This window comes from Vigna unguiculata, chromosome 9 (assembly GCF_037176805.1).
Source record: "Vigna unguiculata cultivar grain cowpea cultivar isolate G323 ecotype 2 chromosome 9, ASM3717680v1, whole genome shotgun sequence".
NCBI classification, from domain to species: Eukaryota; Viridiplantae; Streptophyta; class Magnoliopsida; order Fabales; family Fabaceae; genus Vigna; species Vigna unguiculata.
In genome coordinates, this window is record NC_140800.1 from 12,878,269 (window position 1) to 12,950,357 (window position 72,089).

The following is a 72,089-nucleotide window of genomic DNA, read 5'->3' on the forward strand; positions in this document are numbered from 1 at the left end:
AGTAGTTTACAATATATAAGACTAACTAGATCTAAAAGTAGTTATAGTGATAAAGTTTGTCAATTATCTAATAAAATAATTTCTATAAATTTCAAATAAACCCATTTGTATCGTTTGTTTAATTTTAAATAATTAGCATTCAATTTCATCCATTTTTAATTAAAGGTTTAAATATGTTTTTTATCACCTAACTTTAAGTTAAAATTGAAATTAGTCCATCTTAAAAAATGTGACTTAATTTAGTCTTTTGGTTTTAAAAATGCGTGGATTTAGTTATTTTAACTAAATTTAAGTTTATTAGACGTTTCAAACGTGTTTCATTATTGCATTTGAATTGTTTATACCATTTGATACATTTTCGTTTTAATGTTAACTAAGAAATATGTTTGAAACGTTAAATAAACTTAATAAAATTTTGTTAAAAATTTTAGATCCACGCATTTCTAAAATTAAGAAACTAAATTTGGTCAAAATTTTGAAGATGGATTAATTTAAATTTAAGGGACCAAAAACATATTTAATCGTTAATTAAATAATGTAACTTTTAATTTTATTTATAATAATAGCATTTTGTAAAATATTCTATATTGTTTTCGTTTTTATAATTTTTTTATTTAAATTTTATACTTTTAGAAGAACAAGAAAATAATATTTCTTTATTATTAATATTAATATAAAAGAAACAAATATTATTTATCAAAATATAAAGAAAAAATATATTTAAAAACTAAAAATGGTTTACTTATATTTTATTGAAAGAATGGAAAATATATTAATGTTCTTACAAGTGAGAAGACCTAAGACCACATATTCTCCTTCTCGGTCTTCAAATTTTGGTTTCGAAAATTGAAATACTTGAATTGAGGTACCTACAAATATACTTCGATGATAAGTTAGTGTGTGCAAATAATAATTATTATGGAATAAATAATAATATCCAATCATATGATAAAGAATAGTTTCTTCTTAAGCGTACTTGCTTATTTATATTATATTTAATGGATCTAAACTCAAATAGACGTCATGATAATTAATTTTAGATATATATTATCATTTGATTAAAACTAATACTTATTGGTCTTCTTAATATTTCTTGTCTTTTACTTCAAAACAAGATTAACATGTTTCAAGTTTACTAATTCATTTACGTTCAGCCTAACATTCTCCGCTTATGAACCCTGTATTATAATTAATACTATAAAATCTATTATAAACACACTTTCAATGAGATCAAAATGCATCATAAGAATTCAATAACCCGAACACGTATTACTCTTTAAATTCTTAAATCAACATTAATATTGAACAGGTTTGGCCAATTTGAGTTTTGTTAATCACAGCCAGTTAGAGATTAAGTAATTAAAAAATTACCAAAAATGTGTTTTGATAATTATTGACTTTTAGTAAAAGCCAAATAGAATAATTATTAATATTATAAATTAAGGTATAAGGGTAAAAAAGGGAACTATGTATATATATTTTAAACTTTAAAATCCGCTTCGCCAAAGCAAACATGCGATGCGAGGCAAAATATCGTAGAAAGGCATTACAAACAAAGCCATAATTTGGCAACACTGCTTCCTACTCTGTACATCAAAATATTTAAACTGTAAAATGTACATCCACCAAGTGGAGACAAAATATGTAATATGATATGCTTCAAACACCAAAGAGCTTCCCACGAATTTAACACTTCCTCTCCTCCTCCTACTACTTCAATCTTCGTCCATCATATCTGCACCACACCTGCTGCTGCATATAAGTACATAATTCTTAGTTTTCAACAAAGGAAAACACATGTAATCGCATTCATTTGCTATCATTCAACAATATATTCTCTAAATTAGCATGCACTCAATCTGATTTGTGTAATTAACCATGTTATACCCTTTTCACAGGGATATTATCCTTTTCATTGAATTATAATTTAATTTAACAATAATAAATGCTGGATAACAAAACCACTTATAGTATCAAATGATATTACTTAGAAGTAAAGATTATATACTCTTCTGTATCATGTAATTTGTATCATTTCAATTTGGTATCAATTTTGAAGGTACCAAAAACTTATTTAAGCTATGTTTTATGTTTTTAGTCCCTGAATTTGGACATGAGATTGAAATTTGTCTTTAATACCAAAAACTTATTTAACGGGTAAATTTTATTTGACATATCAAAAATGTTTACAAATAGAAAATAAAGTAAGAACATGTCAAATGATATAAATAACTCAAATGTTAACATCAAACGCATTTGACACGTCAAAAAAGTTTAACATAATTGGCTTAGAAGAACTATATTCATTAATTTTTTAAAGTTTAGAAACCAAAATATATCAAAATTTCGAAGAGAAACGAATTTCAATTTAGCATCAAAGTTCAGGAACTAAAAGCTAACTTAAACCTTATTTACTCCTTACTTGACAAACAATATTAGGTCGTTACTTTTAAGTAAACAAGTATTTTAAGGATTTCAGATCTATATTAATCCCAATCTATTCTTGATTTCTAAATGACATGATTTCAAGAAATATGAGCACTTTCTCTTCTAAGAAATGGAAGGAGTCTGCGTGACCGTATCCAAGCAATCATACGAGAAAAACGAGAGACAACACTAAGGACCTTCCTATAACGATAAGTTTATATGAACACTCAACCTTAAATACTTGTTTTATCTAGCCTTGGTGTGTTTATTCAAACCCTAAGATATGTATGATGAGATAACTTCTAATGTCAGATCTCCTAGAGGCAAGACTAAGGACATCCCTGAAAGATTAAGTTTATTCAACCTTGAATCCTTGTTTTATCTAGTTTGGTTGTGCTTACCAAGGACATTAAAAGAATATATCCTCACAAGCATTTTTTTTTTCTTCGGATAACCTGGCTTAGATTGAGAAACCAAGGAAGAAACTAACTCTAAACTTGAACGTAGGACATAAATATTTTAATACAAGGGTGTCTTCTTTAAAAGTACAAGAGTATCTGAATTGTACTTTTAGGTTCAGGTATTAGGTATCAGTGAGTACAAAATGATGGAAAATTAATATTTTTAATACACAGAAAGCCGCCAATGATTATTTATAACTGCAGAGTACCTATCAAGATGAAATAGAAGTTTTTCAATGTTGCTATATGACTAAAGTGAGTTGTGAAAGTGAGGCTGAAGCCTAAAGAGCACTGGACTATCTAGTGAAAACTTCAATTAAAAGTGAGACAAGGGCTTCAGGCTACATAGAGCATCAAGGTTACAGTCTCAAACCCATAGCATACCTACCCTCGTATAATAAACTGATAAACCAAATGGATTTACTATTCTCTTTAAATCAACACTCAACCTTTACCTCGTTTGGGCAGTTAAAACAGAGTTCTTTGAACTAGCCATGTCATCATCGTTATCAGAATCAAAATCTTCACCACTCCATATGCGACGTTTTGGTCTTATATCCATGTGCTCCTCTTCCTAAAACCATTTACAGATTAAAATCAAACAAGAAAGAAGAAAATGGAAGAGTAACTATATGGATAACTAATTAGAGTAACAACCTCTTCAGGAACTTGTATAATTGATGGTGTTGTTTGAAAAGGCACACTGGGTGCATGGGGAAGCCTGGAAAGTTGTTCCAGTAATGCATTCCTGGAAAATCAATTAAAACAAAACCTTAATGTTAGCTCCAAGGAAGTCCTGGCAATAATCACAAGATGCTGAAGCAGTACATGGCTAGATTATCAAGAACAGAAAATATCTCATAAACATTTAATTTAACTATTACTGTGCATACCTAGCTAAAACTTAAACATGGTAAAATATAATTCTTTTTTTTTTTAATCTCTAGGGTGCTAGCATCTACTACAAGGGAGGGGGATTTGAAGTGGGATCCCCAACCATTGATGGGAAGCTGGTTTTCACCTTGGCTATTTGCTCAATTGGCTTTGGCAGTGAGCTACTCCCATAACAAACTCAGTATAATAGTGCAATCTAAAGGTGGAAAGCTCGTGTCAGGTTTCCTGGTTGACATGAAGAGGCATTTGGGCATAGATGATAATCTAAAATTGTAACTTGTAACAACTTCCCAATGATAACCAACTCCCAAAACAAAAACAGAGAGACTTGTTTTGTCACTATATGCATGAGAAAAAGGATGGTATAATCCTGCTCAAGTTCAGTACTAGCCTCCCTGGCCTAGGCACAAAGGAGAGACAGTTTGCTACAGTGGCTTTAGATATTTGACGTCTAGAAGAACAATCCAAGAACAGAAAGGGCATCTTCCAGGTCTAAACTATAACTTGTTCAGACGAATGCAATTATTTATATGATTCTGAAAAGTTGAAGCATGATACTTGCAGAAATGATGTGACTTAGCAACTAAAAAATATAGTGCATCTGACTAATTAGATTTACAAGCATTAACTAATATTCATGGCCAGATCTTTTCCTCAATCAAAAAGAAAAAAGAACTGAAATCAGAATCATGAATGGTGATACAAGAGAAAAAGCAATAATTAATGTAAACTCACCGCATTTTTTCCAGATCCCTGGGTGTGTTTAAGTTTTCCATGTTGGATGGCTCAGGATGAAGAGTATAGTCTGGACCAAAATATTCATAATATTCATTGTAAGGCAACTTTGGATTAGGCTCCACTCCTACTGCCACTGCGGTCTACAACAAAGAAAGTGCAAAATGGTAATAAAAAAACTATTAGGCCATAACTAAAACCATCTACAATTCCATCCAAGTAGGTACAGAAAGGGACCTCATAACACCAACAACGGGCAACATTCCGAACTGTATATCCTCCCCCACCCAACACCATTAGAGGAACATTGAATGATCTGAGGAAACGAAGGCAATCTGCATGACCCTTCACAGTCAAGTTGAAGCAACCCAACCGGTCACCAGACAAGGAGTCAGCTCCACACTGAAGAACAACTGCATCCGGTTGATAAACATCCATGACTTTTTGAATGACGGGACGAAACAGAGAACGGAAAGTCTCATCATCCAATCCATCATTGAGTGGGACATTTAGAGAATAATTCTTTCCAGCACCCACCCCAATGTCTTTAATGTGCCCAGTTCCTGGGAAAAAATCCCCAAACTTGTGAAATGACACTGTCATGACTCTATCAGTAGTGTAAAATGCCTCCTCGACCCCATCTCCATGGTGAACATCAATATCAATATACAGCACACGCTGACCATCACCAATGAACAGATAGCATGAAGAATATAGTCAGAAAAGGAACAAAGGAAAATTAACTCTAATAAAGTTGACAAAGCAAACACTAACAAGTAACAGAGAAGCCGTTTGTGTAAAAGTAAAATCATAATTTTGGTTTTCACATTCACAAGAACTACAAAAAATTTAAAGGATAAAATATGATTATAGTTCCACAGAATATCTTAGTCCCCACATTCACTAAAATTGATATTTTAGGAAAATTGATTTTGAATGAAATTGAATTTGATTAAAATTGATTGGAGTTAAAAGGATTATATATATTATTTTTTAATTTTGAAGATTGTATCAAAGTTCAGCACGAATTCCAATTTTGACTAACAACATATTTAACCCAATCCAACTGCTGCCTACTGTCGCAACATCTCATAATCACCCTAGACCCAGAATCAATCCCTCAACGAGGAGCTAAGCATGCAAAAAGTCACCGAATCACAATAACTAATGTTTCAATGTGATTCTAAACAATCTAAGACGAAACCAAACACGCACCTTGACTCTCTTCAAGTACTAAAAAGGTCTCTATTTTGAAAATATAAAGGGGGTATTCGTGTGTTGGATTGGTTGGGGTTCACAGTAAAATTAAATTCAAATCGATCCTATTTAATAGCGTTGGTTTGCTCCGAAAACAGATAATAAAAAAAATACCCTATGAACTTTGAGAAGTTCAAGAATGCCAAGAACAATGTCGTTGACGTAGCAGAAGCCGGAGGCCTCAGCCTTCTTGGCGTGGTGCAGGCCGCCGGCCCAGTTGATGGCGATGTCGGCGTCGGCGCGGTTGAGTCGTACGGCGGCGCCAATGGAGCCGCCGGCAGATGCGCGACAGAAGTCGAAGAGGCCGTCGAAAACGGGGCAGTCCTCCCCGACGTTGAAGCGCTTGAGCTGGCGGTAGTGGGAGTGAGAGTTCTCGGATAGGATTTGCGGCGAAACGGAAGACAGGAACTCGACGTAGTCATCGGAGTGGAAGCGACCGATGTCTGCTTCCGCCGCCGGAAAAGGACGATTGACCTGCATCCGGCGGTGGAGACCGTAGTGGACGATGAGGTTGTGGGCCATGCGAATGCGGTGCGGCTTCATTGGATGTCCTTGACCGTAGTAGTAGTCGCCGATGCAGGGTTCGTAGAAATACGTGACTCTCCGCTTCATGGCGTCCGTACCCACCGACGGTAACGACGCGCCACTCTCCGTCTCTGCTCTCTCCCCTCTCGCCATATCTCTCTGCTCCGACCAACAAAAAAACCCTTCTTCTGTGTTCCCTCTACTACAACATCAACACTCTCCCTTCCACCTTTCAAATTTTATAGGGTACGCACGCACCATTTGATTATTCTGTCATTGCAATTCCAAATCAAAAGTAATCAATTTTGCATAGCTTGTAATAGAATTCATGCTTAATTTTAAAGAATATATTTATTTTTAGATACACATATTAAATATTTGGAATATAATTTCACCGTGTTAATTTTTAATATAATAGAAATCGTAATGAATACTAATATTAATAATATTTTTTAAATATTTAATAAATAAATATTATTATGAGTTTAATCTATTTTTGGTTAAATATTTTTGTCCTTGTAGGTAGTCATTGTTCTTTTAAAAAATGATTCAATTTAGTTTTTACCGTTAATTTGATCAAACAGTGTTAAAGTCAACGTCATGTGTCAATTTTTTTTTTAATTTTTTTATTTTTTCACGTGTCACTTTATAATTGTGCTACAGTGTCAAAATGATTCAATTTGGTCCCTATATTTGTTTTTAGTTTTAATTTAGTCCCAATTTTTGTAAAAAATGAAGCAATATTGTCACTCCTTAAATTGAGTCTCAATTAACGACAGCCAACATGAACATCAACATGAACCATAACATGAGTAAAAACGGATTCGTTTTAGGTTTAATGAAAAGATCCTCTTGACTCGCTAACTCGATTGTAGACTTGCGATTTTAACCGAGTTCATTGAGTTTATAGCGAGTTTACCGAGTTTGCTTCAAAAGCATGTTTGCTTCCAAGTCAACTCACTCGGGATGAGTGAAAACGCAAACTCTGACAAATTAATGAGTTAATTCGCGAGTTTGATAACCATGGTGGTCTCCAAGTTTCTCTTTCTTCTCTTTCATGAGACACATGCTCTTGCCACTTGCCAAGATACCATTGGCACATGTGTCTCCTTTGACCTCCAAGTTAGTAGAATTAGGGTTTTTGCTCCTCATTTTGTGAGACATCTCTATGGTTTCTTAGGCTATAAATATAGGTGTCTCCCCCATGTAAAAACCACCTTTGAATTAGGTATCGTTATGCTGCCAAATTTTTGTCATACTACTTTATTAGGTCACCAAAGGCTAGAGCACCAATTATAGGTTTCCTCTAGTCACCCTTCCTCTTGAGTTGGCCAAACCTCTCTTGAGAATACTCAAACACCATAAGCTCACAAAAATTGAGCCAATATCCCACCACATCAATAGCTTACTTAAGTCATATAACTTGGAGGAGGATCCTTTCATCACTAACACAACACCCACTCTGATAAAGGACTGATCCCTACCAAGGATGATGGCCCATGGCACATGCTTAGAAGAAAGGGAGTTCCATGATCCCTTTCTTCGCTTTTATTTTCTTTAGTTTAAAATTCCATTAAGTTGGCTTGGTTTACTATTTTTAAGTTGACTTGTTGACCTTGACTTTGGGTTGACTTGTTGACCTTGACTTTGGGTTGACTTGTTGACTCAAAGGATTAGCTTAACCTAAAGCCAACACGCTAATTCAAAAATAACTTGTTTCGTAGGTTCATTAAGAAGTGGGACAAGGAAGGACAAGTGGCCCATTTAGATGGCTTTTGGAGAGCACATGTGGAGGAAAGAGAAGGAGCAGAGCTTTCTAGAAACATCTAGAAGGAGCATCCACCTTGCCTTGGCCAAGAAGGCTTCTAGAATGTGTCCATGTGCTCTTTTGTTGACCTACTTTCTAGACTCTAGGTTTTCTTATTTGCATTGTAATCATTTTTAGCTTATTTGTTTTTGCTAAGAGGCCCCTAGACACTTCTATTTAAGGGGACCTCTAACACTTGTACAAGGGTTGAACATTTTAGAGAAATTAAACACCTTTTGTGTATCAACCATTGTGAGAGTCTTCCTCCTTAGGGAGTGGAGTTCTTTTAAGCCTTATCTTGAATCTTGATTCAAGTGGCGGCACACATTCACTCATCTTCAAGGTTGTTATGGCTTCTTCAAGCCTAGCCTTGTAGTGGCGTGCTTCTCACATTTTTATCATTCCTTTTCTTTCCATTTTATGTTTTCTTCTTCCTTTGTGTGTGTGACTTGGGTTTTACTCTTTTTATGTGTTCTCCACTCTTATTTGTTTTGAATCAATCCATTCTTCTCTTCTCTAGTGCCTTGGAAAGGAACCTTCACATCTAGATAGCTTGCTATATTAATATCCAATGGGGATTTCCTTGGTTTTCTTAATCAATTATCACCATATTCATTAATCTTCTTAAGGAACAAGATAATCCTACATCATTTGATATCTAGAGCTTTGGTTGTCCTTGAATATGGTGTTTTCATGTTCTAACCTTGTCTTGTGTAGCTATCTTTGAATGGTCCACATAAAAACAGTGTTGGCAGCAACGTGTGCATTTTTGAAAAAAATACTACAGCTAGATCAGTGGTCCAAATGTAACGTTCTTTATATCAAAAGAAAGCCCTGTGAGTCTAGTTTCCAAAACAAAAAGAATGAACGCATTTGGAGTTTTGTGGAGAGAGTTATGATCAAATGAGTGAGCAAAGGTCAGAATTGCTGAGAATACGAAAAACAAAGTTTTTAGGTTATGTTATGGCAATTTTGGCTTCGGTTTTGTGACTCTTTTGCTCCTAAATGTGGTTGGATAATATGTCTTTGGATGCTTAGTCATTGAGCTTAAAATCCATGAGTTTAAATGCATATAGTTACATGTGTGTGTCTTTGCGTATGTCATGTTGAGTCTTTAAATGTGTCCAACTTTTGCTTGAGTGATATGTCATATGTTAGCTTGAAGTTTTCATGTTCTTGTGATTCCAAGTATTTGAATATGGCATTCACTGTAACATCCCATCTGGATATTACGGATTTTAATAATAAATAAAGAAATAATAAAACAGATTCATTTAATAATACCTTATTTCCCAAAACGCGGGAAATTTAAAACTTTTATTATAAAATTAAAGTACTCAAAATCCATAATTACAAAACTGGAAGTGTTATCAAATAGGCCATAAGCCTTCACAATTTATTAAAAATCCACAGATATAAAACTTAAATATAAAACATAAAACTCCCAAGTTATCCCCGCTCCGTGGCTAAGCCTCACCAGCACCACCTGCATCAACATCATCTGCTCACGTGTACCGCACACACGATCATCGCCAAACACAAGCAGATAAGGTAAGCTTAACAAAATAAACATATAATTATATTTATATACATACATAAGTCACTTATATATATTTCATGCAATCACCCAAAGATTTCCCCAATTGATTCCATCTCACATGGCCACAACCATGTCTTTCATGTTCTACTTCTTCCAGTGATTACCTCAAGGTGACTTGCTGCCATACTTATCGGCCACAACCGATAGAGCACGTGCAGGAAACCATTGCTACGGATCATACACCGTAACGCCAGGTGGAGTTCCCAAATACGAACATAGTCCGCAAAGTCCCAAGACTACCAAACTCATCGGTTAAATACTGAAGAGGGTAACCTATCTGGACCCATCCATACGGGCCACAACCAGCACACTCACACCGGCAACACTCGCCAACCCGAGCTCAACTCAAGGGTTCCTTGTGTTTATCCCTCATCCCAAGCTCAACTCGAGGGATGCCATTCCGAGCTCAACTCAAGGAATGCCACGTGCTTAACCCCTATCCCGAGCTTAACTCAAGGGATACGTTCTAAGCTCAACTCAAGGAACACCAGCAATCCCACCTTTGAAGCATCACCAAAAGCCTTGTAGATCACGCTTGCAGAACCAACAACCCAAAGTGGCAGCATCAAAATTGCCTGGCGGGGGACACGTACCACCAGGTGCTACCAGCTTCCAGACCGCCTGGCAGGGGACACGTACCGCCAAGTGCCAAGCGCCTCAGAACACTCACTGTTTCCTTATACCGCATGGCGGAACCCTCCTGTCCGCCAGGCGCCACACATTAATTGTCTCTTTGGAATTCCCGCCTAGCGGTTCGCATTACACCGCCAGGTGCTATACCAAAATAGCCCCTATTCTGATTTTTCTGCACTTTTATTCAAATGCTAGCCCTCCACCGAGTCCTTGCACACTTCCAGAAAGTCAATTCTGTTAGTAGTTGTATTATTGCCATTCTCTATCCTCTACAGCACACGATTCTCATTATATCCCCAAGTTAATTTACTCCATATCAATTGAATCACTAACATGTCAATAGTCTGGAATTTCCTCCAAGAATGCCTTTATATACCCTCAGGTTTGTCACTTTTCACTCTGCAGTTTTCATACCATTCCCAACTCTTAACACACTTGGGTCTTTGCCACTACTCAGTTATCACTCTCAACTCATTACTCAACTCCTAGAAATGTTGATTACATTATAGGTGAATTTGGCGTCTAATAGCACTTCCAATGCCTCAATCTCTTCCCTTTCTGTATTCCCCCCCCCAACTCACTTATTAGTACTGGTTTAGGCAAGAATTTGTATTGTGTTAAAGTCCCAATTCTTCCTATCTCTACTCAATCCTCCGCTTCACATATGCCTAATTCCAAAATCACATTTCCTAATTCCATTCGCTTCCCTATCTGAACATCAAAATACCCAACATCAACGTTGTCCCTCGCAACCACGCAGAATCAATGCTGATGTGATGGCGCCAGGCGGCCCATGTGTTTCTGGGCAATTTCCCAGGCTTTTAGCACCCGCGAAGAATCTCCCACACCATTTGGATGCTCTTCTATTTCAATCTCAGTTGATTCCCTCGAAGAACATGATGCTAGTGACACCAATAATCACTTTGACTAATTCCAACAGAAATTGTTTCAGTTTAATTAACACTATCAGGCTTAATTCTACCAAACCTCGAATATCAAACCCTTCAACCTCATTTATACTGTTCCATCAAATTACACCATCAATTACACTAAAAATCAATGAAATACACGTTATATCATCCCTTAACAACTACCACTTGGCTTTTCCGCGATCAAACTCATTCCAAAACGCACAGAATCATAAAATCGAGCCAAACAGACTCGTGTCGCCTGGCGGAAATACATCACCGCCAGGCAGTTCATCAGAGAAATCCAGAAAGGGGTTATAGGCTTGCGTTGCTTGGCGGTACATGGCTTCACAACCAGGCAGTGCCTCCAGGAAACCCAGAAACACACAAAATGGTATTAGCTGCCTGGCGACTATGTATAGCCCGCTAGGCAGTTTCTGGAAAATTTCCTAAAATCAGAAATTCACAGATAAACAGGGATCATGCATTCAAGTTATCATACTTTTCATGTAATTATTAAGACGAATAAAGAAATCGGAGTCCAGCTCCCCTAACCTGGTTTTCCTTTGCTTAAAATATAGTGCTTGAGTCCTTTCCTTGGTTTCCAATAGTTCCTCTAAGTTCCTCCACTGTCCAGCCCCTCAATTGCACTCCCTAACCACTATTTCTCTCTGATTTCGTTCAATCCTCAATACCCTCAAGTGTTCAGACTCAAAAACCTTTCTCTCTCTATCAATTAGCCTTTTATTTGTGTCCTTAATGCTTGATTAATTACCCAAAACGAAAATAGGCTTAATGGCAATGTTAATTACCATTCAATGGTCCTTTATGGTATGTTTTTCAGCCACTTCTAGGTTGTCCATTCATCTAGGGTTTCCTTCAACTCTTCATATTCAAACCCAAAACTAAAATTAGCAAAAATAAAGTTTAAGTTAACTTCTCCAAGACTTGAACCCACCACCATGCCAATGCCAAATCAATGCTAAACCATCAAGCCAATTCATGTTTCTTACTAACTACTATAATTCAACGATTATATCATCCCTTATCATGATCACATATATAAAAATATAATAACAAATAAATGGCATACATAGGACTTGAACTCAATCCCCTCACACAATAAAGTACTCTCAACCAATTGAACTAGTATCTTTACATGTCATACAATTTAGAATTTAATGTCATAAAGGCTCCCACTACCCACATTTATTAATTAATTATTTAATTAATTAAATTTCGTGGGTCTTACATTCACTTTATGTCTTGCTTGATGTATGCTCCCTGAAATTGATTTTGGCCTAAAATTTGAGGAACTAAGTGTCCAAGCCACCTAAAAACATTGTCTTTCTATCTTATGAAACTTGTGAAAGAGGAAAAATCTTAACACCTTTTTACTCATTTGCCAAGGGCAAACTTGCTCTTTGGTGAACAAAAGTGCAATTTTGATTAGGTGTTATGCTAGTAGTTTTCATATTAAAATTGTGGGTGATATTGGCTAATTAGTTCCATTCTTAACTTGGCTATTATCTTTCTTACTATATGCATGATTTAAGACTTTGTGTGGCATGTTCAAGTACTTTCCATAGAGTCTTTAAATGTGTTTTTCTTGTTTGTTTTGGTAAAAGTTTTGTCACATAATTTCCTTTCATTAGAGTTTAACTTCCTTGGCTGTGTGATTTTCTTGTTTGTCCTTAAGTAATCTTTGTTTTGTCTTAGTGGTTTTCTTCCTTTGTTCTCTTTTAAGTTTGGCGGCCGACCCATTTGAGTTTGTGTTTGAGAAGGTTTCAAAAACTTTAAAAGTATTTCACTCCTTTTGGTGGATTTGAATGTAGCCTTGCCTTGTTGCTTTGGAGGAGAGTGACCTAAACACTTGGGTGAAATTCTTTGGACCGTACTTAGTCTTGGGTTTGGTTACCAATTGTTACTAATATATCTTCTTTTTTTCTTGGATTTTGAGTTTTGTGGTAGGAAAGTGAGATGGTGACTCTCGTGGCCACTCAAGTTGCATTGGGAGACCTTGGTAAAATCTTGCAACAAATGGAGCTAAATAGAAGAGAAGATAGAGCTCATCATGAAAGAGTCCTCCAAGCACACATTCAAATGCAAATGCAACAAATTCAACAAATGCAACAACAATTGCAACAATTCCAACAACAAATAGAGGCTAGGAAAATAGAGCATTCTAGGCGCCAACCATCACAAAAGAAGGAAACTCCAAAAATTCCTAAGTTCTATGGTGGATGTGATCCCAAAATCTACCTTGATTGGGAAGCTCAAGTGGAATAAATTTTCAATGAAAATCATGTAAAGAATCAAGCACAAGTTGATCTAGTAGTGTTAGGATTTTTGGAGTATGCCAAAACTTGGTAGCATAAAGTTTGTAAAATTTATGACCAAGGGGCACCCGCGACTTCTTGGATGGACATTAAAACTCTTATGTGCGCTAGATTTGTTCCTCCCTCCTATAGGAAAGAACTTCTTTTGAAGCTCCAAAGGCTTCACCAAGGTTCTATGTGTGTGAGTGAGTACTTTAAAGAATTAGAGTCTCAAATGTTTAGGGTTGGAATAAAAGAAACTAAGAAAGAAAAAATGAATAGGTTTGTGAATGGTCTTAGGAGAGACATACAAGACCAAGTAGAGTTGTATGAGTACTCAACTCTTCAAAATGTTTTCACACTTGCCCTTAGGATTGAAACTCATTTGAAAAGAAAGAATAGGGCAAGGACGAGTTACTCACCCAACCACTACTATAGTCACTCACGGAAGGGAAAAGCTAAAGAGAAACATGATAAATCTTCTTTTAAGTCTCACCAAGCACCATCAAGTAAAAATAAGTCACCAAGTGGTCACACTCACCATTCCATTTCTCAAAGATCAAGTTCCATTAAATGTTTTAAATGTTTGGGGTATAAACACATTGCTTTGAATTGCCCAACCAAGAGGACAATGATCTTAAAGAAGAGTGATGATGAGAGTGAACATTTTTCTTCCCCTTTCCCTAAAAGTACTTCTTCCCAAACTTCTACTTCTTCAATTGAAAGGACTAAACCCCTTGAAAGTGGATTGTTAATGGTAAGGCGCCAACTAGGGCAAGTTCCCAAAGAATTTGATCCTTCTCAAAGACAAAACCTTTTCCGTGGGGGTGCCTTATCAATGACAAGATATGTCCCTTTATCATAGATAGTGGAAGTTGTGTAAATATGGCTAGCCCAAGGGTGGTGGACAAGTTTGGCTTGAAAACCATTCCTCATGCCAAACCCTACAAGCTATCATGGCTTAAGGAAGAAGAAATAGAAGTAACTAAACAAGTCCTCATTAACTTTTCAATTGGTAATTTTAAGGATGAGGTATTATGTGACATTGTGCCTATGGAAGCCAACCATATTTTGCTAGGTAGGCCATGGCAATTTGATAGAAAAGTTGTTTATGATGGCCATGCAAACACCTATGTTTTCTCCTCCCTAGGAAAGAAGTTCACAATCCTACCTCTCCCACCCCCATAAGAAAATGAGGACAAAAATAAAATAAAAGATGAAAAGAAAAAGAAAAAGGGCAAGCTTTCACCAAGGAGTTACTTGCCTACAAAAAGAGTTTTTCAAGGCAAGAGGTGCAACACCACTCTTCATTCTCTTCCCAAATAGAGAGATGAACAAAAACACAAGCAAGAAAGGGAGAGTGGCATTAAAAAGAAAGAGGGCATCTCAAAGACTAGGGATGAAATCATTAAAGATTAAGAAAGTTCTCATCAACTCAAGTCAAGCTCCATCAAAGACTTCAAGAATTTGAGGTCAAATTCTCTCCAACAAGGGAAGAATGATAAAGGATTGATCCCTACCAAGGATGATGGCTCATGGCACATGCTTAGAAGAAAGGGAGTTCTTTGATCCCTTCCTTTGCTTTTATTTTCTTTAGTTTAAAATCCCATTAAGTTGACTTGGTTGACTACTTTTAAGTTGACTTGTTAACCTTGACTTTGTGTTTTACTCAAAGGATTAGCTTAACCTAAAGCCAACATGCTAATTCAAAAATAACTTGTTTTGTAGGTTCATTAAGAGGTGGGACAAGGAGGACAAGTGGCCCATTTAGATGGCATTTGGAGAGCACATGTGGAGGAAAAAGAAGGAGCAAAGTTTTCTAGAAATATCTAGAAGGAGCATCCACCTTGCCTTGGCCAAGAAGGCTTCTAGAATGTGTCCATGTCCTCCTTTGTTGACCTACTTTCTAGATTCTAGGTTTCGTTATTTGCATTGTAATCCTTTTTAGCTTATTTATTTTTGCTAAGAGGCCCCTAGACACTTCTATTTAAGGGGACCTCTAACACTTGTACAAGGTTTGAACATTTTGGAGAAATTAAACACCTTTGTGTATCAATCATTGCGAGAGTCTTCCTCCTTAGGGAGTGGAGTTCTTTTAAGCCTCATCTTGAATCTTGATTCAAGTGGCGGCACATATTCACTCATCTTCAAGGTTGTCATGACTTCTTCTAGCCTAGCCTTGTAATGGCGTGCTTCTCACATTTTATCATTCCTTTCCTTTCCATTTTATGTTTTCTTCTGCCTTTGTGTGTGTGACTTGGGTCTTACTCTTTGTATGTGTTCTCCACTCTTATTTATTTGAATCAATCCATTCTTCTCTTCTCTAGAACCTTAGAAAGGAACCTTCACATCTAGATAGCTTGCTATCTTAATGTCTAGTGGGGATTTCCTTGATTTTCTTAATCAATCATCATCGTATTCATTAATCTTCTAAAAGAAACAAGATAATCCTACATCACACTCCATTTCTCCTTCCCTTTTCTCCGTGCTTATCTCCAAAAACACCTAACACCTCCAATTTCGCCTTCCAAATTTTTTTGTTTTTATATTTAAACTTGTGACAAATTTGTTATCACTAGTCAACAACAAATGTGATACTGATGTTGAAGGTTACTTCCCTTCAGTTATGTTAGGCAGGTGCACCCATTGGATTTTTAATATGAAATAAAAGAGGATCATAAACATGAAAAATGTTTGTTACTTTTAGTTTGATTTATTGAAGGGATTAAAAGAGAAAACAAATTATCTTTTAAGATGTAAAAACGAATATTGACTTACTAATTTTCTCCATCTATATTACATACTCTAATTCTCTATTATTTACATATTTAGGGATCATATTTAGGTTTTAGTATAAAAATAGAAAAGTATAGAAGATGAATTAGGGGAGGGGAAGGAGAAATTAGAGGTATTGGGTATTTTTTTTGAGATAAGCACACATATAAGGAAGGAGAAATAGAAGAAATAAAAAATAGGAGGGATGATGCTTAACTGTAGAGTGCGTGTGGAGGGTGCTTGCAAGGTTAAGGTGGATGATGGGAAATTTGGGGAAAAAGAAAAAGGATGGAAGCATCCATGCATCATGAAAAATATTTAAAGTCACGCATAAATAGTTTAAACATCAACATGAGATGTTCTTTGTCGCATTAAAAAAAATTTTAACATCGTTGAATGACAATGACTACATCCATTCATTTTTAAAGCTTGGGGAGCAAACTACATCAAAGTTTGGGACAAGGATGAAATCTAATTTCATGTCACAATTAAGGGACTACAAACATATTTAATCCTATTATTATTCTTCAATCCATTTTTTTAATTCTTAAATACCACAATATGTATCTATTATACTACTAAGAAAAGAAGTTACAATGAAATTTATCCTTCTAACTATATCTATTACACTCACATTTATATAAGATTTTTATTTTTTTAGTTATTAATGCTAGGAAAGATTTTTCTCTTTACCCATGTTTATTATATTAATGATTGAAAAAAATGGTTTTGTTGTCATTATAAGTTTATTTATTTGGTTTACTCTGTGTGTGTGTTTTGGTAAAATTTTGAAAATTTCTTTTGCTACCAACAAAGACATGTTCTTGTGCTAGCACTTCTTACTCCTCAAATCTTCATTGTGTGAAAGATGGAGACAAGAGAGATGGTGGTGTCAGTTCAACCATAAAGAAGTGCATGGTTAACCTTTGAAAAATACCAAGCACTTGGCTACATTGTTCTTTTCTTTTACTGAAAAGAGTGTTTGTCTTCTAATTGAAGAAGTTGATCAAAAGCAAGAACAATGTTTTCTTGTTTGTTTGAGACTGAAGCAAAAGGTCATAGGTTAAAACAAGAAGTAAGAGTTTAAGGTTTAGGATTTGTTGAGATTCATTCAAAAAAATAATAATTTATTAAGAAGTTTTTTCAATTTGTGATCGAGAATCATGTTTCTTTTTTTGTCTATTGTCATTGTTTTTTATGCTTTCAATTTAAACTTTTGATTGAAGAAGTTGAAAAAAGGAGGACATTGTTTGATTTTGAGAATAAAGCAAAAGGTCATAAACTAAAGCAAGAGGTAAGAATTTGGGATTTAGGGTTTGTTTGTTAGGGGTTTTTACGAAAATTTTTCAAATATTGCTTTGATTTTTGCTTAAGTTGTTTCTTTTTTTCTTAGAAGCATTTGGTTTTTCATTAAAAATGTATCTCTTTTTTTATAATCAACATTTATAATGCTTATGATGCAATCTTTTATCTTTTTATTCAATTATCTAAACAAAACAAGGACAACTTTTGTAAGTTTGAGACTGAAGTAAAGGTAAAAGTTTAGTGTCTTTGTATGACTAAAGAAAAGGTAAGAGATAAAGTACTAACTTACTTTTAATAGAATTTGTGATTCTTGTATTGTTTTGTACTTGGATGATTTTAGATTTTTTTTAATATAGGTTTATTTTGTCTTAGATATGTATTGGTCAAATAGTTACATTGATATTGTTGTCTTTACTTAAACTTTTCTAGTGGCATCATCTTAATTGGCTTTTGTGATCTTGAGAGTAAATCAAATTTAAGATTTTAGGGTCGTTGTAAGACTAAATAAAAATGTAAAAGCTAAGATGCAAACTATCTCTCAATTGAGTTTGTGTTCTTTCTGAATTTTGAATGATTTTGATCATTTTATTTCAACTTTATTTTGTTTTAAATATATATTAGTAATCTATTTATAATGTTGTTACCTTTACTTGGACTTTTGTAGTGGTGTCTATATTAGCCTAAATTTTGTGAGTTGAGACTGAACTATATGTAAGAGCTTAGGATCTTCGTAAAAGTAAAATGAAAGGTAAGAGAAAATATACACCAACTATCTTTGAATACAATTTTTGTTTCCAACATTATTTTAGAATTGCATGGTTTTGATTTTTTAGTATAGTTATTTTTGTTTAAATATATACCAATAATGTATTTATAATGTTGTTGTTTTTACTTAAACTTTTGTGATAATGTTTATATTAACTTGCTTTTGTGAGTTTGAGACTAAAGTAAATGCGAACTCAAATTCTCAAATTCTCAATAATACTAAAGCAAATATAAAAACAAGAGTACTAAATATCTTTTAATATAGTCTATGATTCTTGCATTGTTTTGAATTTGAATAGTTTTGACTTTTTTAATATAGGTTTTTTTTAAATCACTAGTGCAAAAATCGCTATCCAAGACGTTAATTAACGATGCTAACACGACCACCGTAAAAAAAAAATAGAGCTGTCAAAATGGGTCACCGGACCCAACCCGGCTCAGCCCACGATGGGTTGGCCACTTAGTGAGTCAACCCAACCCGGCTCATTTATTAGCGAGACAAAAAAAATAGAACCCGACCCGACCCACCACGAGTTGGCGGGTTAAACGGGTTAGCTCATTGACTCACTTAATGGAAAAAAAAAACACACAATATTTTTTTCTTCAATCCCAAGAAAACTAAACTATAATTCCGATTAAAATCTAAATAAACTTCAATACAATCCAAATAAAATCCCAAATTATGTTAAACTCCAAATACAAACCAAAATCACAAAAATATAAATTACTATCTAACATCAAATCATTCTTGTCACTTATCAAACTATAGTATTAGAGTCTTGAATGGATAAATTCACAACATTTTCATCTCTTGAAGCATCTTTTTTATCTCCATCTACAATAAAACAAGAGAAAAAGAATGTTAACTAATAATATTAAAAGATTAAGTATTAAATAATTAAATTAATTTTACAGTACTAATAATAATGTTACTTGTTAGTTCAAAACCATGCAACCAATTTTGTGTTAAAATGAGGGCCTCAACATTCTCTAGAAGAATGGAAGAACGATATTTGGTTAGCACACGAGAACCAAGACTAAAGGCAGACTCACTAGCAACGATAGTGATTGGAATGCTAAGCACGTCACAAGCCATCTTAGATAAGTTTGGATAACGATCTCGACGATCCCTCCAATAGTTCAATACATCCAACTTATCAAAACAATTTGGATCAAAATTCCCTTCATCGAAATAAAGATCCAATTCAGACCTTCCAGTGTCATTAACATGTTGGCTCAAATAATCAACATATTCCTAAGATAATATGAAAAATATTTAGTATGTCATTCATAAGTAAGAAATAAAATAAAGCACGTTGTGTTTAAGGAGAAATTCTGAGAATTAAAAACTCACATCAAATGCATCCAACACTTGTTCATCATTCGTAAAAGAAGAAAGTTGTGGTCAAGGAGAAACTTGAGAACTTGAACTCTTTGACTCATTTGGATTTAATTTGACATATTGTTATGACTCCGGCAAGTGTACCAGGTCACGCAAGTAGTAACCGGTAAGACCGAGATATCATTTCCCAAGTGACTCGTGTATACTGAAATAATCGTGCAATTAATGACTAATTTAAACTAAAGAATGAATCCATAATTTTGAGTTTCATGTACGAAAGTAATTTTTCATAAATGATTAAAATTGAACTTTGGAAGTTTAAGGCACTTAGTGAATGGAAAGGATTAGAAATGATATGAATTGATATTGTTTGGGTTAGAATTCACCAACTATGCTCTCATGGAACTACAACTTTACATCCTCTACATCAATATGTTAATGTCAACCCACAAATCTACTCAAACCCTAATTCCTTAGTGGAATGAGCCTACATTTCCTTATTAAGAATCAATCTCTTAAACTTTTAATAAGCAAATCCACATTATGCACTAGGGTTTAAGACAACTAATGGTTCAAGTCCCATTCCTAGATACAAGCTCCATTGGGTTTTCTTGTTTCAATTCAAGGTTTCAAAAGATATTTCCACACCCAATGAACCAAATATCATGCAATTGATGGTCAAATCAATGCAAGCATTAAGTGAAGAAACAAGAAGACTAGCAATTAATGAAAGAAGCATATATAATCAAAACATTTGCATTTACACAAGAGTTTCGTGGCTACATCTAACCCCAACAAAATTGGGTTTAGCTCTCCATTGTCATGGAGAGATCAAGCTTACAGATGGAAGAAATGGAAGAGAAAGAGATACAAAGAGGAAGATGGAGTTGTTCCCACACGCCCTAGCACTCCTCCAAGCTCTCCAAAATGTGTTCTTCGTGCCTCCACACAACCAAAGATCCATTCCTCTCAAGCAAACTAAAAGAAATAGGTTAAAATTGCCACATCAACACAGGTGCCGCTCACTATCATCCCCGCATCGCTCAGTGTCCAAAAAATGCAAGCCAATCAACGTTCAGTGCTAAAAAATGCGAACCAAATGGGGCTGAGCACTGGCATTGAGCGTCCAGAAATGTGAATCAACTGGCGCTCAACACTGAAAAATGCGAGAAGAATGACGTTCAGCGTTGAAAAATGCAAGAATGGCGCTCAGCCTTGAACTGCTATGTTCATATCTTCAATTTTGACTTTTTTTCTTCTTTCTTCTCTAGTTGAAAACTTCTTTGGCTTGAGACAAAAGCTTCCTATCATTAAATTGGTCACAAAAAATAGGGATTAGTGGTATAATTATATCTATGTAACCCATATTGTATTTATTAACAAAAGCAAAGTAAAAGTGAGGATTAAGTGGATAAAAAGCTCAAGAGAAGTTGATTTTGTTAGCAAAAGATAGCCAAGATAATGGTAAAAATCTACATTATCACATATTCTTCAAACAACTTATACATATATGATGTGATCCCAACAAGGCTTATAGCTTGGGCCAACGCCTAGGCCCAAATCATGCTCAAGGCCCAATCCATGGCCTACATGCATCTCAATCCCAAAGCCCACCAAGAGGCCTAATAACAAGGGGCATGCTAAAAAAGATCCAATTAGACTTCATCCAAGATGGCCCAAAACCATATGGGCTTCTCACACTCTTCACATGGGCCAAAAAAGATGTGAAGATTTGAAGAGGTGTATCAAAGAGAAGTAAAATAGCAATAAGATTAGCCCATTGTTTAGGCCTTGTTTTCTAGAATAATAAGACAAACAATGTGTAGTTGAATTGATAAAATTGGGCTTGAGTAAGCCCAATAGGAGGTTTGACCGTGAGCTACCAAAGGTCTAAGGTGGACTAAATGGAAGTCAACATTCCTTCCTACACCTCATGGATCATGCATCCCATGGAGCCAAGTCCACACTCCACCCATGCACCTCCTTCATCCAAGGGCTAAGAGAGTGTCTTCTTTTCCAAGTCTTCATCCAAAGGATAGGAATATGCCTCCTTCTGCAAGCCACCATCCAAGGGTGATGATTAAAGCTTCTCCTCCAAGCTTGATCTAAGGGTCAAGAATTAGTCTAGCTTTTAGGCTCACATATAAAAGCCAAAATAGACCATTTGTACATTTTTACTCTTGAATTTTTGTGCAATAGAAGCCAATGAGTTGAGAACACTCCTCACTATTGCCACTTGAGAGTAATCTTTTAGAGAGTTTACTCTCTTTGCCTCTAGCCCCCTTCCTGAGCTAGAGCTACTTCTAAATCACTCACCCTTTCACCTATCCATTGCAAGCAAGAGCCTACAAACTTGCCTTCCACTCTTCCATGCTTCCTCCATCATTTCCGCTGCACTTGGAGCTCCATGTCTCCACCAAGCTTCATCAATATTATCCTTTAAAACATTAATCTTTTCTTCACAAGTAGAAGGATCAATCTTTGAATAACAAAATCGAATTGCTTCAAACTTTATCCATGGATCAAGAATAGCCCCAATAACAAGAATATTACAATAGTGATCCCAATACTTACTAAACTTGTTCATCATACTCAATGACATATCTTTTATCGTTGGATCATCACTTTTTGCATTTTCCCACAACAAACATTCAATTTTCCAAACTTGCATGAAGTAACGATTTGAAGTTGGATAAGAAGAACCTGAAATAAAATTATTCATTACATAAAATGGCTTCAAGAACTCACATTTTTTCAGCCCTTTTCCACTCATCATTTGATCGACAATGAATATAATTTCTATCACAGATAGCCAAGGTTGCAAAGCAATTCTTTAATCCACTTATATTCAACAAAATTATATGGAAGCCCATGTTGAATAATAGCCATTGAAATAAGGTCATCTACAACTTTTTGGTCAATTTCCCTAGATCTTAATTTCCCGGTATGATCAATTATCATTTTCCCCACGTCATTGTCTTTTAATTTCTTTAGGACCGTATACTTTGACAAATGATGTAACATTGTTTAGGTCCCTGTATTTTAACCACCAGAAACATACTTTGCACCACATGCATTACATTTTGCCTTTTCTTTACCTTCTTTTATACCAATTTTTGTAAAATGATTCCAAACCTTAGAAGTAGTTCCCCTAGGTCTCTTACTTTCTCTATCAATATTTGTGCCCTCATTATCAATCTCTTCTATGATTGATGGCAAAGAATCATTCAAATTATCATTAAGTAGCATAACTTTAAAGCAATATATAAAGGAGCAACAAATTACCAATATTCACCCTTTTGAGCATGGTTGGTAAGACACTTATAATTATTCGATGCCACTTATATAACAACTACATAAACCTGCACGTTGAAAAAAGAACACATGAAAAATGTGGTGTTTTTGTTTGGTTATTTTTTAATAATAACAAAAAATATAGTTATTATTAATTTGTTTTATTATTACTAAAATCAACTTTTATTCGTAAGATTTAAAAATTAAAATGTAGTTCAATAATGCAACTTCATAAATATTAGAGCATCTCCATTAGAAAGTGGTTTCATAATTTCTGCTGCACTCAAATAAGTGGAGAATTAAATTTTAGACCATCGAAGATAACATAAAATAAAAATTCACAAACTGGACCATGTTTATGACAAATATGATACTAAAAAAAAAATTCTGGAGGGTATTAATAAGTTTGATTTTTCTCCACGTAACTTAACAACTTCATCTCATTAAAATATAAAATTTGAGTGTAAGGATTGATTGTAGTATTGATAAGCCTGAATTAGTATTTTCAGCCCCAATCACCACATTTTCAATAGTATTTTTTTATCATGAAACAGGGGCCATAAAAATTGAAACGAACACACGGACCGCAAAAATAGAAACCAATGCGTTAGGAAAATTTGTTTTCAAAGGGGTTTAGCCAATTAAAAATATTTTACAGGGTTTAAAATAAATTATGAAGTGAAAGTGAGGGAGAAAGATGAGAGATAGAAATTAGAACCGTGAAAATGATGAACAAACAAATAATGTGAAGTTTGGAAGCAGCAGTTTCAAGACGACAACACCAAACAAAAGATGCAGCGGTGAATTAAAGAGAATAGCATTTAGGTTTAGGGTTTTATTTTTTTAATATATATATATATATATATATATATATATATATATATTATTTAAAATTTATTGGCGGGTTGGTGAGCCAACCCGGCTCATCACAGGTTCAACCCGAATGAACCGGGTTCTTAGTGGGTTGGATTCATTTTTAACCCATACTAAAATTTGTAATTTTTTTTCAATCCAACCCAGCCCGAACTCGTGATCCCGAACTCGTGATGAGTCGGGTTGGCTCACGGGTTATAACCCATTTTGGCAACTCTAATAAGAAAAGATGCAGTGACAATACTATAATTATTGTGAAATTTTTATCGATGGTTGATTGAGGAACTGTCATTAAAAGTCCTGTCAAGACATACGACGATAGTTCTACTGAGAATCGTCGTTAAAAGTCTTACATATTACGATGGTTCTATGACAAACCATCATTAAAAGTCATGCCAAGATATAAGAAAACAATTTTATGGTGAACCTTCGTTAACAGTCTTACATATAATGATTGTTTTATGGTCAACCGTAATTAAAAGTAATGCTTTTTTAAAGAAGACTCTCTTTTTTAACTTTCCTGCTCGCATTGTGTTTTCGCTTTTAACGTAACTTTTTTCTTTTCTTCTTTCTCATTTTCTCTTTCTGCATGTCGCCCTTTTAAGCTCGTCACTCATCACACCTTTAAGCTTGTTAGTCGTCATACCACGAGGGCTTTCGGGTCGTCTTGTCGCCAAGGTTGTTGCTTTTTTGTCTGGGCTCGCTCCGCATTTGCATGGAGTGGATTCCTCCATCACTAGTCTTTATGTCATCATTGTTAAAGCTCATAGTTGTTGACATATTCAAAGTTGTCGCCATGGTCATTCTCGCACTAAGTGTCGTCGTTGTTGGTCACTCACCAAACCACCAAGGTTGAAAAGAACTATTAAACAATGTCATCATTGGTCGCCACTTGATACAAATGACGACAATTTAATTCACCTGTTGTTAATTATTTGAACTTATAATAAAAACTAACAATGTCAGATCTTGGCCAACAATTTTGGGGGAGCCAATATAATAAACTTAAAATTTATATATATTTAATTATTGTTACTAATACATTAACAGTACTGCTTAAAAATAATTAATACACATTGAAATTTTCAAAATTTCATAGTTAACTATGATATTAAAATAATTCTAACCTAATAATCATTAATATATATTTACTTTATTTGGAAGGCAAAAATGCCCATAAGTATTTGTCAACACCCAATTTCGTCCGGGAAACAATGATAAAAATAAAATAATTAATTAATTAATTAATTAATTAAAGTTCAATTGAGAAGAATAAATAAATAAATAATTAAGAAAAGAAAAGAAAAAATATGTTTTGGTTTGAGAAAAATAATTATCTATTTATTTTATTATTATTATTATTATTATTTTATATATTTTATTTTTGTTTTGTTTTATTTATTTATTTGTTTATTTGGGCTTATTATTTTGATTATTACATTTTTTTTCTTTCTATTATTACAGCTCCTTTTTTGTTTTACGTCTCTCATTCTAGTTTAATAAAAAAAAAAATATAACAAAAAAAAAAAGAAAAAACAGAGAGAAGGGAAAGGGGAAAGAAAAAGGTAACGTAAAGCCTCTCTTTTGTCAGACCCAAGCATGCTATGCTATCATGGTTTTGTATTGGGAAAGGTCTGTGGCATGGTCATGATGGCTGAAGGAGCAGGAAGCAACATCTGCTCTCAGTCTGGTCCCAAATTTCAAAATTGGAAGGTGCAGAGGGTTACATAATAAAAAGGGGAAGATTCATGAGAGGAGGGGTCTTTTTTTGGAATTACTACAGAGAGGGGTTTGGGCACTAGAAATCAGAAGGAGGGAGAGAAGGAGTAAAAATTTGGAAACGGAAACAAAGCTGTTAGTGCATTAAGTTTTATTTTCACGGTAAGTATTCTTAACTCCTCTTTAGTTTATGTTACCGTGACTTGATGTTGTTGTTGATGTTCATGGGTGTATGAATTAAAGCTTATGTTAACGTGGTTTGATATTGATGTTCATGAATGTATGAATGGTTTGAGATGAGTATAGTTACATCTGTTATTATTCATTTTGTTTATTCTCATCGCACCTGGTACAATAAAGATCAGAGCACAAGAACAGAGCACAATGTTTTTATTTTTATTTTTATTTTTTATTTTTTTTTCTGTTAAGATATGTTCTTGTTTGATCCTGTTCTCCGGGTGAGTGCTGGAAAATAACCTCACCCTCAATCTCAATCTCTCTCGCCACCATCATCTTTCCCCTCATCACCTTCTACCTGCCAAACCAGAACCCAAACACGCAAAACAACATAAACAATTATGCTTTACATAATCACATCTTCGCTGGTACCTTCATCTTCATCTCCTACCTCCACCCATCACCTAACCCCATATTCATCCTCGCCTGCAATTAACAAAGCAAAAAGAAGACCCATTCAGGTTTTCATCGTATATGAGACCCCAATTCCTTCGCATTTCATACACTCATAACCACTGTAACCATATTCTTTTTCGTCCTCATTCCCAGCTTGTTCATGAATACTTCTATTCTCCATTCCCATCAAAAATCTATCCCCATTTACCCTCTCACCATATTCACTTCCATCAACACTCAACCCGCACATGAATAAGCCCAAACCCATCTCGGCCTTCATCTTTAATCACAGATTCTGGACCAATATTTTCTCCTTCAAACACCATCACCTTCGACCTGTAATCAGAAAATCAAGCAGATGCTTCACCACCCCTCTTCGTGTTCTGTTACATCCCGAACAACATCAAACTCTCACATTTTTCCCAATCACATACATCCAATCAAAACAGAGAAGAAAGAGAAATCGCCGGCGGGTCGGAGTTGGAGTGGGCGAATCACCGGCGGCTTCGATCACGTCTGGTCCCGCGACGGTAGGGCTCGGTATCGTGGCTCCCAAAACTTGGTGATTCGCGCGAGAAGAAGAATGGAAGGCTTAGGGCACAGCGAAGGCGATCTGGGTCGCGAAGGCCAGGGGTTGGGCTTCCATGGTGCTCGCGTGTCCCAATCGTAGGGTCCGGTGCGGTGGCGGCAAGTCTTGGTCGGCTACGAAGGTGCGACGAAGGAGCTCGCACTCGGAACACGAGGACGAAGGAGCGCTCGCGTAAACGCGAGAACGAAGTCGAAGCGGTGGCACGAGTGCCGGCAGCTCCGTCAACGGTGGCTGCCATTGTCGCCGGCGTCTAAGGCTGAGCGGGTGCGTGACCCAGGGCTGGGGTTGTGCTGTGTGGAAGAGGATGGTTGGGAGAAGAAAGAGGCGTGGATGAAATTAGGTTTTTAGGAGATGGTTGAGACTTTTGCTCTGTGCACCCCACTTTCAATCTTTGCACCCCTCTTTTTTATTTTTTTTATTTTTTTTGCCATTTCGTTTGTGCACTCCCGCATGCTATTTTCACTCCTTTTGTTTTTTTATTTTTATTTTTATTTTTATTTTTTTGCTTCATTATTTGTAAACACCATTGTTTCTTCCTGGCTTCTTCCTGCACCTACATGTTTATTGACCCCACTCCATCTGCATGTTTTATTGGTGTTTTTGGGCTTGTTTTATATTTTATTTGTCGCACTCCCATTTTTACTGTACACACCTGATTTCCCATGTTATTCATGCACCACCATATTTTTGTATTTCACTTTTATCCTTCTTAAATAATTTCATCATTTTATTTATTTATCCTTTTTTATTATTCTTTTTTATTATTCCTTTTTATTTATTTATTTAAAAAAAAAAACAAATATATTTGAAAATTATCAAAATTGCAAAAAATAGGAAAATCTAAAAATTCTCTTTAACTTTATTGTGTCTGTCCGGTCGCCCGCACCGTATGACACTGATTTTCAAAAATACAAAAAATATATATTTTCTTTCCCTTTTAGTGTCTGCCCGATCGCTCGCATCGTATGACACATGTTTTCAAATAATTCAAAAACACCAAAAAATATATAAAATTTCAAAATACAAAAACATCAACGTTTTTAAACAAGATATCTTTTTAAGAACTACGTAACCCCGATTTCTCATTTTTAATGAGAATACGTAGGACCAAGGTCAATCCTTGTCGGGCCCAAAAAAAAACAAAAAAATTATTTTTGTTTCTTTTTAGTTTTTTTTTGTCTTATTATTTTTTGGGAAAAGTTAATATTTTGAAAACCACATCAACTTTGCCTTTTTTAATTAAAGGTACCGCCCTTGGGCGGGCGCGATAGGGTGCTAACACCTTCCCTACGTGTAACCGACTCCCGAATCCAAAATATGGTTTTTTCGCAGACTTGTATTATCTTTATGGTTTTCCATAGTTTTCCAGAATAACTATGGTGGCGACTCCGAAATCTTTTTTAAACCCATTTCTTTTTTCGATTCGCCCTCCCGTCGCGATTCCGCTGCGACAGCTGGCGACTCCACTGGGGAAGCTAGAGAGTCAAGCTATTTAATTAGATATGCGGACTGAATGTGGTTTTCCTTTTTTCTTTCTTTTTATTTATTTATTGTCTTTTATTTCTTTTTTTCCCCTTTCTTTTATTTCATTATTGTTTTTATTTTTATTTTTGTCTCTTTTTTTATTTGTATATTCTTGTCTCTATTTTAATTTATTTATATCTATCTCTTGGAATGATTGTGTGTAAATTGTTTCGCATATTTTGTTATATATCTGCTTGGGAAGTTTTCTGGTTGTTTTGCAGGTGGGGGTTATGGTATGCATCATCCTCCCTCCACACACACACACTTTGTGCATATCATGAGCGGGGCCCTATACCCGGGTCTGTGTAACTTAGAGTTAGAGGGGATTGTGTAGCAGTGCCACAGTGGATGAACTTCCCAAGTGGTCATTGTGAGAACCCCAGCTAGAGTTTGTTTACTTCGTTGGTACTCCCACATCTTGTTGTCTACCAACTGTTGTGGGAAATGCCTAGAAGTAGGCCATAGCTCTAGTGACCTTGATCCTTAAGTATTAGGGAACTATCCTGGTGAGCGCATATATTTTACCTTAGGACCATTAGGCATCGAACCTCTGATAAGGCACAAGGGGAGACATGTGCATTACCTTAATTCTTATCTTATTTTTCTCGCTTTATTTGAATTAGCAATGAAGTCATGTGTCTGTACTTTCTTTCACGGCATCATCATACATGCATTGTGATTATTTGTTCATGCATAACATGTACTTTGTCATGCCATGCCATAACATTTCTTGTGATTCTAGGTCAGAAATTTTAAGGCTGTGATTGAGTTTGTGAAAAAAAAAGAAACACAAGAAATTAACATGGGATTTCAAGTCGGAGGGAATTTAGGGTCGGATGCCTTGAAGAAGAAGTTACCTATCAGGGTTATAGATAGCAATCTGAATGGTTTAAGGGAAATAGTGCAACAAATGAAGACTATACAGAGGAACGCTTTCAAGAAGCGGTATGGGAACTTATTGAGGTTGTTGAATGTGGAAGTCCAAGCGTCGGCAGTCACCGCTTTGGCCCAATATTATGATCCGCAGCTCAGATGTTTCACCTTCCAGGATTTTTAGTTGGCACCAGTAGTAGAAGAGTTCGAGCAGATTTTGGGTTTGTCGGTGGAAGATAAAGTCCCTTACAGATATTCTGAGCAACGAGCATCTATCTCTACGTTGGCAGGAATCTTGAAGGTACACCCTGCTGAGCTAGAGAGTAAAATGGCCTCCAAGGGCAACTCGAAGGGGATCCCCCAAGGGTATTTAGAAGGGCACTTGCGTCGTTTGGCTGAGAAAGAGATAGGGGAGACGTTCATGGATGTGTTGGCTCTCACACTATATGGAGTCGTGCTCTTCCCTAACATGGAGAATTTTGTTGATCAAGCGGCCATCGATGTGTTTGTTGCTTACAAGATTCATTCGGAAAGTCCAGTCACTGCGGTTCTAGCTTATGTGTACGGGGGTTTGAATTTGTGCTATGCACTCAAGAGGAAGAAGATGTTATGCTGTGTACCTATATTGTATGTATGGTTTATATCCCGAGTCCGCTTGGGTACAGTAAATGCTGAATGTCAGATTGGGGAATTGCCACATGGCGGCGTTGAAATTCGAGGGGCGAAAGAATGGGCCCAATTCTGTGCAGGTTTGGATGGGGGAAAGATTAGATGGTGTGTCCCTAGGCTGCCCAAGTCGCATGTCATTTCTTGTGGGGATTTCCCTAACGTCCCTCTGATAGGTACCAGAAGTTTTGTGAATTATAACCCTGTTCTGGCGCAACGGCAGTTTGGGTGTCCAATTAAGAGCTCTCCAACTCCAGAATCTTTAGTCGCCATATGGACTTATTATGAAGAAGGAATTTCTCAAGATCTAATTCGAAGAGTTAGGAGTGCCTGGGGTGAGGTTTTGCGTGCAGAAAAAGACCCAAGGCCATGGGTAATGGACGGGAAAATACCTTACCGATGATGGATTCTGGAAAGGGTTAATATGATCAAGTTACCTTTCAAATCGGACTCCCCTGCTCCGGAGCGATTGGAACCTGCTGAGTCTGAGGAGGTGAAAGGGCTAAAAGAAGAGATCGAGAAGATGAATTTAAAAAATGCCAAATTAATTAACGAGCTTCAAAGTCTCCGACATGAGTATGTGGATCTGAGGCGTGACAATGAGGAAATGACAAAAGCGTATGAAGGGATTCTTAGGCAACAAAGAGAAGAACGAGATCATGCTTTCAGAGTGAAACAGGATTTGGCCGCAGCAAGCACCGCATTAAAATCAAAGGACCGAGAGAGAGATGCAGCAGCAACATCTAAGCGCCAAAGGGATCAGTTGTGTGAAGAATTTAAGAGAGAGAAAATTGAAGCACTGAGACGGTTGCACAATGCTCAAATGAGAATTAGTGAGGTTGAACAACAAATGAGAGAGGTGGTGTCGACCTATGAGGTGAAGATGGACGAGGAGCGTTGGCATAGAGCTGAATTGGAAAAGGAACATCGAGAGGTGATCAGTCGGATGAATGAGTACACAGCCGAGCAGGAAATGACTATAGAACATTGGAAGAGATGTTTCTCACAGCTAGCTGCCTTGGCGAATGGAGCAATTGAAGAAATCCCACGATTATTAGCTGAAGCAGAGGCTGCACTACCGATCTTCAATCCGCCAAGGGAGATTGAAGCTTTCTTTAATCATTGCAAGAAGTTGATGAGGGAGATGAAGAGCATGATAGTCAGGGGTAGGGAATAGGTTTTATTTCTTTTCTTGTTTAATCAATGTAGAAGACTTGTTAATGGTTGGGTTGTATCAGTTTCGTGTTAATTTCTATGATATATTTACCTTAACGTTCTCACAGCTTTAAAATTTCCGACTAGAATAAATGTTTTGCATTCATTTTATTTCTTTTCATTCTTCATAATTCATTTCATTTAACGAAATAATAGAGCAAAATCAAATACGACGGCAAAATTTCCACGACACCCTTATCGCACACGAGCTAACCACAGAAGCATGGAAGATTGGGAAGAAGCCCATGAAGCTGTGAAGGCTGACATTAACGAGCTAAAGGATCAAGTGGGCCAAATCCTAGAGGTTTTGAAGTCACTGAAGGCTTCAGGGGAGGCCTCATCCGCTAGGGTCGAGGAGAATGCTCATTCTTATAGTACGCCTCTAGGCGCGTCAGTTCCGTTCCCCATGTACGGCTTGCCTCCGGGATACACTCCTCCAGTTGGAGAATATTCAGATGCAGAACAAACTTCTTTCTCTTTTCCTGCAGCTAACAACACACTATCGAACAGTACTCAAGGGCCGATGTTAGCTTCGACACCCGTGACAGGAGCGGAGATGAATGAGACAGTCACATTCACAGGACCGAGGATGACTGTGGCGCCCCAGCCTCCGAAAACATTCATCGATGCAGATGCTGCGACTAAAGCTGCACCACACGCTACAGTCCAAGCAATATCCACTGTTGTTGATGGGGCTAAGAGTAAGCTTGAAATTCTTGAGGAAAGGATTCGTGCCATTGAGGGTGGTGGAAGCTATGGGTTCGGTGATGTGGCGAGATTAAGCCTGGTTCCTGGTGTGATGATACCACACAAGTTTAAGGTCCCAGAATTTGAAAAGTATCACGGCACCACATGCCCTAAAAGCCATCTGACAATGTACGGTAGAAAGATGGCTGCTTATGCCTATGATGAAAAATTGCTAATACATTGTTTCCAAGATAGTTTGGCTGGGGTAGCATTGAATTGGTATACACACTTGAAGCCATCTCGAATTCATTCCTGGATGGATTTGGCCGACGCCTTTGTGAAACAGTATAAATACAACACAGATAGTGCGCCAGATAGATTGCAATTGCAAAACATGGCCAAGAAGGATACTGAGTCTTTCAAGGAATATGCACAACGGTGGAGAGAGTTGGCTGCTCAGGTTGAGCCACCTCTACTTGATAAGGAGATGGTGGCGACGTTTGTAAACACGCTGCAGTCACCATTTTATGAGCATGTATTGGGGAATGTGTCTTCCAATTTCGCTGATATCATCATCATAGGGGAAAGAATAGAAATCGGGTTAAAAAGCGGAAAGATTGCATATGGCCCATTCGCGGCTGCAACTCCTAAGAAACCTAATTTTATTCCCGGAAAGAAGAAAGAAGCAGAAGTACAAGCGGCCTCAGTGATGCCTGTGTGGGAAAGTCGAGCTCCTACGATTAATTATCGAGCACACTTGAACCAACCTCCTTATGTGGCCAATGCAATGTCTGTTCATCAAATACGACCTCAGCAACAAGGGTTTTATCAACCATCGAATCTTTATCAACCACAACGTGCTCCAAACAGTGCTTGGAAAACCGAACCTAACTCGAATTTCAACAGAAACGCGGGACAAAACGCTAATCTAAGGAGGAATCAAGAGAGGAACTTCGTTCATTTCACTCCTATTCCTATGTCATATACGGAATTGTTGCCTCATCTCCTCCAAAAGCGTTTGGTGGCCATTTGTCCGATGAAGCCTGTGCAACCTCCGTTCCCCAAGAATTATGATCCAAATGCCAAATGTGATTATCACGGAGGGGGAGTTGGTCACTCTATTGAGAATTGTGTGTCCCTTAAACACAAGGTGGAAGCTTTAATCAACTCAGGATGGATAAAGTTCCATGAAGACAAACCTAGTGTTGAGGCTAATCCCCTTTCTGGTCTTGGGAACCCTTCGACAAATGCCATTGAGGTTAAGAAACACCGACTGGTGAGGGATGTGAATGAAATTCGAAGCTCCAAGCGATTTGTTTTTGAGACACTATTAAAATTGGGTTTGTTAAAAGGAGAATATAACCTGAGTAAAAAGTGTGGATTCCATCCGAGTGCTAAACATTCTATCGATGAATGCACAGAGTTCGAGGATGTTCTACAAAATCTTATAGACAGAAACTTTGTGCAAGTATGTCACGGACACATGGAGGATGAAGTATTTGCACAAGATGGTGCGGAACCCGGTGTGACTTTGCCAGAGCCATTGGTGATTCATTTCACTAGATCCACCTCTACCCCGACAATTCAAGAAAGACAATCTGTTATTATCCAAACACCCTCCCCATTTCCCTACAAAAGTGAGAAAGCTGTCCCATGGAAATATGGTGCATACGTGTTAGGTGAGGAACAACGGGTAGGTGGTCAACCTAGCAGTGGTGAGTCAGTGGTGAAAAATATATCAGGCATCGGTGGAATTACGAGAAGTGGTCGAATCTTTACGCCTCCAAACTTGATGAAAGATGGAGTTGGCAATAATGAATCGGCGAATACCAAAAAGGCTAAGGAACTCTTGAAAGGGAAAACCATCCAAACCGACGAGGGTCTAAGAAAAGATGATGGGAAAGAAGTATCTGATGAGGAGGCTTGCGAGTTCTTGAAGTTCATACAACAAAGCGAGTATAAAGTGGTCGAACAGTTGAATCGCCTGCCTGCTCGAATCTCACTTTTAGAACTACTCATGCATTCAACCTCTCATAGAAAGTTGTTAATGAAGATACTCAATGGAGCGCATGTGGAGCAAAATATTTCTCTGGACAGTTTTAAGGGAATTGTTAACAATATCACTGCTAACAACTACCTCACGTTTACCGATGAAGAGATACCTACTGAAGGGAGGGGACACAACAAGGCCCTCCATGTCTCTGTAAAATGCTTGGATCATGTCATAGCACGTGTATTGATCGACAATGGATCTTCCTTGAATGTGATGCCAAAAACAACATTGGGAAAGCTACCGTGTGAAGGTATTCACATGAAACCAAGTGCAATGATAGTGAGAGCTTTCGATGGGAGTAAAAGAGAAGTAATGGGAGAGGTAGAATTGCCGATCCAAATAGGGCCATGTGTCTTTCAAATAACTTTCCAAGTGATGGACATCCTTCCAGCATACAGTTGCTTGTTGGGTCGTCCTTGGATTCACTCAGCGGGCGTAGTACCTTCAACCTTGCACCAAAAGTTAAAATATGTCATGGGTGACAAATTAGTGATTGTTTCAGGGGAGGAAGATATTTTAGTAAGTGGGCCTTCATCTTCTCGCTATATTGAAGCAGCAGAGGAAGCCCTCGAGACAGCCTTCCAATCTTTGGAAATTGTGGGAAATGCCTATGTGGAGCCCTTTCCAATGAACCCACACTTGTCGCGTACTTCCCTTATGACGGCCAAGGTCATGTTGAAAGAAGGATATGAGTACGGAAAGGGGCTAGGCAAGTACGAGCAAGGATTGATGTATCCTTTAGAAGTCACCGAGAAAAAGAATAAATACGGCCTTGGATACAAGCCTACTAGAGAGGATAAGAGGAGGCTGGCGGAAGAAAGGAGAGAGCGCGGTGTGGCTCGAATCCAAGGAAAAGGACTGGGGTTAGGAAAGATTCGCATCTGTGACATCAGAGATAGCTTCCGCAGCGCGGGATGGATCAACACTAGTCAGATAGTAGCTGTTAGAGATGAAGATGAACCTGAAAGCTTGGTTTTTGTGCAGCCTTGTGCTCCAAATGCGCTACTCAACAATTGGGAGACTTTGGATCTGCCCGTGATGTTTAATTTGGTTAAAATGTAATATTTTTAATTTATCCTATTGCTTTACCCGGAGCTTTAGGATTCATGACTTAACAGGATGACACCTTTTCCTTTATGCTCAGCGTGATAATCAATTTGTGTTTGCTACCTTTGTTATCTTTGTTTGCATTTTTCATTGTTTGTTTGTTTATTTATCTTTTTTTATAAACTCAAATAATGCAGATATGATAATGAATGTTTTGAAAATAACAATGTCGATGTCCCTAACTTCGAGCACCCTGTCAATAATATGGAAGATGATTATGAAGGTGACTCCGAACCCTCCCCTGAACTAATGAGATTAGTAGAACAAGAATCTAGGGAAATAAAACCCCATCAAGAAGATGTTGAAGTGCTTGACCTAAGTGAGGGGGATGAAAAGAAAGAAGTGAAAATTGGCACGAGTATGAAGAAAGAAGTGAAAGAAGAATTGTGTGTGCTGCTAAAGGAGTTTAGGGATGTGTTCGCTTGGTCGTACAATGATATGCCTGGTTTAGATACTGATATAGTACAACATAAGCTTCCACTCAAACCGGAATGCCCTCCAGTCAGACAAAAGCTAAGAAGGATGAAACCAGAAATGTCATTAAAGATTAAAGAAGAAGTGCAAAAGCAATTTGACGCTGGATTTCTAGCTGTGGCAAAATACCCTCAATGGGTGGCAAATATTGTACCCGTGCCCAAGAAGGATGGGAAGGTTCGGATGTGCGTTGACTATAGAGATTTGAACCCGGCGAGCCCAAAAGACAACTTCCCATTACCGCACATCGATACATTAGTGGATAATACAGCCAAGTTCTCGCTATTTTCGTTTATGGATGGCTTCTCGGGATATAATCAGATTAAGATGGCACCTGAAGATATGGAAAAGACCACGTTTATCACATTGTGGGGGACATTTTGCTATAAGGTGATGTCTTTCGGGCTTAAGAATGCTGGGGCCACCTATCAAAGGGCCATGGTGGCACTTTTTCATGATATGATGCACAAAGAAATCGAGGTTTATGTAGATGACATGATCGCCAAGTCTGAGTCAGAAGAAGAACACATCCTCAACCTAAGGAAATTATTTGAGAGATTGAGGAAATTTAAACTTAAACTAAACCCAGCAAAATGCACATTCGGTGTGAGATCTGGAAAGTTGTTGGGTTTTGTTGTCAGTCAAAAGGGGATAGAAGTCGATCCCGACAAGATGCGTGCGATAATCGAAATGCCTGCTCCCAGTACAGAAAAGGAGGTACGGGGTTTCTTGGGCAGACTGAACTACATTGCTAGGTTCATCTCCCAGTTAACCGCCACTTGTGAACCAATATTCAAGCTATTGCGTAAAAACCAGGTTGTTGAGTGGAATGAAGACTGTCAGACTGCTTTTGATAAAATCAAACAATATCTACAAGATCCTCATGTGTTACGCCCGCCCGAACCGGGGAAGCCACTCCTTATGTATTTGACGGTACTTGATGAGTCAATGGATTGTGTGTTGGGTCAACATGACAAAACTGGAAAAAGAGAGCATGCCATATACTACCTGAGCAAGAAGTTCACGGAATGTGAACAGCGATACTCGTTTTTAGAGCGAACTTGTTGCGCATTGGCATGGGCTGCCCATCGTCTAAGACAATACATGTTGAGTCATTCTACCTGGTTGATATCCAAGACTGACCCTATCAAGTATATTTTTGAAAAGCCCGCTCTCACTGGAAGGATAGCCCGGTGGCAAATGCTATTGTCAGAATACGACATTGTGTATGTCACTCAGAAGTCCATCAAGGGTAGTGCTTTGGCTGAATATCTGGCCCAACAACCCGTTAACGATTATCAGTCGATGCAACCCGAATTTCCGGATGAGGACATCATGACCTTGTTTGAAGATGACCAAGAAGATGAGAACATAAAGAAATGGACGTTATTATTCGACGGAGCTTCTAACGTCATGGGACATGGTATAGGGGCAATACTAATATCTCCAGAAAACCAATACATTCCAATGACAGCAAGGTTGTGTTTTAATTGCACAAACAATATCGCTGAATACGAAGCATGCGCTATGGGCATCCAAGCCGCGATTGAGTCAAAGGCAAAATTTTTGAATGTATATGGAGATTCAGCGTTGGTTATCCATCAACTAAGGGGAGAATGGGAAACTAGGGATCAGAAGTTGATTCCCTACAAAACTTATATCATGGAATTGGTGGAGTATTTTGATTTCATTAAATTCCACCATATTCCGCGAGAGGATAACCAATTGGCAGATGCCTTAGCTACTTTATCATCGATGTTCAAGATTAATCAGGATGGGGTAATGCCGATGATCCAAATGAAGAGTCATGAAGGGCCAGCATATTGCCATTTCATTGAAGAAGAGTTAGACGGTAAGCCATGGTATTTTGATATTAAACGCTATATAAAAACCAGAGAATACCCCGAAGAAGCATCTGAGAATGATAAAAGGACACTGAGAAGGTTGGTTGCAAATTTTATCCTGAGTGGGGATGTGTTGTACAAGAGAAATCATGATATGGTTCTCCTTCGATGCGTGGATGCAAAAGAGGCCGAGTCAATATTGGAGGAAGTTCATGAAGGAACTTTTGGCACACACATGAATGGACACTCGATGGCTAGAAAGATCTTGAGGGCTGGTTACTTTTGGTTGACTATGGAGAATGACTGTTGCACACACGTGAGAAAATGCGAGAAATGTCAGAAGTATGCAGACAATATCATTGCGGCACCCACTACTTTAAACTTAATGTCCGCCCCATGGCCGTTTTCAATGTGGGGGATAGATGTCATCGGGGCTATAGAGCCAAAAGCCTCAAACGGACATCGTTTCATTCTAGTTGCAATTGATTATTTCACTAAATGGGTGGAAGCTGCTTCCTACGCTAGTGTGACTAGGAAGGTTGTGACTAAATTTATAAAGAGAGAGTTAATTTGTAGGTACGGGTTGCCTAGCAAGATAATCACTGATAATGCCACCAATCTGAACAATCAAATGATGGCCAAATTGTGTGAAGGATTTAAATTCAGCATCATAATTCTTCTCCTTATCGTCCAAAGATGAATGGGGCAGTCGAGGCTGCTAATAAGAATATCAAGAAGATTGTACAGAAAATGGTGGTCACGTATAAAGACTGGCATGAGATGCTTCCCTTTGCTTTGCATGGGTATCGCACCTCAGTACGTACATCAACTGGGGCAACACCTTTTTCTCTAGTGTACGGAATGGAGGCAGTACTACCCTTCGAAGTAGAAATCCCATCCCTACGAGTGTTAATGGAGACCCAGTTGGAAGATGCAGAATGGGTTCAGGCCCGATTTGACCAGCTTAATCTCATTGAGGAAAAAAGGCTAGCGGCAGTGTGTCATGGACAGTTATACCAAAGAAGGATGAAAAAGGCGTTCGACAAGAGGGTGCGTCCTAGAGAGTTCCATGAAGGCGAGCTAGTCTTGAAAAAGATCTTACCTATACAAAAGGATCATAGGGGCAAGTGGACTCCAAATTATGAAGGCCCGTATGTGGTGAAGAAAGCATTTTCTGGTGGGGCACTAATTCTCACAAAAATGGATGGAGAGGAGTTACCGTTACCGGTCAATTCTGATGCGGTCAAAAAGTTTTATACATGATGATTCCTTGATAGGAAGTGCTACTAGGGGATATTGACATTGTCTCCAAATTTTGTTGTATTCTACTTTGTTTTTCATTCAATAAACACCATTTGTTTCTCTCCATAAATTTAAAGCAATGAATGTCACGCTGAGTTCGTAAAGAGAATAATGAACAAAAAAGAAGGGAATAAAAGTATGTGCATACTAACGAGGCATCACGGGTACATTCACTAAGAGTAGACTCATTTTTGGAGGGTGTCGTGGAAAAAAAATTAGTAAATAAAAAGGCAAAAAATAAAGCTTCATATGAACTTTATCCATGCATCCATGCATTTATGCATCCTCACCGCATTACATCTTTTGCCTAAAGATTGAATCTTGTCGGTTAAGCATTCAAGCAGTGTTTACTGACACATCAAAATCAAACTTCGGGTTCTCCTTTCATATATGGACACTCTCCCCTTAGTTTTCTTTCTTTACATCAAGGCCCTCTCCGATGGAATGGTCATTGATTTTCTTATGTTTACATCAAGGCCCTCTCCGATGGAATGGTCATTGATTTTCTTTCTTTACGTCAAGGCCCTCTCCGATGGAATGGTCATTGATTTTCTTATGTTTACATCAAGGCCCTCTCCGATGGAATGGTCATTGGTTTTCTTTCTTTACATCAAGGCCCTCTCCGATGGAATGGTCATTGATTTTCTTATGTTTGCATCAAGGCCCTCTCCGATGGAATGGTCATTGATTTTCTTTCTTTACATCAAGGCCCTCTCCGATGGAATGGTCATTGATTTTCTTATGTTTACATCAAGGCCCTCTCCGATGGAATGGTCATTGATTTTCTTTCTTTACATCAAGGCCCTCTCCGATGGAATGGTCATTGATTTCTTTGTCACATCATGATCCTCTCCTTTAGGATGGTCGAGTTTGTTTTCTTCTTTTGATCACGACCCTTTTCTTTGAATTGGTCTTGTATATGCTTGTTTTGTTTTGTCCTCTTTTCCTTTAAAACCCAAACGAAATTAGTGTTTTTATCTTTACTCATCTTTTACTTTGATAACCTATGAAAGTTAAAATTTCATACTATCAAGTAAAATCTAAGTAAAGAGGGACAGCTGTCAACACCCAATTTCGTCCGGGTAACAATGATAAAAATAAAATAATTAATTAATTAATTAATTAATTAAAGTTCAATTGAGAAGAATAAATAAATAAATAATTAAGAAAAGAAAAGAAAAAATATGTTTTGGTTTGAGAAAAATAATTATCTATTTATTTTATTATTATTATTATTATTTTATATATTTTATTTTTGTTTTGTTTTATTTATTTATTTGTTTATTTGGGCTTATTATTTTGATTATTACATTTTTTTTCTTTCTATTATTACAGCTCCTTTTTTGTTTTACGTCTCTCATTCTAGTTTAATAAAAAAAAAATATAACAAAAAAAAAAAGAAAAAACAGAGAGAAGGGAAAGGGGAAAGAAAAAGGTAACGTAAAGCCTCTCTTTTGTCAGACCCAAGCATGCTATGCTATCATGGTTTTGTATTGGGAAAGGTCTGTGGCATGGTCATGATGGCTGAAGGAGCAGGAAGCAACATCTGCTCTCAGTCTGGTCCCAAATTTCAAAATTGGAAGGTGCAGAGGGTTACATAATAAAAAGGGGAAGATTCATGAGAGGAGGGGTCTTTTTTTGGAATTACTACAGAGAGGGGTTTGGGCACTAGAAATCAGAAGGAGGGAGAGAAGGAGTAAAAATTTGGAAACGGAAACAAAGCTGTTAGTGCATTAAGTTTTATTTTCACGGTAAGTATTCTTAACTCCTCTTTAGTTTATGTTACCGTGACTTGATGTTGTTGTTGATGTTCATGGGTGTATGAATTAAAGCTTATGTTAACGTGGTTTGATATTGATGTTCATGAATGTATGAATGGTTTGAGATGAGTATAGTTACATCTGTTATTATTCATTTTGTTTATTCTCATCGCACCTGGTACAATAAAGATCAGAGCACAAGAACAGAGCACAATGTTTTTATTTTTATTTTTATTTTTTATTTTTTTTTCTGTTAAGATATGTTCTTGTTTGATCCTGTTCTCCGGGTGAGTGCTGGAAAATAACCTCACCCTCAATCTCAATCTCTCTCGCCACCATCATCTTTCCCCTCATCACCTTCTACCTGCCAAACCAGAACCCAAACACGCAAAACAACATAAACAATTATGCTTTACATAATCACATCTTCGCTGGTACCTTCATCTTCATCTCCTACCTCCACCCATCACCTAACCCCATATTCATCCTCGCCTGCAATTAACAAAGCAAAAAGAAGACCCATTCAGGTTTTCATCGTATATGAGACCCCAATTCCTTCGCATTTCATACACTCATAACCACTGTAACCATATTCTTTTTCGTCCTCATTCCCAGCTTGTTCATGAATACTTCTATTCTCCATTCCCATCAAAAATCTATCCCCATTTACCCTCTCACCATATTCACTTCCATCAACACTCAACCCGCACATGAATAAGCCCAAACCCATCTCGGCCTTCATCTTTAATCACAGATTCTGGACCAATATTTTCTCCTTCAAACACCATCACCTTCGACCTGTAATCAGAAAATCAAGCAGATGCTTCACCACCCCTCTTCGTGTTCTGTTACATCCCGAACAACATCAAACTCTCACATTTTTCCCAATCACATACATCCAATCAAAACAGAGAAGAAAGAGAAATCGCCGGCGGGTCGGAGTTGGAGTGGGCGAATCACCGGCGGCTTCGATCACGTCTGGTCCCGCGACGGTAGGGCTCGGTATCGTGGCTCCCAAAACTTGGTGATTCGCGCGAGAAGAAGAATGGAAGGCTTAGGGCACAGCGAAGGCGATCTGGGTCGCGAAGGCCAGGGGTTGGGCTTCCATGGTGCTCGCGTGTCCCAATCGTAGGGTCCGGTGCGGTGGCGGCAAGTCTTGGTCGGCTACGAAGGTGCGACGAAGGAGCTCGCACTCGGAACACGAGGACGAAGGAGCGCTCGCGTAAACGCGAGAACGAAGTCGAAGCGGTGGCACGAGTGCCGGCAGCTCCGTCAACGGTGGCTGCCATTGTCGCCGGCGTCTAAGGCTGAGCGGGTGCGTGACCCAGGGCTGGGGTTGTGCTGTGTGGAAGAGGATGGTTGGGAGAAGAAAGAGGCGTGGATGAAATTAGGTTTTTAGGAGATGGTTGAGACTTTTGCTCTGTGCACCCCACTTTCAATCTTTGCACCCCTCTTTTTTATTTTTTTTATTTTTTTTGCCATTTCGTTTGTGCACTCCCGCATGCTATTTTCACTCCTTTTGTTTTTTTATTTTTATTTTTATTTTTATTTTTTTGCTTCATTATTTGTAAACACCATTGTTTCTTCCTGGCTTCTTCCTGCACCTACATGTTTATTGACCCCACTCCATCTGCATGTTTTATTGGTGTTTTTGGGCTTGTTTTATATTTTATTTGTCGCACTCCCATTTTTACTGTACACACCTGATTTCCCATGTTATTCATGCACCACCATATTTTTGTATTTCACTTTTATCCTTCTTAAATAATTTCATCATTTTATTTATTTATCCTTTTTTATTATTCTTTTTTATTATTCCTTTTTATTTATTTATTTAAAAAAAAAAACAAATATATTTGAAAATTATCAAAATTGCAAAAAATAGGAAAATCTAAAAATTCTCTTTAACTTTATTGTGTCTGTCCGGTCGCCCGCACCGTATGACACTGATTTTCAAAAATACAAAAAATATATATTTTCTTTCCCTTTTAGTGTCTGCCCGATCGCTCGCATCGTATGACACATGTTTTCAAATAATTCAAAAACACCAAAAAATATATAAAATTTCAAAATACAAAAACATCAACGTTTTTAAACAAGATATCTTTTTAAGAACTACGTAACCCTGATTTCTCATTTTTAATGAGAATACGTAGGACCAAGGTCAATCCTTGTCGGGCCCAAAAAAAAACAAAAAAATTATTTTTGTTTCTTTTTAGTTTTTTTTTGTCTTATTATTTTTTGGGAAAAGTTAATATTTTGAAAACCACATCAACTTTGCCTTTTTTAATTAAAGGTACCGCCCTTGGGCGGGCGCGATAGGGTGCTAACACCTTCCCTACGTGTAACCGACTCCCGAATCCAAAATATGGTTTTTTCGCAGACTTGTATTATCTTTATGGTTTTCCATAGTTTTCCAGAATAACTATGGTGGCGACTCCGAAATCTTTTTTAAACCCATTTCTTTTTTCGATTCGCCCTCCCGTCGCGATTCCGCTGCGACAGTATTGTATAACTATGTTTATTATTTATTTGATGCTCACTAATAAAAAATTTAAAAATAATTAAATAATTTTTTTAATGTTGTTAAAAATTAAAATATGATTAAACATGAAAGAGTTTAAATTAACAGAAAAACTAACAAAAAATAGTGTTTAATATCTAAAATATTTACAAAAAAATAATTAAAATATGAATTAAATAATAAAATAAGTATATTTTAATGTTGCTAGAAATTTCAAAGAGATTTTTTCCTTTTGCAAAAATTAAAGACCTACCTTTCAAACCTTTTTCAAACTTTCACTAAGAGATTCTTCAAATGTCAAATAGATATTTTTTTCTTGTTTTTTAGCAAAGACCTTAGAAATTCCAACGAGATTATTTTTTGCTAGAGAAATATTGCTTAAAAATTCGAAAGGTATTTATGAATTTATAACATTATTAATTAATAGAGCTAATTATTCTAGTTTTTAATGTAAAAATAATGAAATCAAGGATTATTAATTATTTCCTAACTAGTGTCTCGAGTTAGCATCTTCCATACAATAAATATTAATACACAATTTAGTATGAATATATCTATAAAAGAAATCACACATGTAAAAAATTATCTTTCCTTCTTTCATATTTTTGAACTCATCGATAATTGAATCATAACTAAAATTTTCAGCTATTTCTTTTTCAATGTAAATAATCATATTTTTGGCAAGAAATTCATCTTCATAGATTACTTTTAAAAAATGAACCTATTATTTGATTATTCATCAATATACTTTAAAAAAAATTAAGATTAAAAATAAATTAATCATAATCTAATAAAAAAATAAACGACACATAATACATTACTTTTTCTTCTTTATTCATAAAGAATGAATATATAAAGATTCATGAGATAAAAAAATAATGCTAACTATTAAAGTTATATTTCACTATCCTATCAAGTGAGATAAAACTTAGTTGCCTATTTTCTTTCGATAATGGAAGACAACAAATGAAAGAAAAAAAATACTGAGTTTGTGTCTAACTTATTTTTTTCTTCAAAAACAAAAAGAAAACATGTGAGAGTAAGACATGAGTACAATTGGTGAGAAACTCAAAAGACAATGTAAAAAAAAATATCTTAATAAATATTTTTATTATTTACTATATTTGATTTTATGTTTTATTATTTATTAAAATTAAATGTTGGGTTTTATAAGAGAAATAAAAAGATACCTACTTTAATTTCTATCCATTCTCAATATATACTACATACATATAATTTGAAAATTTAAAAAAATATTAAAAATTTTCTATATACACATTTAATAAATTTTAAAAAATATAGGGAGCCATAATTCCCTTAAGATTTTCCATTGACAACTGAATTAATGGAAGTTCTAGGATCATATTTGAAACTCTCTTTTAACCGTTGTTAAAAGCTCATTTACCTTTATTAAGACTTGTGTTGGTGTTTACGTGAACCTATTTTTGTGACTTTGATATTGAAGCAAATGTAAAAGCTTAGGGTCTTGATAAGATTGATACAAAAGGTAAGAACAAACGTACTAATTATATTTTGATACAAATTTTGATTCTTGCATTCTTTTGGACTCAAATAAATCTAAACTTTTTAACATGGATTTTTTATGTTTTAAAAATATCTAATATATATTTATATTATTATTATTATCTTTACTTGAACTTTTGTGTAGGTATTTATATTAATTTGCCTTTGTGAATTTAAAACTAAAGAATATGTAAGAATTTAAGATATTTAAAAGATGGAAATAAAGGTAAGAGAAAAAAAAATTAAACTATCTACAAATAGAGTTTGTGATTCTCACTTTCTTTTGGGATTGAATAGTTCTAAATTTATTTTATTTAGGTTTATTTTTACTTTAAAAATATAAGTAATGCATTTATGATGTGTTTTTTGTTTACTTAGACTTTAGTAATGTTTATATTAACTTGATTTTTTTGAGTTTGAGAATAATACAAATATAATACTTTATGATTTTTGTTAGACCGAAACAAAATGTAAGTTAACATATTAATTATATTTTAATATTATTTATCATTTCTATCTATCAAGAAAATATAAATATGTGCAATAGATAGATGTTGTATATTTACATAGAAGAGTATAAATAATTAAAATTCACCAAACCCATAAAAAAAACTTGGTATTTATTAATCATTCAATTCAACCATACAAATCAATCTTATTACAATATAATATGGAAATATCTATTTGTACATAGGCTTTATTTTGACAGCTTTATTTCTCATTTTCCTAATTGCCATTTTGGCTTTTCATCCTCACATTTTGCATTAATTTGAAAATCAAAGTTTTTGTAACAAAATGTGACCACTGCAAAATCTATTAACCTGAGCAATAGTGATAATGTTTCACCAATTTAACTCTTTTAAATAATACAGTTGATTTTGAGATCAAAATCTAGTCGTGCAACCGAACATGTCATATTTGCATCATACACCTTTTGGATTACAACTTTTAAAATCATTCATTTATACACCATACTTATCACATTATTAGATTTTTTCCATTTCTTTTTTAACTTTTTCTTTTTATCTGATTGTCGTAACCGAAATTCCAATAATACAAAGAATATAAAACATTGTTTTTAGAATTACCGTCTTAATTTATTCTGAAAAGTTATGAAAAACCGTGAAGATTAAGCGTAGTTTGCAAAATCGAATTTTGGGTTTGAAAGTAGATTACGGATAAGAATGATCATTCTAAAACGATATTTTTAATTTAATATGCAAAAGAGACGTGATTTTTTCAAAATATTTATCTTTCTCGAAAACATGATGTTATACAAATGAACAAAAATATTTTTTAAAATTTTTAGTCCAATAAAGATTAATCATTCTTCTCACGTATTTTCATTTATAATGAAATATTGGATTTACGTAGTTTTAGATAAAAAATTATTAGAAAATAATTTTGAATTTTTTTTATTTATTTTATGTAAATTCGATAAAAACTGACCTGGTTCCTACGATTTTTATTTAGGATAAAAGAATCAAAGATCACGATGTTTTAAGAAAAAAACTATTTGAGTAGGATGCTTTTTTTCAACCTTTTATATTTTTTTATATTTTTGGAGAAGGTACAGGACAATATGAGAGCTCGACAAACGCCAAACTAAAAAACTAGTTTATATTTTCATTTTCTTATATATTTTTAATGTTTTTAGAAAAATGGTGCATGTAAAAAAGTGGAGTGCCAAAACTTATAAAAAGTGAAATAAATGTTGTAAAGAGTAAAACAGTAGCCCAAAACCTTCAAGAGTAAAAGAAAAAAGAAATGAGGGTTTGTGAGTGAAATGTGGAGTTTAATGGAATAATAAAAAATGGGAGTGCATGGCTAAAATGATAGTTGTAAAGAAGTAAATCATAGTACAACCGAAACCAAAAGAAAGTGGTTGTGCAATGAATAAAAATGGGGTGCAACAAGTCAGAGAATCCAGCTCATGAAACTTAAAGAGCCCAATGTGGTGAAGAGAGAGGAAACGTGGGTGTATGAAGTAGAAGCTGCTCAGCCCAAAGTAACAAACAGTGAGGTGTGTGCATTGAAATAAAGGCTGCAGCAAGTAATATGGGTAGAATCCAATTATTAGTACATGGTGTATAGGGGGAATTAAGGATTTGATGTCAAAAAATGTGGTACAAACAGCAAATTAATTAATTAATAATTTCATTCTTTTCTTCCCTTTTTTTTTCATTTTTTCATTCTTCTTTTTCCCTTTTTTATTTTCTCTTTCCTTTTTTGAATTCAATTTTCTAATTTTTCTTTATTTTTTTTTCTAAATTTTAATTTTTGATTGAGGTTTTAATACATGTTAGGTTTTATTCTTATACCTCTTGAATTAAGTAAAGGTTATTAGAATCAAGAAAACTATCAAGAATTCTAATTAAATTATCAACAAGCTTTCTAAAAACAATATTAGAAGCATAAATCATAATTCAAAAATAATAAACAAAATAAACTTTGTTTTACAAAAATTGAAGAATAATACTTGAATTGAAAAGAACCTCAAAATTAACTATGAAATCCAAATATAATCAATCCAAAAAGCTTAGCCTTCCATGGAAGGACAAAGAAATACAAAGAAAGAATAAAATGTGTTGTTACGGGGGATTGAGTGGTGAATTATGATTGGTTGATTGTTTATGGATGTTTATTCATATGTTTCTCTAGTTAACTAAATATATTTTTTAGAATGGCAATCACGGTCTTTCATTCATTCGATCCAAATACGCATAAACAAAACAAAAAGTCCAAAGTCCAGAAAGAGAAAGGAATGGAGAGAGAAATAAAAGAGAACAAGTTCAATAAGGGTTTGAAGATGTCAACAGGACAGGTAGGGTACGTGTAGTAGCTCTCCTGTACCCTACCTGCTGATTAAATATACGCTCCGTAGTCTTATCCATATTTGTCAGGTATCCGTTATGCGGGTACCCGCATAATTTTTTAATATCCACAGATTTTCACGGGTACCCATGAGTATTTTAAAAAAATAAAAAGAAATATTTAACAACATATTAATCGTACATTCAAATAAAATACAATACATAACATTCATAAATTTTAAACAAAGTCCAAATAACCCATTTAAATAGTGTTGAATGACAGTTTACAAAGAAATGATTTTTTTAAAAACTAATTGATAAAAAAATAACTCATTCAAAACCAATATGTTAATATTTTAAATATGTTTTTATTTTTATTTTTATTTTTTTTAATTTAAATTAGAGTATAGTAGGTATGGGTATCCACGGGTACAGATACTATGATACCCGTATCTGCCCCGTTAATATGCGAGTATTAAAAATACCCGTATCCGTTACCCGCGGATATCCATTTACAATATTCATTTCCTACCCGTTGCGGGTTTTATCTGCGAATACCTGTGAGTACAAAATTTTTTAACATCCCTAGGTTTGACAAAGAAGAAGAGAGAAAAAGAGGGAGAACAACAAACTGGGTCGAGCTTATAGGGAGAAAGGCAGAGAAGTTGTTGAAGTTAAGGCTTTTGCTTCCTCATCCCCTTATTTGCTACATACACTTCCATAAGTTTTGAAATATCTATTTTATCTCTTTGCATTTTATTTCAAACCTTCTTTTTCTTCCCACATTGTTCTTTGGCTATTGTCTTTCTCCATCAAGCTTGCAAGAAGTAGCTTGGGAAGCTTTGGTGGTGGTGTTTCGAAGTAGACTAGCTTAAGGTATGTATGTGTAAGTGAGGTTTTTTTACTCACCTGGTGTTCTTTTTCGGGTAAAATACTAGAATGGGCATTTTTTTTATTACAGGTTTTGGGGTAAGTCGTGGTCTAAGGAAGCGACTTCATAATAGTCGAAGTAGAAGTCGGGGGCTTTGGTTACGACATCCATAGAAAAATAAAAATCGTGTCTCAAGATCACACTTTCCTCATTGAAGTTGTGGGCACTCGGCATGAATTCCATTTTTTTTCCTCAAAAGTCATGTGTTATGAATACGACTCTTGAGAAGAAGTCATGACCAATGGGGAAAACTTTCAATTTTTAATTTCTAATTGAAAGTCTGGAGTTCGGAACACATTTTTTTTTTTTGTCATGGAAGTCGTGATTTGTGGACATGACTTCTATTTGTTTTTAAACAAGGATATCTATTAATGGTGTACTTTGTTTATGTGTTTTTAAAAGAATTAAAGGGAGAAAGATGCGGTGAGTGAGGGTAGAGTATGAAATGGATAAAATTTGTAATTTTTTGAGGTAACAAATGTAGGAAACAATTTTTTAGGGTAGAGTATGAATTGGTTCATCCATTTCATTATGGAAATGAGGTGTGGTTGACCTTCCAAATGACTTACGACGCATGTTAGGGTCTAGTATAAAATTTGATCATGTATAAATAGACCAATAAACTTGGTTTTTGACCCAATGAAATTAAACTTGATAAGCCTTGTTAATTGTATGGAGACTGTACACAGGATCAACAAATGTTGTAACATCTTGGTCGAATATTACTAATTTAAATAAAATAAAATGATATGATAATAAAACCACAATTAATATCCACGTTCTTTCCTAAAACGCAGGAAAATTTAAACTTTATTAAACGCACTATAATTCAAAACATAAAATCTGTTTACAAAAAGGTAGATGTAAAGCATAACAATAAAAATCCCATGTTGCCCCTCTCCTATGCCTCACCAGCACCACCTACAACATCACATGTTTCCATGTAACGAATTACACGATCATCGTCAAACACAAGCAAATAGGACAACACAAATATATACATAATCACAAATAAAGATTACACACACACACACACACACTCATCGAAGAAACTCCATCCTCCGATTTCAGAAAGCATGGCCACCACCATGTCCATCCACGTTCTACCTCCTCAGATGATGACCTTAAGATATCTTTTGCTGCCAAGCCACAACTCGTGGTTCCCCCATCCACAAGCCACAACTCGTAGATACACATGCGGGACAATCATGTTACGAACCACCATCCGTAACGCTAGGTGGAGTTCCCAATATGAACCACAAGTCCTACTCTCGACACAAGATTAGCAACACCACTAGCCACAACCTATGATTGCCCAATCAAGTGGAGACCCTCCATACGAGCCACAACTCGCACACTCACATCGGTTACCAATATCACCAGGTCACAACCCGGGATCACCACATGTTTACCCTTCATTCTGAGCCATAACTCAAGGAATGTCATTTCGAGCCACAACTCAAGGAATGCTTCATCAAATTCCATACTTGAGGTATCATCTCGAGCCTTGTAGATCGCGAACAAAAACCATTGGAACAACTCCTTGTCCCCTACGTTATCGTCTGGTGCTGCCTAAGCGCCGCTAGCCAAAAATCCGTTGCAGACCGCCTGGTGGAAGTCTCTTGTCGCCAGGCGCATATCTCCCCAGCCCCACTGTTTTGGTTAGCTATCACCTAATGGCACTGGCGGAACTTGAGCCAAAATTTTGGGGATGCCAAAATTTTGGTGTCAACACCCAATTTCGTCAAGCTAAATAAATAATAATATTTTGTTTTTTTAAGAAAATAAAAAAATAAAAAAAAGTAAATAAGTTTTTCTTTGTCTAAATAATAATAATAGGATAATAATAAATAAATAAATAAAAAATAAAAGAGAGATTGTTTTAATCTTTTATGTATTTTCTTTTGAGGCTTTGTTCTATTTTAGCCCAAAATACTCTGTACACCCACACAGTTTTTTCTTGCAACTAATGGCAGCCCAAAATTTAATTTGCTCACCCCCACTCTATGCTTTGTCGTTTCGGATCCAGCTCAAGAAGTAAGTCTAATAATTAGAAACAAAATCTGTTCTAATATTTAGAATCATTTACTCTGATTTTGTGTTCTGGTTTTATGACACCTCCTTTTCCAGATGAGGAAAATAGTAATATGTTTCTCAAGAATATCTTTTTTTTTTTAATTATAATTAATTTGTCCTTATCAGATTTGATTTTTTACTCTGATTTTTTGTGTGATTTGATTTCGATAATGTGATAATTTTAAGACTAATTATTACCTTTTAAATTTCGTTGTAATTAAGACGGACTTTTTATGAGATTACTTTAGATTTAATTTGTTATGTATATAAACCCATAAAAAAAAAGATTAAAAGGATTCCCTCTTTGATAACCCTAAACACATCCACCATCTGGGCTCTCTCTCTACCGAGACTTTCACTTTTTATGACAACACCGAAAAAGTAGGTTCGTGTGTTCAAAATCAGATTTAGGTGTTGGAACCGCAATGCATCATTTGTCTGGGTCTTCTTTTGCTTGTGAGTGATTACGAAGTGCGTAAGTCAGGTTTTTGTGCCTTATCCCTTTTTATTGTTAATGCCATATCAATGATGCTATATTCTGTGTTGTTGTTTAATTGATCTCCGCGTATGGATATTCTGACTTTTAGTTTTCAAGTACTATATTTATTTCGATGTTTGCCGGGATGCCTTGGTGTGAGTGATTCAATGCTTGATTATTTGTTTGTTTGGGGCAATGCTTGTCAAGGTTGAGATATGTGTAAAAAATGAAGATATTTTGGTTATATTGATGGTTTTTTTCTTTGTTTCACTTCCAGTGCATGTTTTTTTTGGGGCTTAGAATGTAACGTTGTTTTTTGAATAAAGCCATAAGTGGATGAGTCTTACCGCTGGGTAGGGGTGTTTTAAGTTAATTATATGGATTAATGCCTTGTTGCAGTCATGCTTTTTTCCCCCTTCTCGCATGACATAATAAAATTATGTAATAATGCCAAGATTAATTCACTTTTTTGCATGCATTTGATTCATATTCGAGGGACACTTTTTATTTTTATTTTTATTTTTTATTTTTTTTCTTTTCCTTTGCTGAATCCACATAAAATGAAATGATGATTAAAAATAATAACATTTAAGTGCTAAAATATATAAAAAATAGAAAATATACAATTTAAGAAACAAGAGTTTTTTTTTTCCCTCTAAGTATTTGTTCGGGGGTTATATTTATTTTACAACTTTTCTTTTTTTTCTGAAAAATGTATATAAAAAAAAGAACTATAAGGAATATAAATATTTTTTTTTTGTTTATCTTTAGTGTCTATTTGACCGCTCGCACTACATGACATTCGCTTTTGATATTTCAAAATACTAAAATCATAAGAAGACTTTTACATACAAAAACAATCAAATCAACAAGTTCTCAAAATAATCATAAAGAATTACGTGACCCTGATTCTCCCTTATGAATGGAGATACATAATCCTTGTCGGGCCCAAAAAATATTTTTTTTTTGTTTCCTTTATTTTTCTTTGTCATCTTTATTTATTGATTTATTTACTTTTTTGTTTGAAAATAAACATTTAAAGGAGACCACATCAATTTGTATTTTAATTAAAGGTATCGTCTTAGGATGAGCGTTGTAGGGTGCTAACACCTTTTCTACGCATAATTAACTCTCGTACCCCAAACTCTGTTTTCGTAGACCTTGCTCCTTTTTTATGGTTTTCCATAGTTTCCTATAATAACTATGGTGACTCCAAAACTCTTTTTTTCAAATTTTATTTTTTGGTTTGTCATCCCGTCGCGATTTCGGTTGTGACATTTGGTTGAATTAATCTTTTGGTCTATTTTTTCATCCAAAAATTTTATATTAATCCTCTAGTTTTTTAACCTCAAATTGGTCCTGATTTTTGAAAAATTGATGCAATTTGATTATTTTTATTAAATTTTTTGAAGGAAGAAAGGAGTTTTTATCAAAATTGATAATGAGATTATGTTAGTTATATCAACAAAGAAAATCATCATTATTTACAACTTCAATTTTTATGGAAAAATCTTGATCCAATTCAGGAAATTTAACAAAAATAAGACCAAATTGCATTATTTTTTTATGATAATAAAAAATAATAAAATTATTATTATTATAAATTAAATATAAATAATTTTTATTTTACTACAATTTATTTTCATTTATATTGATTAAGTTTGAAAAATAATTAAATAAAAAGATAGTTAAATTAAACAAGTAATCACTTAAAAAAAATATTAAGAAAATAATTATTTTTATATAAAAATATTCAAAAGGCCAAATTAAAAAATAAATGTAGGTAATAAAAAAATATCTTATGCATTAATATATATATATTTTAAAATATAAGATACAAAATATATTAAAAATATTAATTTAAAAAAAATATATTTAAAAATATATAATAAATTATGTAAGTATAAAAAATTTTGGGGGGCCATGGCCCCCTTATGTCATAATATGGGTCCGCCATTGCTTAGCGGTCCACTCTTCATCACCAGACGCTACGCTTTTTAGGGACTTCCCTAGTGGCTCACCCCGTGTTACTAGGCGCCACACTAGTAGCGTCAATGCTACTGGTTTTTGACATTTTAGAACAGGTTCCAAAGAACCTAAACACCCCATACGCATTTCAGAACAATCTAATGGCACTCCATGGTTCCACCACAGATTACAAACATCCAATATGCATAGATAATTACCTAAACCAATATATAGGCCTATGGATATATATCTCACAATTCGAAACATACCACTCTTGAATTTCAACAAAGGTTATTTCCACTTCCAGAGACTCTAAAACAGAAGCTCGTTCTTCCCTGGTATTTCCCAAACCCAAGTCTTATACCACACCGTACCTATCATTAACCTAGTCAATATTTGGATAGCTAAGTGTTCTCCTATGAAACCACTCTTACCATGTGATCAAGCCAAAGTACCATCCAACTACTAAGAATTACACATAACATCAACATACTTCTAATTTAGGTCACAATCAAACTATCTCTTACCAAATAGCTGCAACCTCTCTTTTCTCCCAGCCCTTAAACTAATTTCAAGTTCATCCTCAATTATAATCACCATTATAATTACTAACAAATAACTATCACATACTTTATCCATTATAACATTATCCTTGCCTACGCTAAGGAATCCCAACAAACCTCCACTTTTGCACTTCTTCGCATCACAAAACACTCGCTGCCATCCTTGACATGCTGGCGATGCATCCAAAATTGGGAATTTTCTAGAGTCCCTCAACACCTACTCGAGCCCTAAACATCATAATCCCTTCTACTCACCCAATTTTGCCCACCAACATTCTTTCACTCATTCTACTTCACATATACTCAAATGGCATTCAATTTCACAGAAAATCACAACTCACTATAATCCAGAATCGTGCTACCGAAACTTTCTCAAATTCCACATGACCCTTCTATGAATGCGTACACTATATCCATCAATTGAATATCCCACAGAGACTATCCAGACCATAAATAGTTCCAAAAACATACATTACGATTACCAGAACCTCACTTACGCACACATTTTCCCAGAAATCCACCAAACAAAAAACACATACCAAACCTGCATGCGTTGCCTGGCGGTAGTTCATCAACACCAGACGATTCATAGTAGAAACCCAAAAACAGGGTTATTTCAACATGAGTCGCCTGACAGCTTTGAAGGCTCGCTAGGCAATTTTTAGAAAATATGCTAGAAACCTAGAAATTTGAACTTTTGTAGGAGGAAAGCATGCACAATTCATATCATACGTCATGCAATTAATCTGGATTCCTTGCTTTCTTGGTGATGCTTAAAGTTCCTCTTAATCCACTTGTTGCCTTAGCCCTTGTCTCCTCTCCACAATTGCTTTCAGCCTTCAATACTGTCGCTATTAAGTGCCCAAACTCTTTCTTTTCAATGCCAAATTCAGTTCTTAAGTTCCTCTCTCAAGACCTTCCTCCCCTTTTCCACCCTAATTTAATTTAATTAATAAAAAAGTGAAAATTAATTTTATGCGTTAATGGCCATCAAATGGCATTAACATAAGGTTTTCTCAGCCTTTCCAGCTGCTCCATATGATGGCTAGGGTTTCTTGATCATATTTAGCGTCAGCTAGGGTTCAAACACACAAGCACATACTTATCAAGCCAATGCACAACCAATCAACCAATTCATGTTTCATGACAATTCTTACACATCTAGGATTATATTATCACGCACCATGGTCAAACATATTCCAAAAGAAATAAAACAATTAATTTAACACATATATGGCATCAACAGGACTCGAACCCAAGTCTTTTCATAATAGTTGTACTATACTAGGCGGACATGGTCGGTATAAATAGATACCTGGTCCTAGTCGCCAACCTATAGTCTTATTCTGAATAAATAATTGATTAACTATATAGGAAAATGATATATACATAGCGGTTAAAGCCTCCTACTTTCAGCATATCATATATGAGTAAGGGCTGCCTACTCCAAACTTAGGAAATAATAGCTATATTCCCAGAATCAAGTCATAAGCTTGATATTTGAGCCCTGATAAGGCCCATATAAACCCAAAGGAGGCCTAGTGAGCCCAATAAAGGCCCAACCCATAAGCTAGGTAATATATGATTAATACTCTATAAATACAAGTGGACCCTGACAATTAAAGGTACACAATTCATTAATATCAAAACAAGATTTGACTTTTGAGAGCTCTCACTGACTTGATCGTCAGAGTCCTTTTCTGCAAGTAACCTCCAAAATGTTCAATCCGATAATAGGACATGAAGACATACCCAACAAAATCGAAGAGTATCCATCCCGAGTAATCAAAGATTGGGTAAGATATTATTTATGCTCCCTAATACTTTACTATTGTTTCCACAAGAACAATAACCAAGTACACTCAACCACTTGAGCTAATACTATTCCTTGTTCTAATTTCCCGCATTAAATGCCATAAATATTCCATTACCCGTATTTATTAAATAATTATTTATTTAATTATTTAACTTTCTCGGATCTTACAAATGGCAACAATGAAAAATGAGAAAAGGAACATAAAACTATGACATGATGGCAAGGAAGTCGAAGTGCTTGGAAATACCCATAATCACACCACTAATCATTTAATCTAATCGTGTAAGACATTGGTTGGTGTTGGTGGGGAGAGGGAATCTATTGAACATTAACTTTAAAATTTTCTCGATCATACCTTTGGACATGACACATCGCAGATTGTTTGGAGTTTTCTTTAGGAGGGTAGCAATATCTTCAACATATTGATGACTTGATCGTAACATAGACTTTGTCTTCAACCCTCGTTCAACAAACCAGGATTTTGTTCTTTCAAATGTTGTCTTAATTATAGTGGAATTTGGTAAGGAACGCGCTCCCTTTAGAACAAATTTCATACATTCCGCCAGATTTGTTGTCATGTGGTTGTATCTTTTACTCCTATCATATGTTTAAAAAAAGAAATAGAAGTCGTGTTTATAGATCACGACTTCCATGCCAAAAAAACATGTTCTGAAATCACGACTTTCAATTGGAAATTAAAAATTGAAAGTTGTCCCAATCGGCGACGACTTCATCTTACTAGTCGTGTTCACAACACAAACTTCTAATGCCAAGAAAGAAATGGAATTTAGGTCTAGTGTCCACAACTTCACTAAGGAAAGATTGCCCTTAGGACACAATTTTTTTTTTTTTGCAGATGTCGTCACTATAGCCCACGACTTCAACTTTGACTATTATGAAGTCACTTCCTCACACCATGACATACACAAAAACTTGTAATATAAAAAAATTGCACATTCTGGTATTTTACCTAGGAAAGTACACCAAATGGGTAAAAAAAATTGTAAGTGAAGAAAGTGTAAAAGGATATGTTTGTTTTGTTTAGTTCCATTTTAATAGGTTCAAAATGGTCTACTGAATTTGGGATTCTGGAATAATGGCAAAAAATTATCTTTAAGATTATTACATATGGAAGTTGTGCTCTTAAAAGTTTGGAAAGTGCGTTCCAGAGAATGTATTGTGAAAAAGAAATTATTCTGGATTGTCGTATTTGAAAGGAATTTTTGCAAATATTAGAAAATAAATTGCAAAAGTGGTATGTAATTGTTCAAAATGCAAAACTTAAAAACTTTTCAAGAACAATAATACTAGAAAGCAGTATTTAGAAGTTACTCAGAAAAGTGTTTTTCAAAATAGTTATTTTATGTTCAAAAGGTTAGAAAGTGTTCATAAATCCATGTCAACAAGATATTATGTTCAAGAAAATTCAATGCAATATAACATGGTAGTACAAAAATATGTAATCATATTTTGTAGAGTTAAACATTGATAAATACTAATCTACAACAAAGTTCCACACCCTATGTGACGAGTCCATCTTCAAAGAGACACTACAGGAAAAATGACTTTAGGCAATGGACCAAAAACCATGGCCTAAAGTAAAAAAACCGTGGCCTGAAGATTAGACAACAAATTGGCAACGAATTTGCAGTCGTTGCATAGGTGACTGTGGCCTATACTAGAGGCAACGATTTTTTTCCGTTTAGGCCAGGAAATTCAAAAATCGTTGCTTATTATGCAACAATTAAAAAATGTTGCCTAAAATGTTCCAATAGGCAACAGTTTTTCGGCCAATATAATGCAACAATTTTTTTCGTGTTGCTTATTTCTATAGGCCACATTTATGAAAGTGTGGAACAAAATAGATTTGTTTAAAATAAGGCTTATAAAAATTGAATGATATAAAATAATTTAAAATATAATTTTAATTTTATCTATACATTTAGACAATACTATTTTAAATGAAATATTAATAATTTTATTTGAATAGTATTAATTAAAATATATTTATTCTATTAAAATTGTAGAAATAAAATAAAATAGATTAAATAAGACACTTCTAACATATATGGAATTGAAAATTTTCATATATTGCAAAATTATATTGTAATATTATGTACAATTCCATAAGTAAAAATGTTTACAACTAATTAAAAAGTATTATGTTCTCCAAAAAAGAAAAAAATACAATTTATCTTGCACTTTCATTCCTCTTCATCTTTATATACCATTTGGATTTTTTATCATTCTTCATCTCTTGGAGGAGAGAGCGGCGGGCCTCGACATGCGGCGGTGGTCGCTGCGCAGCTTGACGAAGAGGAAGATCAGGAGGCAGCACGCGGAGTCGATTGTCGAGATGTTTAGAAGGTAGTCGATGTTGCCGTACCAGGTCCCGAAAGGGTCGCCGTCATTACCAAAGGATGACGACGGCAGAGGGAGGGGGTCTCCTCCCATCGAAAATCAGAGTTTGAGGAATCTAACTTTGGTAGGGTTTTGCTGCGAATTGAGTCCAGTTGAGAATGGATTATCTTGGTGTTGTGCTTAAGGAAGGGATTGAATGGGAGTGCTTAAAGCTTTGGGTTTGGTCAGGGTTAGGGTTCAGAGAAAAATTGATGGGAAACAAGAGAAGGAAATGGGAAGAAGATGGCTTTAGTGTCTTAGACTATGTGTTTAGGTTTAGCAATATGTCTTTAGTTTTGGCGCAATGTTTAATTTTCAAGGAAATTTTAATTTTGGGAATTTTTAGAATCTAGGAATTTTTAGTTAAAATTAAACTTTTTAATTTATTTTAAGTCATGTTTTAATATATTAGGCCACACTTTTTAGGGCAACATTTGAATAAAACGTGGTATAAGTTATCAACATTTTGAAAATTGTTGCCTTAGGTACTCTTTAAGCCACACCAATAAAAGTGTTAGCTTTTCCATGTTTAGGCAACACTTTTTTATTTGTGGATAAATTTTGTGTTGCCTAAAGCCAAAAATGTTGTAGTGAGAGAACCAAGAGGAAACCATGCAAAATGAAGGACACTTCTATGGAGAAGGTTGGAGGAACAAAAGCAAGGTTGTGAGAAGAAGAAGAAGAAATGGTATTTGAAGCGAAAAAGAGAGCATGGGAAAGGTGTGACTTGCCAACTAAGCAAGTCACATGGAGCTTACTCCTATTCGCTCAAGGTGTAGCTTGGTGGCCAAGCTTGCTCCTAGACTCCTTGAAGGAACAAGGCTTACAAAGTAGGCCCAATTCTCTTTTGGTCCAAAACAATTTCAAGGCCCACAAGCCCTCCAAGGCCTAATACATGACCCAAAGATAACCCTATTCTACAAAACCCAAAATTAAATCCTAATATAGTATTTACAAATAAAGAGTCCTAGACTAGGTCTTCACATCCTTCTTGGCCCATGTAAACTTCAACTTGGGCCTTGCATGCTCAAATGAGTCCCAATCTTCTTGTATCCTCCTAGTCATGGCTCTGGTGGTTGCTCCCTTAGCTAGAGGTCTCTCATCACTATGAGCTACCTTATATTTTTATAGTTTGTTTTAGATCAACAATTCTAGTTGTTAGTATTTTGTTGGTAGGAGAAGTCCAACCCAAAAACTTTGTATTTGCATAGTTGACATCACTTAATTGCTTATACATGTGTTTCGTTGACGCGATCAAATTAATACTACTAAACTATAGCAACTTCAGTATTGCTAAGATAGTAGTCAAGAAAATAGAAAGGGTAAAGTAACCCTAAGTCGTCTCCCAACGAACACAGAATTGATTTTTAACAAATTAGTTCTTATAAAACTATACAAATGAGTTAGTCAAATAAAATAAAAAATATAGGGGATTAATATAAACAAAGATAGAAATAAAGTTTAAAAGATAAAAAGAAATAAAAACAATAGTAAAGAAAATAGATTGATTCCATTGCTTTTTCAAAATAGATTCATCATCGGTTATCTAAAGATTATTGCTCAATTAATTATTGTTGTAGATTTACAAATTAATCAATGTAAAGTCTCAATGAATTTGTTGGCGTTCTCACTTTTAACCAAAGTACAGTCTCAATTAAAAGTGAGAACTTTTAGATTATCCATAGTAAATTCAACCAAAGTACAGTCTCATCAAATTTTACTATGCCTAATCATGTCTATTCTTTTATCTCCTCACCAAATAAAAAGCTTAATTAATCAAAGTAAAGTCTCAATTAATTTTCGTTAGAGTAAATACCTTTAATCAAAGTAAAGTCTCAATTATTGGTAAAAACTCATTTAATCACATGAAAGTTTCTAAATAAAATCAAAGTAAAGTCTCAATTCAATTTAAAAACCCTTGAACTCATATGATCAACATGCATATAGATTTAAAATCATTACTTTTTATGTGATTCAAAGATAAAAGACATAGATAAATTAAAACCTCAACAATAATAAAAAGAACAAAGAAATTAATTCATTCTAACCTCAGAATCCATAATGAAATTACAATGGAATCAACCCAAGAAGTTTAGAACTCCATGAATGCAAAATAAAGATAAAAGAAGAATAGAGAGAAGAAAAGAGAGAGAAAGAAATTAGGCCCCCCTAAGGGTTCCTAAATTCCGACGTGCCGAGCTTGTTCTTTTCTGCTTCTCCTTTGGTCTCTTTATATAGGAATTGGACTGGGCTTTTCTGTTGCTAAAACCTCTCAAATATCTTTTAAAATAAAGATAAAGATAAATATTCAAAGATATTTGGAGAGATATAAATTATTTGACAAATATAGTTGGTTAATAATTTATGATATAATTAAATAAATTAATTATTTAAAGATATCTGATAAATTATCACCAAATAATATTTGTATTAATTTTCTAAATAACCCATTTCAATCTTGTAGTCTAATTTTGCAAAGACATCCAAAAATATCAATATTTGCAAATAAATCTCTCTCCTTTGACTAGTCTTTGACCAGAGTTGACTGTTTGACCAACTTTTGAATGTTTGACCAGATTTGACCATTTGACTGTGCAATGACAGGATGACACGTGGCAGAGTCTTCTCTCCCCAAATGAAACTCTTTCTCTCTCTTCTAGGGTTTCTGCCACAGCACGAATTATGAGCTTCCATGGCTGCTGCTCTCACGTTTTCGCTGCTGCAGGTCCATCGCCTTGGTTGCGTCGTTTCGCGTTTTCCGGCGAGTTGCAGATCTGCGGTGGCTGGCGTCATGTGCGGGGAAGATCTGGTGCGTTGCAGATACAGTGTGGTTGCTCCCGGTGGCTTCGCTCTAGCAACGTTTTCCGGCGTGGCTGCTTGCGCGTTGCAGCGATGGTTCGCTGTCACGGTGGATCTGTTCTGGCTCACAGGTGCATTGACGATGGTGTCGCGGTGGCCATGGTTGCGCGCTCGTTGCTGCTGCGCGGTGGCTGACGGTGCTGGTAGCTGCAGGTGCTGCTGTGCGTTGCAGGTGCTTGCGGTGGTCGGAGGAACTCGCGGTAGCTGCCGACGAGGGTGGAGGGAGGACGGCGGCTGAGTGCTGCTGTGGTGCTGTCATGGTTCGTGCTTTCCGGCGTGGTGGCTCACGGTGGTGGTCCGTGACATGGCTGACGGCATGGAGATGGAGGCTAGGGTTTGGGAGGTTGAAGGTGATGACGTGGCAACATGTTATTGGCTGAATTTTGAGTTGCTAGATCATGACATATGTCTTTATCTGATTGGTTAATTTAATATTTGGAGGATTGCCACATGGCATGATCTGAGTGAATTGGTTTTAAGTGGTAGGAGGGGTGTAAATAGATATATTAGGGGTGCAGAACAGGTTTTTGTAGGAGGAGTGTGTAAGTAATGTATGAGGTACAAAAGTGAATTTTCCAGAACTTGCTAATTTCAACCTTTTAAAGGTGGTTTGTAACTTCAATCAATCTATTTTCCCACCTATAATGAGCTTAATCTTAACTTCAGCTGCATCAACAAACGTTTAAAATATACAAAAATAATTTATGCAGCTAAAAATCACTTTTAAGACATTTTTATCACACATGCTCAAACAGTCTAATTAACAGAATTATCAATTAAATCACTCTTTAAGCACACAAATTCAATTAAATACCCAGAATTAAATACTGAATGAGGGCAAAAATACGCACTCATCAATCCTCCAACCATATCCTTTAGTGAGAAATTTATAAATAAGATCATGTATATGAAAAAATGGTGCAACCCACCAACTGTAATTGATAGACTCGTGCATCAATGGTCCATTGTTTGTTACCACATGCATTTTCATAAACCTCTCTTAACTAGCTCAAACACACATTATCATACCCTGGTTTCTTCAACACAATCAACATAAAGGGTCTCTACCAACAAGTGTGACCCTCCAACCACGTTTACAACTACATAAGTGCATAAACAGATAATGATAGGCAAACACAACAAGTTAGACACATCATCAAGTGTGATGATCATCTCGCCATTAGATAAATAGAAATAATTTCTATCATTGTGCAACCTAACGTAGATAGAAAATATTCTATTTTGTAATCACACAATTAGCACTACCTAGACCTCTTGACCCCGATAACAGAAGCCCAACTTCTATCAATTCATATAGGTCCTAACTTCATCTTGCCACGATCCTATAATTGCCAATAAATAATATTTTACCTTTTAAAATGCTTAACATGCATAACCTAATGTATATAAACATAATGCTCACCAGTCCATTCTATAACTAGCGAGTAACATGTCCCACATAATTAAGGAGTAATGAAGTAGCCATAGGCCCTCCCAATTAACCATCATCCTTCGCCAACTGTGGCTTTCCAGCTACAATATTCTTCTTTAAATGGTTATCTTTAACAATGTAACTGGGACCCTAACACCCTCTTTGTCTTACAAATGCAGTTGGTTGTATACAATCATGTTGAGAACCACCTTCTCTAGTTCTAACAATGATTATCTATAAACACACTAAAAAAAGAACAAAAATAAACTACCTATTAAACACCTCATACAAACTATAAGTTAAAAGGCTCAAAACCCAATTCTAGAACATATTCTAGAATAAACATTTTGGAAGGTGTGTTGGATTGGTCTTTCTATAGCACCTTTCAAGAAAACTCATTTCAGAATACGTTCCTGGATTGCTCTTTTGGAATACATTTTCAAAATGCTCATTCTAGGCTATTTTATGGATTGGTCATTCTGGAATACCTTTTTAGAATGCCCTCCAACATCTCTATGAAATAGTGATTTTGTAACCACCTCCTCTAGATCTAACAATGATTATCTATAAATACACTAAAAAAAGAACAAAAAGAAACTATATATTAAACCCCTCATATAAACTAAAAGTTAAAAGGCTCAAAACCCAATTCTAGAACATATTCTAGAATAAACATTTTGGAAGATGTGTTGGATTAGTCATTCTATAGCACCTTTCAAGAACACTAATTAAAAATACGTTCCTAGATTGCTCTTTTGGAACACATTTCCAAAATGCTTATTCTAGACTATTTTATGGATTGGTAATTCTGGAATACCTTTTTAGAATGCCCCTTCAGTATCTCTATGAAATGGTGATTTTGTAATCACATTAAAAAATGGGGACTTTAGAAAGGGTCTTCTGGAATGACCAATCCAAAGCGTTGTGTGTTTTCCACACCTCTTCTACTTTTGGAATACCCATTCTTGAAAGGAAAAAAGAAAACCTACCCTATGGAAATAATGTGGATCTTTTGATGAATACGATAATTGCTAATTTAGGGACATCTTCCAACGATAATGCAACTTGAGATGTGACTAACAAAAATGGTAGAATAGACAACACTCAAACATATGTCGTAGTGAAGAGACACTTGCGATCAACCAAGTTGCACATGTGAAGGAGAAAGAAATAAAATGAGGATTAATGTAAAAAATCCATCAAAGGCATTTTTGACTTTTTTTGCTTAAACTATGAGGGTGCAGGTACCAAATAAAGGGCATTTAAGAAGTAGAATCCCAAGTTGGGTGGGCACAATTAAAAATGTGAACAAGGTTTTATGAAAGTTTTTTCTTACCACACCCTTATAATTTTTAAAGCAATTCTTCTACCTTTCATGGTTTATTTCAATGGTGACTTTGGGATTGCCTATTTTGAAAATATTTGGAGTAGAAAAATGCATATCATGAATTCTAATACTTTGAATTCCAAACAGAGCGTATATCATGAATCATAAGATTGTTGTTTCTAGGATAGGGTTACTGAATGTACAACCGTTACTCACATTCCTAATGATTTTTTGTTTTTTTGGTTAGGGTTTTTGTACAAAACCTATAAATAAGTTTCCTATTTGTAAAATGAACAAGTCAAATTTGAAGTATTTTCCAGTTTTACAAACCTGATTGTGTTTCTACTTTAGTTTGTTTAATCTATTTCTGGTGAGCTTTTTTTTTTTTAATGGTTGTATGCATCTTCACTAAATACCATACTATGATATCAGAGTAGGTTAAGGCTTTCTCTATTATGATAAATCTATCTTTTATCTTTCCTTTTTCTTCTAATGTTTCTTTCTCCTTTTTCTAGGGTCATTTATTATTGAAACAAAACACACAATGGATTACTGTTTCAATCCATCTAGTCCTAATCGTTTGCATCCTAGAGAAAATCTATGTCTTCTTCTTGTCTCTCCTTCTTTTAATAGACAAATTATCAATCTTTGAGTAGAAATATGCGGCGTGCCTTATTGTAATAGAATAAACTTAAGTTCATTGATGGAAGTTTTGGAATTCCTTAATGCAATGATCCTATTTTTGAAGCATAGGAAATGTGCAATGTGATGATTCTTTCCTCGATTAATCAGACTTTATGTCGTTAAATTGCATAAAGCACTATCTACATTGATTCTCCAAAAATCTTTGGAAAGACTTGCAGGAAAGGGTCTTAAAAGGTGACCATTTCATAATTTTAGATATGCTTTAAGAAATCCATTCCATTAAATAAGGAAAGTGGAATGTGAATTATTTTTTTACCGATCTTAAAACTCCTTAGGAACAAATAGAATCTCTAAGACCTATACTAACTTAGTTTCGTAGATGATTAAATGGACTAACCTTGTGTGGTAGGTGATCGAGGTTGTACCCGACCAAATAAAACAGTTAAATGTAATACTCAGAAGTTAATCCAAGGTCATCTCCCAGTGACCAAACCTTCCATTCAAAGCTTTTCAGATTTCAATTCAACACAAATGGGATGAGGGTTGGTAGATTCAAATGCTTAAAATAGATTAAATGAAATGCAACAGTGATTAAAACGTAATGATTTCCTTGATTCAAATACAATTTCACTTATCATAGGCCACCAAATTAACACATTTGCCTACTCTCAATCCACTAGACAATAACCATTAAGCGAAAGTCACAATTCAGTTTCATTATGCAATTAAGCAATGCAAACATCTATGAATTCTTGAATGTCAAGCTACATACATTAAACATGAACATAAATCAACCCAAACATATGTACTTAATATGTAAATTAAGCATAAGCAGATGAACCATATACATTCCACAAATCTATATAGATAAATATATAAAATAATGGAAGTTTAAATAATATTCTTATGAAAAGGCTTAAAAAGAAACTTTCTTTAATGATAAAGATCCAAATCTAAATAAATAAAAAATTTAATTTAGTAATGATTTGTGTTGATAATTGGAATTTATTTATACAATCAATAATTATATGATTTGTTTCTAAATTTTTTTCATTAAACGACTAGTTAATTTCATTAATCATTTTTAATTTTCTAACTGAATGGTTTCTTTTTTATTCCATACTTTTTGAAATCTTTTAAATTTATATATTTCTAATTAATAATTATATGATTAATTTTAATTTTTTATATCAATTAATTGATTTTATCAATTATTTTAAATTTCTTTAATTATAAATAAATATTTTAATTGGTAACAAGTAATAATATTATAATTACTATTATTTTTGTTATTTTTAACTCAACAAATTTTAAATTAATATTTATGAGTAATAGTTGAATTATTATTATTATTACTATTATCATTTTGTATTATTACATGTCACAATATATTGATATATATATATATATATATATATATATATATATATATATATATATATATATATATATATATATATATATATATATATATATATATATATATATATATATATATATATATATATATATATTACTTTTGTTTATAATATTTCAAGTTTAACTTCATTTTTTTAAAACTTAATATGACCACTACAAAAAAAACACAATTTAGCAACCGAAATTAGCGACCGAAAAAGGTTGGTTGCAAATTGCGACTGAAATAGCGACCGAACAATAGTAGTTGTTAATTAGTGACTTAAATAGCGACTAAATCAATGTATGGTAACATTTATTCTTATAGCGACCAATTCAATTTAAATGAATTTAAGTTTTTATATCTATGGTTAATAACAAATTTAAACATCAACTTTTGTTTTGAATTTTGTTTATGGGATCCCTAATGCACATTATACCTATATTTTATTTTAACAATGATCCGTGTATACATTTTATTTTAATATAATGTAACTCAAAAGTGTAATTATAAATTTTAAACATACAACACTATTATTTTATTACACCTAATTATTAATATTACTATTATAGTATTAATATGATTGGTATTAATGAATATTTATTATTATTATTGATAACTACTATTAATCTATTATTAATATTATTTTACATTATTATTATTATCACTATAAAAAAATATAATTTTAATAGGGGTTTATTATTTGGGATTATAATAACCCTAGTAAGACATAAACATAATAGAAGTTTTAGAAACTTTCCTTAAGTTCCAAAATTTTTTCAAGAAACCTCAGTAAAATTTAGTTTCTAATTTATTTATTTTTAATTTTCAGTCAAAAACTGAGAAGCAACTTGGCTCACGTCTCATCTATCATCTTCGCGTGCCTTCCAATAAATTTGCTTCTCTCTGATTTCAAATCACAGTGCCTAGGAGGAAGACGAATTGTTCTTCTGTCTGATTTCTTCCTCTTCGCTCAAGGTTAGATTTCACTTTTGTTATCGATCAACGATTGTGCCTCACCACTGTTCTCCTTGATTTTAATTTTTCCTTTGCTTTCAATTTCGTGTCATTACTCTTTTGATTTCATCACATGCTTTTATTTTCATCTCATTCAATTTCGTTTTCCATCTCTCACCAAGAAAAACTCACGACTTCCAGCAGCACAGAGCACTCATCTCATCCCCATTCTTCGTTCCCGATGTCGGTGGTGAGTTGTAAGGTTAGATTATCACACTTTGGGTAACATTTTACTAGAACCCTCGATTGATTAATTGTAAATAAAAAGCCTCTGTGAACACTAACCTAAATAAAGAACTCGTGTGTTTTAGAGACGAAAAACGAGTAAAGATTGGTCAAGCTAAAGATTGATTCATGATTTAATGAAGACGGTCTCGTAAGGTGAGTTTATTGAATAAATATTCTCAGATTTTAATTACTTTGAACTGGAATTGTTATGTAGTAGAAGTGTTTTGCTTCTTGCTTCTGTATTTAGTTTATAATATGCTGTGGATTTGATTTTTAATTTACACTCATGGATTGAGTTTTTGGTTGATTGGTTGAGCCTTGATACTTGTAATATTTATTAAGAGTTGTTTTTCTGCTTTTTCCTTTTGAAACGAGAACAAAAGGTGGTTACTCCTCTAAAGCAAAATTATGAATGCATAAGTTCAGTAGTTTCAATCACCTTATAAACTGGTATGAAACCTCCCTTTTAAATAAAAAAATTACTTAATGGGTTCAATTTATATATATATATATATATATATATATATATATATATATATATATATATATATATATATATATATATATATATATATATAACTGTACCTTTTGGCTGAAAGGTGCCCATGTTGTTTCAGAAAGTTCTCAATCATTATGTAAATGGGGTTCTTCTTGTGGAAATAGTATCTTCGTAAGATGCAAGCCAACACCATCAAAATTCCCAATGCTCCAGCAGCTGATGTAGCTATAGGTTTATTACAGTAAGGAGTTAAAATAAGAAAAAAAATACCCTCCATGATGCTTTGTTTATTTTCATATGAGATTGTTTGCAGGAGATTGTTTATTTATTTACTTTTGTTATAGGAAGTCACCATACATCTACATCTTTTTTCTGTATTTAATCACTCATCATATTCATAAGATGAACTTATATTGGAAAACTTCATCAACCAGTGAAGATATTTAACTTGCTATGATACAAGATTGACAAATAATTTACAAAATGTTGTACTTTTGTGTTCGAAGTTAAATAAATCACTGTAGAGAGAATCAGGGGTTGAAAAAGTTGTACCTGCTACCACTATCTTGACCTTTCTACTAGTTTTCTCTGCAAAACATGAAAAAAAAAAGGAATTAAACAAAAACAAATAACAATAAAACCTAAGTAGAAATAAGTGGTAACTTGGATCGGTTAAATAACCATTTATTATAACTAAACTTCATGAGAAAGTGAGAACTCATATTGGATCCTTAAGTGCTTGCTTCATAACTTAACCAGTTAGATATACTTAGTTCAGGTTTCTTCATTCCACATCAGAATTACGAGAGATAAATCATCAGCCTAGGAGCTAGTTGAAACAAATTATTTCCATCAATAAACAAGGTACCTTGTATACATAAGAACTTCCCTTGGCTGTCAAGTTGACATTGGCCTCGTCTAAGATGGTAACAAGAAGAACACTCACCAGACACTTCTATTTTAACCAGAATATCAGATGATACATAGTCAAAGAGGCTTCCATTCGAGTTAGGTACAAGCTCTGCATCTCTTATTGGAAGTCTAACCATTGAACAATGTTCAAAATAAGAACCATGAAGCTCTTCAGAATAGTAACTGAAGGACTCATCAACATTAGATGTGCCATAGAAGATGTTCTCCTTCGGGCATATTGTAGATTTATAAAATGCTAAAGAAGGAGGATTGATGTTGAGGGTGTGGTTGCATATGAATAGAGTAGCAGTTGCAAATAATGAGAAGAAAACAGAAGAAAATAATATCCAAGTGCTCAAGGGTTTTTTAATAAGCACTCATGTAAAGACTCTTTGTAGAGTATCAGACTCCTTGCAGAATTCTTTATAAGAATAGAAAATTAGGTAGCATTACTACATTTCAGACTAATTTTGATTTCTAGTTCAATGATGTGATTAAACATATGCTTATGTTAACTATAATTTTGTATGGTTCCTATCATCACCACCCGAACTAAATTTATGTTATCCTTTACAATGTATTTCTATCATGAAATGGCACGAGGAAAGTAGTTGGTAAACACGTCATGTGTTGTACGACATCTCTAACAAAAGGGTATATTTTGGGAAGCTAATCTCCCGGAAATTATTACTCTGTTTTAATTTTTCTTTATACCTGTATAACATGTATATGAAATGAAAAAAGTTCTCATCTTATTTTCTACTTTAGGTTTCTTTCTTAATCATGATTATAATTATTATGATTTCTGTTGTTTTAGTCAGATATGATGCAAATGAAAATCAAATGGTGACAGACTTGTTTCAACAAAGGAGGATTCTTAAACGTAGGTATGTGTCCCAATATAAACACACTACTCTGTCTTGTGTTAACCATCTTATATCTTCAAATTTACTAAGCTAGATTGATGACTATGCAAATATTACCTTGTGGAGAGAGCTAAGGATGCTAATATTGCTTCATGAGTTGACTATGTTCAATCCTGCACCGGTAATGTTTAAGACTGCATAACTTCTTTTATTTTTTAGAGTTTATATTTGTAATTATGATTCACATTTATATTGTAGGTTTCTGATCAAGGAAGTGTGCCAACTAATACAACAAGTTCTGGACATGAGGAAAATCATATGTGATAGTTGAAGAATATAATATAATGTGGAAATTAATTGAACCATTTTATGTTTTGAGAATCATTGCAGTACTTCATGATAGTTTTTGCTGACTAATATTGTACTTGAATTTGAATTCGTATATTTGTTATACTTTGATATACATTTAGTCATCTATAAATAATTTGTCAATTTGATAAGTTTATATCTATTTATGTATAATTTCATTAAATATAGATTAAAAAAATAGAATAAATGTAAATAATTGTGATTGAAAAAATATATATGAATACATAAATGATAAATGAGTAAAAAAATATAATAATAATAATTTAAAAATCTATGGTACTTTACGGAGGTTTTGAAACCTATAGTATTTTACGGAGGTTTTGAAGTTCAGGGTATTTTAGGGGGTTTTGAAACCCATGGTATTTTATGGGGGTTCTGAAACCTATGTTATTTTATGGAAGTTCTAAAACCCATAGTATTTTATGGAGGTTTCAAAATCCACGATATTTTATGGAGGTTTCAAAATTCATGGTAATTACCGAGAGTTTTAAACTCACAAAACTTAACTGAGGTTTTAAAACCTATGTTAAATACAAAAGGATAAAAAACCTCCGTTATTGATTGGTGCTTCCTGGGGTTCGTAAAAACCCCGACTAACACATTCTCCAGGGATGGTTTAGCGGAGGAAATCAAAACTCCGGGTAAAGAACTTAGTAGAGGTTTTAACCCTGGGTAATGTAAAAATAAACCTCAGTTAAAAATATTTTTTCTTGTAGTGTATTATTATATCAGAAAGTCAAATTGTTTGAACACGTTGTGATGGGAATTAATGTTAGCTATGAATAAGATTGGGTGTGTGGTTCTCTTTAATTTTTTTCCTATGCTAATCTCTATATGAACGTGTGTTAATGTTGTTGTTGGATAGTGATGGTAAGTTTTGTTAGTTTTGAAATGGTGATTTAAGCCAAGAAAGGGGGGGGGGGGGTTGAATTGGCTATTTAAAACTTTTTCGAAAGCTTAAAACTCTTTTCAATTGAATCAAATAGATTAGAAAGTTAGGATGTAAAAGCAGCAGACCAATAATCTTTCAATCGGTTAAAAAAATAAAATAACAAACTAATTTGTTCTTGAGCTATGAAAGAGTCGATTAAAAAGACAAATCAGTCGGCTAAAATACTGGAGATTTATGTAGAATGCAGAATTCGTAGATTTAACTCAAACAACAATCTTTTACATACAAGACTTATTCCAATCAATATTTCTAACTATTATATAGCCTAAGATTACACAAGAACGCATTAAAACACAATAAGAAGTGGATTACTTGATTTTCTTGAGATTTTAAAGTGATTCAAGGTGAGTGAGATGAGGGAAAGAGAATTGCACAATTATTTTTATATTGGTTCACTCAATCACAGAGCTACATCCAGTTTTCTAGGACAACCTAAGTCTGGTTTTCACTATATTCAAAAGTTTTACAAATCAAACACCAAGACTAGACTTTTGAACAAAGAAACTCACAAGATTTTTGACTCCACACAAAAATCTAGAATCACACCCTGTAAGAATCACACTTACAGACTTGAAATCACATCAGGCAAACCAACCAGAGGCACAAGAACATTCAAACCTGATGGTGGTTGTCCCTAGCTAACCATACATGTGTTCTTCAAGCTACTCACAAGCCAAAATGCCTCCAAGATCAACCAAAATCTTCAAACAATGAGTTTCAACTATGTATTGTAGAGAGAGAGAGTTTTTTTAGAGAAGAATGACAAAGTTTCGTGCTCAAAAACTCAAAAATGAGACTTTGCTCTCGAAAACACAACATATATAGTCTAGTTTAAGTGAAATCAGTTGATTGAATTTTCGATACAGTCAGTTAATTTCTCTTGACTTAAGTGAAATCAGTCGATTGAAAAATAATTCAACTGACTGAATGCATTCATACCAGAAACTATATACTACAAGCCTTTTAACTTGTTAAAACCCATTTTAACATATTAAAAGAGACACACTGAGGCACACAAGATATCTAACCTATGTCATATAGCCTACCAACATGATATAACACAAAAACATTACATTTAACATATTATTTTCAGATTTAACAGTTTAAAAACTTAATCTTGAAGTGGATCTTCATAAATCTTCATCAAACACCTATGATTCTCATGCACATGACTTTATCAATTCTTTGCTTCAAACTTGCTTTTGCTAATAAGTCATATATTTTTTTGTATTTGATTTACTTTAGTTCAATTACTTTATATTCAAAAGTTTATAGTCATATTTAGTTACTTAATCTAGACCACTTACGATTAAAAAAATTGATTTAACTTGATAGCTCTCAATCTCATACACCAAATAATTAAACCGCTTAAATATAATTATTCAAATAAATTATCAATTTAAATATAATAACAATATTATTTATTTGTATTACTATTACTATTAGTATTATTATTAGCATTATTGGTATTACTTTTACTATTATTATTATTAACCATTTATATTATTATTATTATTATTATTATTATTATTATTATTATTTACATGTTTCTATTTAAAAAATTTAACATCAATTTCATGTTGTATTTATTTTTATACGGGACCATATTATAGAATATACCTATATTTTACTTCAATAACGACCCGTGCATACACATTTCATTTTAATATAACACACATGTATTTCTATTTAAAAATTTTAACATTAATTCCATGTTGTATTTATTTTATATGGAACCATATTACACAATATACCTACATTTTCCTTTAACAAATACCTGCGCATATGTATTTCATTTTAGGCTTAAATAGTCATTTGGTCCTAGTTTTAGTTAATTTTTTTTCAATTTGGTCCTACTTTAGAATTGTTTTTCCTATTGGTCCTAAATTTGGAAAATATCATTCAATTAAGTCATTTTACTTAACACCGTTAAAATCATTAACATAATAATGTATATGTGTCACTCTTCCACTAACGTGGTGCATTGTACAGTGACGTGGTTGTTTATTTACTGTGTCAGAATGGCATGATGTTTAATTGAAAGGGGGATTAGGTTAATGAATTAGAACAAATTGGGATTAGGGTTATGGTTCGCTGTTGGGAGAAATTTTGGGGAAGGATCACTGTTG

The 72,089-nt window shown here is 34.6% G+C and overlaps 3 protein-coding genes, 1 long non-coding RNA gene and 1 pseudogene across 9 annotated transcripts in view; 3 read left to right on the forward strand and 2 right to left on the reverse strand.

Annotated features, from left to right (window-relative positions):
* Positions 1-1,447: 1,447 nt before the first annotated feature.
* On the reverse strand, positions 1,448-6,580 carry LOC114164423 (histone deacetylase 6-like). 3 transcript variants are annotated; one of them, XM_085667088.1, is made up of 6 exons: positions 5,889-6,580; positions 4,755-5,195; positions 4,518-4,660; positions 3,546-3,636; positions 3,344-3,462; positions 1,448-1,746 (listed from the first exon to the last, which is right to left on the reverse strand). In XM_085667088.1, exons 1-6 carry the CDS (start codon positions 6,450-6,452, stop codon positions 1,716-1,718), a joined length of 1,389 nt encoding a protein of 462 aa, XP_085523214.1. In that variant the 5' UTR covers positions 6,453-6,580; the 3' UTR covers positions 1,448-1,715. The 3 variants fall into 3 exon arrangements, with proteins under 3 accessions (XP_085523214.1, XP_027904894.1, XP_027904893.1); XM_028049093.2 differs by having other exon boundaries at positions 1,448-1,749; XM_028049092.2 differs by having other exon boundaries at positions 1,448-1,752; positions 5,889-6,578.
* A 4,404-nt stretch (positions 6,581-10,984) lies between these two features.
* LOC146883571 (zinc finger BED domain-containing protein RICESLEEPER 1-like) lies at positions 10,985-22,625 on the reverse strand (annotated as a pseudogene).
* An 8,736-nt stretch (positions 22,626-31,361) lies between these two features.
* Positions 31,362-39,172, forward strand: LOC114163462 (uncharacterized). The gene is given in 4 exon segments (XM_085666622.1): positions 31,362-33,499; positions 33,536-34,936; positions 35,123-37,962; positions 37,965-39,172. Coding segments are annotated over 4 exon segments (6,981 nt in total). The 3' UTR covers positions 38,567-39,172.
* A 26,759-nt stretch (positions 39,173-65,931) lies between these two features.
* Positions 65,932-69,139, forward strand: LOC114196243 (uncharacterized). 4 transcript variants are annotated; one of them, XR_003606646.2, is made up of 6 exons: positions 65,932-66,095; positions 66,257-66,336; positions 66,446-66,515; positions 68,591-68,660; positions 68,734-68,820; positions 68,898-69,139. It is a non-coding gene; the product is annotated as an uncharacterized LOC114196243 (long non-coding RNA). The 4 variants fall into 4 exon arrangements; XR_003606650.2 differs by having other exon boundaries at positions 68,591-68,656; XR_014984441.1 differs by having other exon boundaries at positions 65,933-66,095; positions 68,766-68,820.
* A 2,836-nt stretch (positions 69,140-71,975) lies between these two features.
* Positions 71,976-72,089, forward strand: part of LOC114163952 (DNA ligase 6-like) — an 8,494-nt gene continuing 8,380 nt past the window's right edge. The window contains exon 1 of the mRNA XM_085666623.1: positions 71,976-72,089. This exon is cut by the window's right edge and continues 545 nt beyond it. The gene's annotated coding sequence lies outside the window, so the exon portion shown is untranslated.

Excerpts from the sequence above, each read along its gene's own strand:
- LOC114164423 (XM_028049092.2), bottom strand. The coding sequence starts at position 6,452 with ATGGCGAGAGGGGAGAGAGCAGAGACGGAGAGTGGCGCGTCGTTACCG. Across the intron at positions 4,661-4,754 it reads CCCGTTGTTGGTGTTATGAG|ACCGCAGTGGCAGTAGGAGT; the intron begins GTCCCTTTCTGT and ends TCTTTGTTGTAG. Across the intron at positions 3,463-3,545 it reads TTATACAAGTTCCTGAAGAG|GAAGAGGAGCACATGGATAT; the intron begins GTTGTTACTCTA and ends AAATGGTTTTAG.